The following is a 67,070-nucleotide window of genomic DNA, read 5'->3' on the forward strand; positions in this document are numbered from 1 at the left end:
AAAGGAGATCGGATTAGTCAAACAGGACCTGCTCTTTATGAACCCATGCTGACTGGGCCTGATCACCTGGTTGTCATGACCCGAACAGCATTAGGAAATCCTACCACAACCTGAATATTGTATATATTTGGCCTCTTACTTTCCCTTAATTGTCCAAATAAAACAATAAAATTGATGTTCTGGGTAAAGTATTAGATTGTTTTGGCTGAAATGTTGTACTTCAGCCAACTGTTGGTAAATAGATAAGCTAAATAAGATAATTTTTTCCTCCTTTTTTCTTCAGCAATAGTATGTTAAAATTGATAACTTAGTTATGTAGGCTGTCTGATGCAACACCAATGATCTTCGTAGAACCAGTTTATTTAAAAATTAATTTTAAGAGGGGTTCTTTATCTAGAAACAATAGAAATATGACAGAAATTCCTGTAATCATGCTAATGTGTATTTATGTCCGGACATAAGCTTTGTTGTGAAATCAAAATAAAGGCTAATACATTTTCATAGTGGTTGCATGATGAGGTACTACATAACAGAATCAGAAACGAGATTCTTGAGGGGTTCATCCACCCCACAACACTCAAATCTGGTCTGTTGGCCAGGCTGCTTTTTTTGATTTATGAAATGCTGACCACTACACGAACTTACCTATTTGCTCTCATTTTTCAGACAAACTTTTTAGGTTGACAATCTGAAAATTAGATGCAAGAAGTGCTGAGATTAGAGCAGTTAGACAAGAGCTGGTTTCCAGCGCTGTAGGCCCTGGAGCAGAGGAAAGGGAACCACAGAGAACCATTGCTTAAGAAGAAGCAGATTTGAGCATGTCATTGGGAGAAGGTGTTTCTTTGTGCCATTTCCATGCCTTGACCCGTGTTATGAGACACTGCTGAAGGTACCTGGGATACCTTCCTTGTAAGGTCAGATAGGAAATTATATTTTTTATCCTTAAAATTATACTGATATTGTATTAATTACATTTGTATTTTTGTGCTTATGTGTGCATGGGAAGACAGCACGGTTTTAAGTTTGTGGCTCTGTTGTGAAATGCTTATTTTTCCCTTTGTGGCATTGCTGACAAGCTGGAGAATGATGCAGAATCAGAATTCTTGTCTCAGTTGACTGCAGTGCTAACTGATTAGGTAAAAACTTTGTCAAGATAGGATGTTTTGAAAGTACACTAGCAGCTATTTAGCTTTCTTAAAAACAATTGTTAACGAGAAGAAATATTACAGCTTCTCAATGAATGAAAGCAATTTTTTAAAACTCAGGAGAAAAATAGTAGCAATAATAAAACTGGTCAGACTTCAGCAGCGCTGCGAGCCAGGGACAAGTGGTCTCAACACACATCTTGAAGGATTTAGTTATTTAAAGTGTGAAAGTTATTGGTTATTTAATGGCATCTGAATGGAAAACAGATTCCTTGAAACGAATGAAAATACATGGTGCGCATACGGAATACTTGTAGTACAAGTAATGGAAAGATCTGGTTATTAATAACAGGAGTCTGCTTGATGTATAAACATTGGCTGCCTTAGAATTTCAGAAGTCTTGCAACAGTTGCTGCTTTAGTCAAGAATTCCAGTTTTGTGACATGGTACCGTGATATTTAAAATAATTAACAGAGAAGTCACTTTTCTTGTCTTTATACATATGAGCAAATTTCAAGAACTTGCACAGTTCGTTCTTGGTCTCTGAATATTTTCCGATTTGTAAAGATTTTTTTTATTTTTGCAGAACACTACACACTATTTCAGCTACATTTATAACATACTGTTGACATACCACAGAAAATATCTCCAGGATTTTTTCTGCCCCAGGTTCTGAGTACTTTTTGACAGATTACTTCAGTATTTTTTTTAATGAATTTGGTGGAACTTAATCAGTTCAGGAACATCCTGTTTAACTGATGATTAAGTCTTAACAGATGTAGTGTGAAAATCAGATTCAGTGAATTTTTATCACTCTTAAATGTATTTTAATTTCTTGCAATGGATGTCCAATACCAGACAGGTATTGGTTTGTACCTAAGAAGTACAATCTATTTTTAAAATTCCGTAGGTTACATGCAGATATTTAGAACTGATGAGGATCTCACAGACCCTCAGTGGATGACAGCAGGTGCCAGGAGTGCAGGTCAGGCTCCTGCCAAAATCTGGCATGCGTTCTAGCCTCACATTTTCAGTTGTTTGGAATTCTTTTGGAGCTGACAGTTCTGTGCTTTTCCTTAGGAAGCTGACAGTTCTGTGCTTTTCCTTAGGCCAGTACTGATTTTTTATTGTATTAGTCATGCAATTTATCCTTTTTTGAGTAATCTTGATATAGACTGATTTTTTTTTTGTTCCCTACATGTTCTTATAAGAAATGTTATATTATGTGGGGGGGTTTTAAATATCTAAAGTAGAACCATCGAGGATCATTCACTTTCCTTGTAGGCAATAGCAGCAGGCAAGGTGTGCAGCCTGCGAGAGGAGCTGCCCTTACTGGCCAGACAGCTGAGTCTCAAGGGAGACTTTGAGAAATTGCACTGCTCCCTGTTTGGAAAACACTGGCACCGATTTCCTAAGGGAGAAACTACCTGGGGTCACACTCTCCTTTTTATTCCCCATCCCTGCACCTGCAGTGGGTTATGACACAGACTGCGCATAGTAGCCTTTCTCGTCTGCTGTGAAACAAAAGCAAATACCAAGCTCAGACTTTTTTCCGTGTGTAAAATACATATTCCTCTTTAGAGTTACCTGCTTACATGGCAATGCTTACCAGCTTCATTACTGCTGAGGAGAATACAGCAGAGAGCCAACTCCTACAAATCAAATCAGTTTTCCAACATTGTCCAGTCCATCATAGAGCTCTAGTCCTCACACCTCTCTGTCTGTAACACTGGCAAGCACCTAGTCATTCTGCTGGCTATGTCTTTAGCTAAATACCTTTCAGACCTGGAAAAGACGTGTGCACCTGGAAGCACAATTTTTTTTCAGCCACAGCTAATGAAAGATGCTGTGTTTTCCAAAAAATCCTGTCTTGGTTCTTTCCAGATGAAAGGTAGTTCAGCATCAATTACCAGGTCCAAATGCATCCTTATTAGCCAGCCTTGATTTCTCCAGTTAGATCATCAGTATATAGAAAATACCAGTATCCTGGAACCTTGTTTACCAAGAGCTGTGGCTCTTCCTGGCTCAGGAAAAGTTAAAAAATGAACTCCTTGTATGGAATTGAAATATAAAACATGGCTAAGCCAGCTGCCGTTTGACTTTATCCTGACTATTTCAGTTGTCTTTCAGAAGAGCTGATGTTTGAAGTCTTCAGTACGGTACAGCTCGTTTTCCCAAGCGCCAGCCGCCTTTTCAAGCCTTGAATTCATGTTCTTTACACCAATGCTTCTGATACTGCTGGAACTAATGGGATAGTGAAGTCTTGCTGCTGCACTGGTATAAGCAAGCACTGAGTCACATATCCCACTGGAGAAACTGCCAGTTCCAGAAAACAGATTACTTCTGTCTTTTTATTTTCCTCTCCAAATGTTTTTTTGTTGTTGTTTTATTTTTAATTTTCCTGGGGAAGAATGAGGTGTGTTTGTTCTTAACTGTGGACTGGATCCAAACAGTTGTGAACCTGACAGAGCAGATTCTTATAATAGAAAATACTAAATTTAGTAATTTTTTTTTTGTGGGAATGGACATCTGCTTTTCCATTGGGACTGTCTTTATTTACTGTGTCTGACAATTTCTGAACAGCCACCCACACCCTGACGTTGCAGTTATTCCTTCTCTGTGGAATTTTTGGTGATAGAGAATATGAGAGCTCACTTCTGTTTTGCTGTTGCTTTCATGGGAGAAAATAGAAAACCTAATGTTCAAAAATTTCATCTGCTTCTCTGGCTGTGTTCAAATTGGCAGAACAGAGCAACTATTTAAGAGCAGTCTCTGCTGTTGAAAGAGTAAGAGAGGCTTTTAACCGATATGGTCAATTTAGAAGAACAGTGGGCAACATAAAATGGCTCTTTTCTTTCACTGAAAGAAAGCCATATATTTTTTTCCTTTTCATTTGCACCCACTCAGAGAATTGTAAAAAGCCTACTTAAAATTTGATTCAAATCTCAATTCAATCTCTTTCATCTGCAGCTAGCACAAATGCTCGTTTCAGGAGGATGTTCCAGTGCTGCTGTATGGAGGAAAAAGGATATCTGCTTAGTCATACCATTGTGAGAATGCTTGTATTTGTTACCACAGCTCACCTAAGTTAGTGCGTTGTATCTTGTGATGTGATTTTAGGGATTTGTATTCTCTGTTAGAGTAATATGTAATGGCTTAGCATTTGTTTTTAGTACTTCATGGATAAGTACGTCAAAATTTATTATATGTTCTTAAAGTTGCCTCCTATTTTAGTAGTTTAAAAACTTGAAATATAGACCTTTTATACATTTTTCATGCTCAATTTAAAATCATTTGTAACCACTGCTTATATTGGAAAATGATGACACAGCATCTCCATGTAACTTGAAAACTCTTCTGATATTCAGCCTAAAATTAATCACTGCCTGTTTAAACCCACTTGCTCTTATGCCAACATTTCCCATTACCTAAAATAGGGTTTTTTTCCTTTTGAATCTTAACCCCATGATGCGTTTTAGATAATTATGTTACCACTCAGCTCTGCTCTTTAGGTTAAGCAAAACCAAGCTTATTTTTATCTCCTCTGGCTGAGTGAGGGCATCCATTCCACAGCTTCATGTAGATAACTTTATTCCATGCTTTTCTGAAATTGATTTCTTTATAAAAAGCCAGCTTCATTCCCTGGCTCACAGTACAATCTGCTAGCAATTGCTGTGACCTAAGGGATGGAACAAGGGTTGAAGTCAGGAGCTTTTTTAAATTAATACCGTTGCTGAAACATCTGAATAAACTGCAGCTTCAGTCGACGAGAAAAATGGTACAAAGCTCACTAGAGCAAGACCCTTGAACTCTTTTAGTCTATGCTTTACTCATGGTTGCTACATGCAGAAGAGCTTTCAGCACATTTGGAGGTGCTCTGGGCCCTATTTGTAGCTCCATGCCTCTGCTAGCCTGAAGGTACTATATGTGGTAGAGCAAATTATTTTCTGTGGTTTTAGATAAAGGAAGTTTTAATGTAGTCACATAATCGTGATTAAGACAAAGAAGAAGAGAGATCTGGCAAAAAACATTCTTTTGTGGAAGTTAGGGGCTTGGTGCCACCACGTAATGTCTGCTTTTACATAAGAACAGGAATATTTTTCATTTCTCTGTCCAGGAGTGTTCTTGGAGAAGTAATTAGTTTTGTCACAGAGTACGGTAGGAGGGAAACAATGCAGGAATAATTAGAGGCAGTGGACAGGGAAACCCAGGAGGCTGTTCTACAAGTTAAATGAGATGTTAATGGGAATGTTGATGTAAAGTGTATTTGTGCTCTTAAGTTTGTCTCCTCCATTATCTTTACTGAACAAATACTTCTGGTCTGTTTTGACAGATCTCATACAGTGTTTCCTCTGGTCCTTAATAAGATCAGAAAATCTGAATATAAAATTAAAGCAAGGGTAAAGCCAAATGTCCTTCTGAGGTTTGCTTCATAAGATCATTTGAATTCAAGGGAGAAAACTTTTTTCCCCTGAGGAAATAAGACAACGCTAGAAAAGAAAAACTTTTTTTTGAGGCTTTGGTCTTCTTTATCTAGATTATTTTTTCTTTAGAAGAGTTTGATGTTACAAGGTTAAGAGACAGCTTATCTTTAGTTCTCTGATTCAGTCTCCAAAGTTCATTCCTTAGAGCAGAGGAGGTGTTCTAGTTGGTGCACGAGACTTTATTTTCTACAAATACGGAAGACTGATGGACACTGTTCAGTAATTCATTGTTAAATGTACTATTGGCAGCATATTTTTTTCTAACTTGCAAATTAACCAAAACTGCTTGGCCACTGCAGTAAGGCATTATTAACATCTGGTTTTAATCTCTTCTGTGATTTCTCATTAGTTCTCTCTGATCTTTTAGGGGAATTGTCGGACTTTTCATGGTTGTGCATCTCTTTCCGTTACTACCTTATCTTCTGAATAAAGACAATGTTTCAAGTTAGATTTATGTAACTTTCTCCACTCTGATACTCTCAGAAACTAGCCATAACTAGATTGCTCCAGTAGTCTTTTCATGTGGCAAAAATAGGGTATGCCTTTCTAAGCTTAAAATACAGGAGCTTTCTGTTATCACTTAGATACCCTTGGAGCCCCTCCTGTAGGAAAACTTCCCAAACATCTGTTAATTGCTCTGTGACAGATGTTAATGATGTGTAAACAAGTCAGGCTCAGCAGGGGCTGTTACAGATTTGCTCAGAGCTTCTTTATATGCTAATAACAGAATGAGCTAATCTTAGAAGTAGGAAGAAATTTAAAGGTAAAAGTGAGAATGACGTGAGCAGTCAACTGGAGGAGAGCAAGTCAGCCACTGAAAGGAATTCCGATTAAGCGTGAGAAGGAAGAAAGGATAGAGATTACAATGTCTGAACCTGGAAAGTTATGGAAATAATGAAGTAGGGCTGCATAGGATCAGTAAAATGCCCAGAGCAGTAGGCAGAATCTTCTGTAGGAAAATTCCCAAACATGGTCATTATAATGTCTTTAACTTCTCACAGTGGCAGCTGGAAAAAATAATGCCATCACTGGGGTCATCTGCATTAAAATAGCCTTCCTCAAATTTTCATTTAAGGTTACACTTAAGAGCCTTACAAAGAGAAAAGGTTCCTTCTTGAAATTCTGACATGATAGGATCAGCTTAATTCAGCTCTGAATAGCACTTCCCTTTATTCACTAGTCATCCTTGTAATCTCCAGGAATCTAAAATATCTGAAGTGCTACAGTGTTGCACCTATGCCAAAAGTCTCTTCCACTAAAATAGCACTTCTTTTTATTTTTTTTTCTCTTTATGCTGATTCACTTATCACTAATGGGAATTATTTGCAATTATTACAATTCTGCTGAGAAAGAAAGTGATGCATTAGGTTCTGCTAGAATAGATATTCAGTAACTCAGCTAATCCTTTTAATAAAACTAATTGCAAAGTGGATATGTTTATTTAGTGAGTGTTTATTTACCTTTTCTTCCAGTGAGTGATGTCAGGAGAATTTGGGAGGATGAGGAATAGACTGATAATATCACCAACTGCAAAAATACAAGTATCTTGAGTAAGATCAGAGAATATTAGCAAGTAGATCTAAAACAATCTTGTGAACTTTTGTTTAGGTTCATCATAATGTCTTAGAAGTTCCATTTACCCACATTCAGCACAAGTGGTAATGAATTTTCTAAAGCACTTCTAAGTTTCTAGTAAAGAGGGTGATTTCATCCTTTTTTGTTCTCTTACACAAATGTATTTGTTGTTTCTTAAAAAAAGTCTCCTGCAAAGCAGGAGTGAATAGGAGCTAGAGCTGTAACTAGCCCAGGTTACCCCATGCAGTAACCAAACACCATTGAGTGGGTGTTCACTTAATCCTTTCATTCTTAAACAGAATTTATACTGGTTATAATTTACAAATTAACTGTTCTGTAAACTCAATAGCAATGCCCTCAGACATCTAGTCACTGTAAATTGCATCTTTATGAATGGGGCTTATGTTCTGGAACATGAGCATAGTAAGGCTCTGATTTTTTTGTCATTTACCGTGCTCTGGACAGCAAGACTAAATATCCCAAGCCTTAAACTTAAACACAGAGCTCTCGTTGATGTAATCGCCAACACAGACTTACTTCCTTTAAATAAAATGCACAAAAATCACTGTTAAATACAGCACTTGATGCCCTTATGTCTTGAGAAATAACGCAAAAATGCTGTTTCTTCCTTCATAGGTTGTCAGTGAGAATTGAAGCCAGGATGCAGTTAATTGCCTTTGGTACAAGCAAGGGGAAAAAATACTAAAACTCCCATTTGAGACCAAACAACTATTGCTTGTATTTGTTGTTAGTGTAGGTGACAAAAGCGCCTGAACTGATATTTTCCTGTTGGGAAGTTAGTCAAGTGACTGTATGTAATTATAGAGGCATCTTGTATTCACAGCCCTTCTAGAACAAATGTCTGCAAGCATAGCTCTCTGGAGACTTTCAAAACCCGCCTGGATGTGTTCCTCTGTGGCCTGCCCTAGGGGATCCTGCTCTGGCAGGGGGCTGGACTAGATGATCTCTAGAGGTCCCTTCCAACCCCTGACATTCTATGATTCTATGATAGTGAAAACCCAACTGGACATTGTCTTGGGCAACCACCTCTCGACTAGATCAGGCAACACATGGGGACTGAACGGTACCACGATGGTCTCCAGAGCTCCCGCCTAACTTCAGCTGTTCCATGAATGAGGCAATTTCCCTGAGTTGTGGCGGAGCCCCACTTCATGGGTCTTCCCATGAATGTCTCTTGAAGCTCCAGAGACTCTTTCACTGAAAAGGTGCTATTTGTGCTAGATTCTGTAGAACTGTTGCTACTGGGAGGGAAGTAAGAACAGCAAGAAGTCAGAAAGGATGTGCTTAGTCTGTGGAGGATGTAGGGCATCCTAAAAGGAATAAAATTCTAGACATTTGATGGAACAAGGAGCATGAAACAGGAGCAACAATAACCACTGTCATTAGAATAGTGCAGCAATAGAAATCAGGCATCCTGCTGATGAGATTTCCAGATTTAACGATGGCAATGGAGATGGACATCAGCAGTCTTTTAGGGATTGCTGGGATAAGATGAGTGAAACTTCCTAAACTGATACTACTAGCAAAATTCCATTGTATTTTTCCAGTAAGCTGTCAGCTCTTGGAAAAATTTTTGCAGTATTTCTAAGAACTTTTACTGCATGTTGCTGTAGTGAAAGTAAATTGATCTTTCAAAGAAAAAAAAACAAATAAGAAAGCATTAATGATGGTGTAAATAATTTTGATATGATGGAGTGAAACAGGAAAAAAGTGAGCTGCTATATAAACTGGATCTAAATAGCTTTCTGTATTTACAGGACTCTTGAGAACCCACTCAATTTATGTGAAATGTCAGTGCTCCTCGTTGCTTACCCACTGCAGTAATTTAAATTGACTTGATGCACTAATATGTCAGCTATTTACTGCTTGGACACAAGTGCTGTTAAATGCCCTACATCTGAACAGAATTATTGTAACAGCACTGCATTTTTCATGCTGATATCATGAATAACTTCGACTTTATTCACAAAATCTTTCCAGATTTAATTTTTTAATTATATCAGGTTACTACATTTAATTTTTTCTGTTCCACTAGGAGTAAGCAGTATCTTCAGTACCCTGAGGTTTGTATTTGGATGAGAAAGTTTAAAAAAAACAATTTCATAGAAAAGGCAGTTAAATTAATGTCACTATTGTCTTTTGAACCCTAAACTACAGCTTAGTATCAATACTATGTTTTGAACGTGCAGACGTGTATTCGCGTGTATTTAAACTGATGAGATAATGTATGATGCAAGGTTAAAAGCAAAAGTCTGTTGGGAGCAATAGGACTAAGCAGGTGACGTGGTCATTTCTAGCCTTGTGATCTGTGAGTCTTGCAAGTTAGAGTGTTCATTACATATCAAAGGGCAATAAATAAACTGTACAGTCACTTCATATAATGTGACACATTTTGATACGGTTTGCAGTTCTTGCTTAGGGGATAAATTGTATCAAAGCAAGAAGGTGAAAGAGAGTCCTCTCTGACAGGTGCCTTCTTTTTCCTTATTCCAAGGTTAGTAAGGTAGCTTTATGCTAATAATGCATTCCCACTCAAAGGATGAATTCTTCACCTGGCATCTGTTGTTTGCCAGCAAGTGAATGCAATTTGTAAAAATTAACGGTCTTAAATATTATGTGCTTAGTGTTTTACTGTATTATATTTTTTTACATTTTTTAAGACGCATATGTAAAGTAACAGTTTGCCATGGTATGGAAGACCTTCAGATATGTGGAAGAATACAAATTTTAAAGAAAGTGGCTGAATGAGATACAACAGTGATCAATGTTGCAGTGGTGCTGGTGGCTTTATATTGCACATACGAGTTTAAATCAAACCTTACACAGTGAGGTAAGAATCAGTTTCTGGTGCTATTAAGGTGTTGACCTTTATTTTCATCTTGAGTTGATTAATTTGCACACATTTTCATTTTGAATCCAAATCAATCTCTGTTTACAGTTAAGATGACATGTGCTCAAATTGTACATGCAGTTGGGTGTTTTAACTGTGCCATTTCATTGTTGTCCTTATCCTAGTTTATTTGTTCTTCTAACTTTTATTATACTTATCTTCTCTAGCTGAAAAGTAGATTGCAGAGCCCTTAGGCCAGGGATTGTGACTTCTAACACTTTCTAGTCAAGGAAGAGAGTTAAACCTCTAGTGCTACAAGGCTATCATAATAGTTTATCTTCATCTGTTGTTAGTACCTTAGACTTTCTTAGCAATAGGAGGTGACGACATAAATCATAGAGATGCTACAGAAATTATCTATTCTTTATTTCAGGGTAGGTTCAAAGTTCATTAGTTGAACTTTTGAACTGAGTCTTCTTTAAGGTTTAGCCTAGCTTACGCAGTTCACTTCACTAGATGAGACTGACTGCCATCTCCAGCCTCACACTAGGATTTTTTGTTGAGGCTCTGCCTGCCTGCTCTTTGTGGAAGGTCCGTGGTTTTGTGCAGATTCAGGAGATGCCATTCATGCCAGAAGTCTGAACTGTGTAATGTTCTCTCTAGGTTGGCAGGAGTCATTCTCCACCATTCCGGTTTCAGAAATATGTATTATGGATACAGTTCCTTCTAGATAATCTTAATTGTAATTTATTGCCCCAACTGTGCAGCCACTCTGCCTCTTGAACTGTAGTACATTTTGCCCTTGTATCTGGTTAAGTTCTTAATAAAGCAGAGAATACGTGCTCTTAGCACTGCTAACATTGGGCTGTTAGATATGAGTTTGGAAAAAACTGATTTAATATGTTACAAATGTGAAAAGCGGTCATAGAATCATAGAATGTTAGGGGATGGAAGGGACCTCAAAAGATCATCTAGTCCAACCAAGCTGCCAGAGCAGGATCCCCTAGGGCAGCCACACAGGAACGCATCCAGGCAGGTTTTGAAAGTCTCCAGAGAAGGAGACTCCACAACCCCTCTGGGGAGCCTGTTCCAGTGCTTCGTTACCCTCACAGCAGAGAAATTTATCCTCCTGTTGAGGTGGAACTTCTGTGTTCTAACTTAAACCTATTCTTTCTTGTTCTTTTACTGGGCACCACTGAGAAGAGATTGTCTCCTTCTCCTTGACGCCCACCCCTCAGGTATCTGTCTATGTGTGTGAATTACCTGGCTGCATATAGAGGGATTCATCTACTCAGTCTAGTTATATAGAAGCTGAATAACAGGTCAGAGTGAGTGATTGTAGCATCTCTTTAAAGTTTATGGAAGCAAACAGGTAAGTCCAAGGCCCATGTTAGACCTATCTCAACCTGGAATAAATTGTTCGTTTGCCGAGTCCGTTTCTCTCCCTCAACTATAAAGGGAGCCTGGGGTCATTAGTCAGGAAGAGGTTTGTAGACAGAGATAATATCTTTTATTAGATCAGTTGCTGTAAGTTGGAAAAATTAAACAAGCTTTTGGGTATATGAGTTCTTCTTCAGATCTGAAATAGGAGCAGCAGATTTCAAAGTTAATTATAAACCCTTTTCTGCATATGCCCTTACACCATCATAGTTACAGCAGAGCACCGTAGAGATCACTAACTCAGATTTAGGCATCTAATTTTTAGACATCTGTATGAAGCCAGAGAATCCAAGCATGAGGTGCTTATTTGAGACTTTGAGGGCTTGGATTTCACATGATACATTTTTCCTCTGAAAGTTCCCTCCAGCCTAGCAGCCTCCCCTGCCGGGAGAGATTCTCCTCTGCAATTGCCCTCTCCGCTTGGCTTCTTGGTGCTTGTGTGCTATGTGTTAAGACTTGCATCACATGCTCCATTTGCAGCCAAGGGCTGCTGCTACATGCCTGTTAGACTTTTGTGGTGTTTTGGAAGGAATAACTTTCTGTATGCTATATATCACTGCAGTGCAAGTCTTGTGGCAAGCTTGAAAGTTTGAGCCTATTTTTAGCTTTTCCTATCTGCAGTTTGGATATGACATTAGAAAAAAAAGCAGATCTGGGAGAAGTCACTGCTACTGGATATTACCTAAGAAAACAGTTGCTCCCCTGCACTCCCTGCCTTCCCCACGACTCCTGCTGCAGTCCCAGGGAGGACCAAGCTGCTCCCATTCTCAGCACCACAAAATCTGCTTCTACCGTGATGCCTTTGGTCATTTTGGAACTCCTGGCACCACTGGTGATTTGGTACCATGGTCTCTTTAACAGGTTTTGAAAACTGCTTTATCTTAGTTTTCCAGTCTGTTTCAGTTTCCTAAAAGACTGTGTCATCCTTTGATGTTTTCTCCCTGCATCAGCATCCCACCCTTTTTACCCCAGGCTGCCTTACTCACAGAGGAACCTTCCAGTGTTGACTCTCTGATGCAACTGCTCTTCTGAAATGGAGATTTGCCAGTGCTGGCCTTGACCCAGCACTGTGTATTTCTCGTTTCCTCAGAGGAATGATTGCTCTAAATAAAGAAAGACAGATGCAAAGCTTGTTTTGTAAAGCGTATCAGAAGCTTCTGTTATTGCAAATTGCCTTTTCCACTGGGCATACTTGGATTTTAATTCAGGTGGTTCAATTCACTAATTCATGTGATTGAAATTACTTTTATCAATTATCTTTAAATGGCAATGCATTAGTTCAGTAAAAGCTTTCTAGCTGAAGTGGATTCTTAATTCATTTGAATAGCATGCTCATTTTTTATTCAGCTATTGGTTTGCCAGGAGCTGTCATAGGAATCTGACCACTTGGTTTGTCATGCTTTCAAAAAGCCTTAATTTTTTTTTCTATCATTGATTTATCTCCAGTATCACCAATATTTCAAAAGGAAGCCTTAAAAAACTAATTGCTGGCTTGCATTTTTCCCCTTTATATTATTGATTTCATTATCAGTAAGTATTTATAAATGTGTAGAAGAGCTTTAAAGAGTTTAGAACATAAATAAGGTAGGTAAACAAAGGACACCTTGCTGAGATAAGGTACTTGTGCAGTATCATAAAAAATATCTGAGATCGCTGGGAATGAAGCTATTGAATTTCAATGATCTTCTATTTTAGGCTAATTTAAACCAAAAATGTTAATGGCATCTCCCCAAGGAAATCAGCATACATGATTCTTATCTAACTCAGCTCGCCAGGGCAGGATTCTCAGAGTTCAGCTTGTGTGAAAGCCAGCAGTCAGCTAAAACTGGGAAATGCAAACTCTTGTTCCGCTGGCAGGCAAGGCTGCAGGGTGGGCTCTGCCTTAAAGGCCACAGCATGAGCTGCGGACAGCGGCTTTGGTTTTTAAAATGCCCTGATCCTCAGATTACAACTGTGCTGAAATCCCATCCAGCTCGTTTCACTCATTTTGCAGACCCAGAATTTGTTTGGATTGTGACATGCTTAACACTGTTCTCGTCTTAGTTTTATATGAAAAAACAAATGGTTTCCTAATACCCCAGTATGACTTTGAACTTGCCAAGCTTCAGCAAAGATAGCAGTGATTGCTATCTAAAATTAAAAAACTGGGAAGACAAATTTTTTTTTAAAAACTTCTTTATCACTTGTTGTCTGGAATGGAGCTAAAAAGAGATCCTGGTCAAACCATCTCAATGACTTTGCCGATAAAAGGAGTTGGTAGTCCTCCTATGAGAAGGTGCCTGTTTTATACTGTTGTCATTTTAAGTTAAGGCTCTGGGGAAACATTGATTGAAAAATCAATTTTTATTTCCATATTACAAAAATAGAGCAATCTCGCAGACATGTAAAATTATGTTTTCTTGCAGATAGTAGTGAGTTCTTTTGCTTTGGCATTTGGTTACTGTTGTTATAATTGTTGATCTTAGTCATTTTGTTCATTCTTTGGCTCTAAACATCTTTTGTCAGATCTAAGCCTTTCCTTAGCTATTCAGGTATAAATGGGTGTTAGTGAGTGCAGGTGGGTACTTGTTTAATTCAGCCTTTTTCTAATGTTAATCCTGACATTAATGCTGAGTCCGTTCTACATCATAGCGTAAAAACTGATAGATGATGGAAACATTCCTGTTGTAAGAAATATATGTGACAAAATACTCAGGTTTGCCGAGGGCAACTTGAGGCTGATGTAGCTGCTCTTGGTAGTTTTTTCTTCATTGCAGTTGTCAGCTAACTTTCTTGGCTTCTAAGGAGACTTGGTATTCATTCAAAAAGCTGAAATGTCTTTTTGTCCTTGAACGGTGTGTCTGCACTTCATTGTTTCATGGATCCACTATAGATGGTGAAAATTAGATGAGAGAGAGATGTAGAGACCCTTGAAAATACTCATTGTCCTCTATGTGAGAATTCCATCACAGTCTTGGTAGATCTGTAGGGGGGGGGGAACAAAAAGTAATTTTTCTTCCTATTCATTCAAGTTCAAAAGAATAAAAATTCCAAGTTGTTTTGTTTTTTCTGATACCAAAGTAAGACTGTTACTACTACTAACAAGTTTTCTAACATCATTAATTTACCTATTGGTAAGAATCTATCAGGGTAAAATAACAAAACTAGAGAAAAGTGCATTGTGCAGATCTTTTACTTATTAGATTAAATAGTTCCTAATGATTATAACCATAAGATTGTTCTCTAATACATGACAATATGAAAAATAACTCTAATGTCCCAGAGGTCAGGGTATTTTTCAAAAAAATCCTGGCCTACTGATACATGTGCTTGATAACATCTGTATGCCATTTTTGTTTGACTAGGTTATTAAATCTTTTCATTTTGAAGCCTGTTTGGGAAAGGCAGTGTTAAAAGGCTCCATATTTATTTACTTCTTAGAAAAGCAAATGTCTTAGAAAATGCTAATGTCTTTGTTTACCTCTCAATCTGTCCCTTTCCCTCCTGCCTTTTCTCCTCTTCTGTTGTAGCAGGTTCCCCTTGTGTAGTCAGCTGTGGCAGGGACCCACTCTCACCCACCTTGTTCGGCCCCTTGCCATGTCCTGGGTGATGTGACTGTCCTCCTCCTTCTCCTCCTTCTCTGTTTCTGCTCAGCAAGGACCTCCTCTCCTGGGGTGATGTGACTGTCCTCTCCCTGTCCCCGTCCCTCTCCCTGTCCCCGTCTCTGGAGCCAATTGTGTCCCTCTCCCTCTCCCTCTCCCTCTCCTCTCCTCATCCTTTCACCCTTGTCAGGATTCCCCAGTCAAGGGTAGCGTAAGCACCTCTGTATCATTGTTGTTGCTGTCTGATCATCTCTGAAAGAGGTCAGTCAGCATGTCAACATTTTAAACGTCCTCTGGAGCGTGATGAATGCAGAAGGGCAGACGTTGATGGGTGCCGCAGCCATGTGCATGGGCTCCAGGCAGTTGCAATTGTGACTTAGGGCTGCTGAAAAGAGGGCCCATATGTCTGCAACAGATTTTCCTTCCCTTTCTTAATTTTTATAATGGTAGGATAATTTTCACTGACGTTATGTTCCCTAGAACTGGATAGCTGAAGTGTTTCGGAGTTACTGTGCTGAATACAGCATCACGAAGAGAAGCATGGACTTCACCACATGTAGAGCCTCACGAATATGGCCTGCTAGTGTCTCAGCTGTAGCTCCCAGTGCTTTCTCCTTACCTTTCATCAATGATTCATGCCTTCGCTGTTCCAGCTCTCAAGAGTTCAGCTTTTCTCCTTCATCATCCTCCTGGATTTTGGCAACAGGATTACTGCCCAGTGCACTGCAGCTGTAGCAGTTGCTATCCCAGACATGGGGCTCATTAGGGCCACCAGGAGAAAGGAATGAGTGGAGCCGTGGTTAATCAAGTAAGAGTGCATGGCTGGCTTCAAATCAGACAACTACAGAGATCATTTACAGAGAAAATCCCTGCAGGGTGGTTTCCCATTTTTTCCTTCAGATACTGTTTTTCGCAGACCTACAGCCTGACTCATTTCATCCTATAAGGCTTCTCACCATGTAGGTCTCCCCGAGCCGAAAGAGCTGCTGTAGTTTAATTGCACTTTGGAATACACTGTACAGAGGAGGTGACATTTCAAAGCTGAAATCTGAATCACTTAATTTGCTAGACAGCCGTTCATTAAAATGCTCTGCAGTGGTGAACAGCATTAAACTGTGGTGTTAACACCGTGCTGCTCAGGACTCAGCCTTAGTGGATGTAGTGATTTTTGCTTGTTCTTCCGAGCTGTTATTAGTCTGACTTCTATCTCAGATGAGGCAAAGTAGAGGATTTCATACATCCTTTGAGCTAGAAGGTAACTATGTAGCTTTAGATATATGTGTGTATATGAGTGTAAATATATGTACAGGCACTGCACAAAAATGTATTCATCCACAGGAACAGGTGGTGCTGACAACACCTGTTGCCGGGGTCACTCAACACTCCAGTATTAAAACCCTAATTTTAGTTGCTTATAACTTTTGTCAAACTTAAACATTCGGCTTGAAATGTTATGTGCCAGGTGTCTGCCTTAGGCTAATTTGGGGAGTGGGGAGAGGAATTTATCAGCAAAACTTTACTGCCAGTTCAGGGAGCAGAGGCCAGGGCACTGGTTTGCCTCTGCTGAAGAATGAACTATTGCTGGTTGAGATGTTCTAGCAGCTTCCTTAATCCAAAGCCAAAAGTTGCAAGTGAAGAAATCCTGCACCTGGGCATGTCTTTTGCCAGCATTATGGAAATCCATTGTTACTGAGAGTGCACCTCTTTCTGTCTAAATTATGTGCCTGTGAAAATTGCTTGGTAGAGGTTTGCTGACAGATGCTTATGGGGCTGTCTCCATCATGCCCATTTCCAAATAGCAGTGCTGAGCTGGTGACCCTTGGGGTGCAAGATGCCAGTGAAGAAGCAGAGCAAGCCTTGGAGTCTGAGCACGGAGCAAAGCAGGCTGCTGCATACAGGGACACCATTCCTCAAAGCAAAGGCAAGCAGCTCAGGTTCTTCTTACACAGTGTGAATAAACAGGAGGGAATGGCTGGCTGGAATCCAGAGGAACTGGTGACAAAGGAAGGGAGCGATGAGCTGAGAGTGGTGAAAGACACATGGTTTTAAGAACTGTATGAGGAGAAACACTGAGGGGACAGGGCGATGTGATGGGACAAGGAGGCTGAGAAGGAGCAGAGTGCAGCTCCTTCCAGTCTATGACCACAGGATTTCTGTGTTCCCTGTCTAACCAGCTAAAATGTTGCACTGATTATACATCACTGCTCCTCACATGGGTGATTTACAAAGGAATACAACCTGTACTGCTGCTTAGGGCTCCCCTGTTTAAGTGTATGGGCTTGAACCTACTCATAAAAACTTTGGAGTTTGCATGGTTTCATCTGATGCTCTTTCAGGAGGCAGATTTGTTCAGTTTACTTGTGCTTCATAGAAACAGCAACATTTTCACTCTTTTTTTCTCTTTTAATGTTTATTCAGTGTTTCTTAGCTTTTGCATACTCAACATGCACTTGAAGGATTACCATGTGTGCGTACAAATCCCTTTGTAAATACTATAGTTGTTACTTATTGTATAAACTTGCTTTGGAATCTGTACTGCATTTGTAGAAAATACACAAAATCACACCAGTAAGTCAGTCACAGATACCAAAGTATGCTGTGGTTTCTTGTACTTTGCAAGAACGTTTGAACAGACTGCTCATATTATTTTTAAATGTTGTCCTTTAATGATCGTTGTGGGAATTAGAAATGAACTGTCTGCTGCAAAATATTCTGTTTCATATTACTTAGCATTTTCACATAAGAATGTGAAAAAATGGCACAGAACATGATCAAAGTTTAAAGTCAGTTTGTTATTGAATGATGGTGATTTTTTTTATTATAGGTAAAGCCTCAGCCAAGAAACTGACAAAAAAGGTAAGCAAAATGTTCCTTTCCTTCTTCAAAAGAACTTGCATTCTTTCTGTTACCCAACTAAATAGACTTCTCTTTTAAAACTGGCTTTATATTTTCTTGTTTGTGTCTTTAAAGGAGGTAGATGCTGCACTGCAGTGTGTTGCCAAAGCTAAACCAGGACCGACCTTTTTTAGAGCACTTGATGATAAAGGTATTGAGCACTTTTGATACTGAAAAATACATCTTGCTTTTTGTCTCATTATGTAGTATGAACTGAATGTATTTTTAAAGATGTTTTCATGGATTTGACTTCATTCCCATCTAGCCAGTAGCCGCCTCCTTGGCAGATCTCTCAGTTATGCAAGGGAGAGTAAAGAGGCAGGGAACAGAAGGCCTTCTAAGGTGCAGGATGAGATGTGAAGGAAATCAGGAAGCCTGCTTGGAGAATAGAAAAGGGCTGGAGAATAGAAAGGGGCTAGAGACATGATTTCAGCGCAACATGGACTTTTAAGACTTGTTAACAAGCTGCTGTTTCACTATGTAATTTAAATGCACAGAAACTAAAAATCTAAATAAAATTCATATCTAGTTATGTAAAATGGCACCCCTGATACCAAGAGCAGTTGAACTTTTTTCTCCCTCTTCAGGAGTTCAGTGGCCCTTCACAGCACCGATGTTCTGGTTTCTTTTCACCCAGCATTTCAAACTTATATTGGCACACAGCCAGAGAAAACTGTGCAAGCTGAGATATTGTTTGTATAACAACAGGGAGTTAAAGAACACCAAATAAACACATCATTAACATAAATTAATTGAAGGGAGAAAACAAACAAGAGGATCAAGGAAACCAAATAGAGAAGTAATTGACCATTTCACCAGGAACAAAGACTGAAATCCCCAAACTAATGAGAAAGACGGACAGGGTCTATTCACAAACTTTCTGTATCGTAGAGTTCAGCCTGAATGCCTTATCCCGCAGAGCTTCTGGAAGATAAAGCTGCCTTTCCACTGCTGCAGTTCCTTGGCAGGCATGAACCACGCTCTCTGCATGCACAGCAGGTTCCCCGGGCGTGGCTGGCAGCTTGTGCCAAGAGAGCAGCCCTCGACCTCAACCTGCAGCGTCTCACCTGCCCCTTGGCCTCGTGGCCTCTTCTGCCTGCAGTTCGTTTCTGGCACCCTTATACGGACATGGAGGGGTTTTCAGCTGGGTGCCTTGCTTGTCAGTCCATTCCTGCAAGCCCCAGTATACCCCAGCCGCCCTGAAACATCTCTGAACAAGTTTGTTATAAATTGAGGGAATAAAACCCAGGAGCCAATTTAGAATTTAAGTGATTAATAAAATTTATTAAATTTAGCAAGCGGCTGAGTAAGCAAAACAGCGCTGGGCAGCGGGGAGCAGCTCTCACCAGGAGTGCTCATACCACAGCTGCACCCGTGCACGGGCAGATACCTTGGTTATATGCAGAGAAAATTACATATTCATTAGATGTTGGTCGGCTGCTCCTCCTCTTGACACCTGCGCAGTGCCTCCTGGTAGTCTTGGGCAGGGGTCTTCAGGAATGAAGGCCGTAGGTCTTCCTCACGATAAACTTTTACCTTGGTTCAAAAACTAGTTGCTCGCAGCACATTTCTTAAGATATCTTTGTCCTCGAATTCCACAGGGGCCTTTCATCACCAGATGGTCCTTTATCACTAGGTTCTTGTCAATTATTTTTTGTTTTTATATACTCTTACAGTGAGTCCATCCTGCTAGTCTTTGTTCTTTTGCAGCTGGTGCTAGACAGCTCCCCCTGTGTACAAGCCTGACCTTGGTGCTGGGGAAGATTATGTTTGCTTAACAGGATAGTGTAGCCTAAACAACTTCATTTCTAGCACAGCATAAAATTTGATGAACAAATTCTATATGCCTTCTATAACAAAGTTGAACATTTTTTTCCTGTCCTAGGGAAGGCTGGATTTTGTATTGATAGTCATTCCCTACCTTTTCACATTGCTTATCATCATGCATTTTCCTTGGTTTGGGTTTAAAAGATTCCCAGTCTTTAATGCTTGGATATTTTTTCTCTATCCCTGCTTTTTTAGAGCCTTTGTTTTTCTAATGGTTGATGCTACAGATCCCCAAAGCACTCTCCCTGGGAAGAGCAGGAGTGCACCAAGAGAAAGTGAAAACAGAGCAAACCAGTGCAGCCTCCTTTCGTTGCACCTCTGCCAGCTGACTGCTTGGCAGAAAGTGGGCTCAGTGATACGCTCAACCTGGTGTATTTTGTATTCCAGACAAGGCACTGATCTTCCCTTGCAGGGCTGTGGGGCTGTGCACTCTGTGCTTCAAAGGTCTGGTAGGAGTTGAAGATGATGTAGGAACATTCAGGGTAGTCAGCCATATGCCTCCAGAACACCTGGAGTTTTTACAGGTTTTGATCATGATGCTTCTTTAGTGACTTTGATACTTTTACTCTGAGATACATTATCACTACATTTTAAAAATGTAAGTATTTATATATGAAGTACTGTTTTTACAAGTACCAGAATAACAAATCTACACCTGTTCCACCGTTTAGCTGAGATTATTTTAAATACCTTGAAATTGTTGTTTAAATGTCAAGTAGAGGGAAAACTGTCACCAGTCCAGTTTGTAAAATGTAACGCTAGGAAATTCTGCCTTCTAGCGGGCAGTTTTAAAATTCATGTCATATTTTGTGGGTGTACTTCTTAGTTATTCAGCACTAAGAATACTGTACTGTCAGCATTTGCTATAAAGTTTGAGGGTAGAGATTTCCAGGGACAAACAAGGAAAGTTCATTTGCTGTTAGAAAATGACAGTATTATGCCAATGCTAACTGCAAGTACTTGGCTGCAAGTATGCTGAATCATTCAGCAGTATGTGAGGTTTTAATCTCTTAAATTTTGCTATATTAAGTTTTTCTGTGTTCTGCAGTTATTCTTTTACATTTGTTGCATTACATATATTAATTTGAGTAATGTAATAATTCGTGTAAAATAAAAAGAAAGTTACTGAAATATTTAATTTACGTTATGGATGAAGTAGATTGGCCATTCACTACAGGTAGCAAAAGGACAATAAAATTATCAGTGTGCCATAAAGTGTCAGAGAGGCTGTGGATTTGCTTTAAGGTACTGAGACAGGGTTTAAAGAAAAATTAAGAAAATTTTTTTTACATATTTTTATTACATTTACCTTTTTATGTATTTCACTATAGCGGCTTCTCAATGAGATAACGATAAAATGATGAAAACACAGTCTGTGTCCCACCTTTGCTATTTCTTGCAAGGCTTTTCTTTTCTGCCCTCTACAACTTGAGTGAATAGAGCCATCATGCTTCTCCCTTGAGCCGATAGGCAGGGTGTTGTCTTTAAATTGGTCTTTGCATTATACCATCTCCGTATAAATTCTGCAGATTCTTTTTGCAAAATTTTACAAGGAACAATGTTCCCCATCTAGCTATAGAACTAAAACTCTCCAGGCAGTCAACACTTTGCATCTCAGTTATTGCAACTTTTTTTCTCTGACTTTTAGCAAACATAATCTGCCACGTTTAAATGCTTTGATAAATATGTTTTTCTTACATGACTCTTTGAGTGTGTCATCTCTTTTATTCCAGCGCTGGGCTCTCCTTGTTTTATTTAGCTTAAGCTGCTTGTCTTCACCTTCCAAGTCTTCCCTTGACTATCCCTGTGCAGCACATCTCAAGACAGCCGAGAGGCAGACTCCCACTCTCCTTGGCCAGTGACGCTGGCCTTCATCACTTGCTGGTTAAACTGACCATTGCAGCCCATGACTGGGAGGTGTTTTCTAAATGGACTTTACAAGTTACCTCCTTGTCTTCCTCTTTATTCTTCCTTTAAACATTCTCTTACTGTGTCACACACAAAATTAGGGAGTGGGAATCTTAGTCACTGCCCATCACACTATTTGCTTGATTTCTTTTCCTCCCCTATTTTTTTATACTCATTTTTAAAATCTTGTCTTATACTTAGGCATATAAGTTTAAAAAATGGGGTAGGAGTTTTTTCTCTTGTTTGGCTGGTTTTGAATTTATAGAAGTCCTGGGCACTTTATCTAGGAACACAATTTCAAGTTACAGCAATGCAAACAATAATTTACATTCTGGCAATGGCACTAACCCTAAATCTTTGAGATGAAAGTATTTTTTTTATTTCCAAAGTGGTTTGTATGACTGTAGTACTGTGCTCATTTACTCATGATGCATGCTGGATATTAGGGTGACTAGCCCTATTTTGATGTAGAGGAAAGCTGAGACATGGAACTCAAGTGAGTTGGCAACAGGATCGGCATTAGCCCTGTCTTTAGCTAAGTTTTGTTCTCAGATTTTCACTCTTGCATTCAGTACTTTAGTATTTTTAAACTCTGGTACTTAAAACTTGAAAGTGTTAAGTCACTATCTGAGGTCAAATACAAATGCTGTTGGCTCTGCATAATAATTTATCAGAAGTTAATTGTTTATCACTGAAGCTTAAGTAGATTCCTTATCTATCAATTAACTAAATATAAATTATAAAAAATAGTTTATCTTTTCACAGATAGCCATGTTTGAACTTCATTATTTTAAGCAGCTTCTGCATTACACAATGTTTAGCTCACAAATTAAAAGTAGCTCAGTTATTCTGAAAAGTGAGTTATAAAAAAGCCCTTTACATTTTTTTCTCCAAACATTATTGCAGGGCAGATGGTTCAGATTCTGTTGTTTAACCACCCTCATTATGCACTCTCTATCTTTAGCTCCTACGCTCTATTTTGACGCTATCACATCTTTGTGTTTGTTCAGGCTTTTCACTTAAGGCGGCATTTCAAAGGAAAACACTGGAATTTTCCTTCAAAAGGGGGGGAAATACTTTCACCTTGTAGAAAGGACGTGTTCCTATTTTAAAAAAAAAAGAAGAAAAAAAAGAAGCAGCCTCCGCTTGGCACGAGGCCCAGCGGTACTATCAGCACAATCTAGCGGCTTGGCAGCTTTGCCTGTTGCCATGTTCCCCTTGGGAATTAGAGGGAAGCTATTCCCCGCCTTCGCGAGGCCGCCAAAGGATGGAGGACTTTGATCCTTGGGGGTAACATTGGAGTAGTTCTCCTCCTAGGTACTAAATGTGACAAAGCACATTTAATTTATTTGCCTTTTATGTAAACATTGAATGTTTTCAGTGAGAATCCGAAGATTTAGTATAAGCCTTTTATTGATATGAAATAAACCTCACTTTCTTCATCAGATGTGAACATTGATGAGTCTCTGGATAGGGAGCACTAAAAACACAAGAAGAAACTTTGTTAAAGAATATTGTGGCTTTCTTTAATAGCTTATTTAATATGATGTTAAACTGCATTTTTTGTATTTGTAAGATTTGATCTTTCAAGTCTTGCTCTAAGTGTTATTTTCTCACAAATCATTTTTTAACTTCTTTATTTCAGGGTTGATATCTTATGCAGAGTACCTATTTTTGCTGACAATTCTTACGAGTAAGTATTATATTTAAAATACGTATGTGTAAATATAATCATAGAACAATTCAGGTTGGAAAAGACCTTTGAGATCATCGAGTCCAACCATTAACCCTACACTACATGTTCACCCCTAAACCATATCACCCAGCACCACATCTAAGGGACACTTGAACACATGCAGGGATGGCGACTCAACCACCTCTATTCCAGTGTCTGACCACTCTTTCTGTGAAGAATTTCTTCCTAATGTTCAGCCTAAACTTGCCCTGTTGCAACTTGAAACCATTCCCCCTGGTTCTGTCCCTAATTACCTGTGAGAAGAGACCAGCACCAACCTCTCTACAATGTCCTTTCAAGTAATTGTAGAGCATGATGAGGTCCCCCCTCAGCCTCCTCTTTGTCAAACTGAACAGACCCAGCTCCCTCAATCACTCCTCATAACGTCTGTTCTCCAGGCCCTTCACCAGCTTTGTTGCCCTCCTCTGCACTCGCTCCAACACCTCGATATCTCTCTTATACTGAGGTGACCAAAACTGAACACAATACTCAAGGTGCGGCCTCACCAGTGCTGAGTACAGACTATCAGCTTTCTAGGAACTTTTTCTGATACTTTTATCTTCTAAATGCCTACATTATGGTTAAATCTAAAGAGCTATTGCATATAGAATGGTACGGCATTAATATAAGTGGATATAACTTTAATTAATTGCAACTTACTTCCATAGCATCATCATTGGTCCATAGCAGTACTTTAGAAATTATGAGGATCCCTGCAACCATGAGATCAGAAAAGTCTTTTCAAGAGACTTTGAGAGAGGAGAGATGTTGGTTACAGATTCCCCACATTGTAGGGGAAGAACAACAGTAGGAGAAGATAAATAATTTGTTTTCTGGATAGCAGTTTATTCATTTTGGACAAGGAGACATTAACATAATAGCTCATGCAGTGGTGTAAAAAGCTGTTGTGTTGCCTGAAAGGCAACTATTCGTGTCTTCACATATAGAATAGATGATAAATAACAGGATTCTGCAAGGTCTTTTTGTTTGACTTTTTAATCTTTTTTTGCCCTCTCTCTTCCTTTTGACTTTATTTCCTGGAAGTGTTTTGCACGTATTTCTGCCTTTTCCTTTGCCTCCTTCCTTTTTTTCTGTATCATACACTTTTTAAAAAACCTTTTTCTCGTGACTACTTGCTTTATCTGCAAACAGCAGGCTTTTTTACTGTGCATGGAAGTGGTCTTGCCTTTGCTGTGTTTCCTTACTTGTACTTGCTTTGTGCCGTACTCGCCACCTTCCTGTGCTCTTCTGACAAAGTGTAGGTGATGCTGAAAAGTACCGAGGTTTGAGGTACTAGAAGGTACTAGAAATCCACCCTCTCATGGTGTAGTACAAACAGGTTAGCTGTTGGTCTCCAGAAAGTGGAGAGAATATGTCCAGCCTTGGCAGATAATGACTGTTGGTACACACCACTCACACAGCTTAGGTAGCCCCTTTGCAACTTCTGTCATTTCGTAGCAGAACAGCATTAGCTCCTACTGTGCGGCACAAAGGGTGATCTCTTAGGAAACTTCAGCTAGTACGCAGTATTAAATAGTATATATTCATTAAGATAACCTATTTAATATCGAAATATACTGTTTCACCAGTAGTGACTGTCCAGTGCTACACCCAACTTGAACAGAAGTTATTCCATTTGTTCAAGTATTTTTAAAAGCAGAAATAATATGAGTCTAGCCTCATTAGAAAGCTGATTTTTAAAATATTTGTTGCAACTCAAAAAAGAGGGACTTTTTTTTTTAAAAAGGGCAATTATAACAGTCACATTGTAACTTGAGAAGAATACCTTAATTAAAGTTGCAGAAATAGGTGCCAAAGATTCTATTTCTTAAAAAATCTATGGCAGCTGAAAGTAAATTCATGCTGATTTATTGGCTGAAACAATTAGAAAATTGAAGCAGAATCAGAGCAAGTTGTTCCACTTCTGCAGGCAATCAGGTAACATCATTTTTCACAGAATTTGTATAGGAATGTACTGAACTGCAAAAACAAAGGCAGCTTTTGATGCAGGATAAAAATGCAGTGCTAATGTTGCTACTTTGGTTACACACGGGGTTATCACACTGATCAGTTTGAAAGCAAATGTCAGCAAGTGTTAGTGCCTCTGTCTTTGCCTAACGAGTATCCCATGTCAGTCAGCCCCTAGTTATACAACCTGTCTCTCTCGCTGGTGAGAATTAATGTGAGATTTCTTGAAGCAGCCATTAATATTTAAATGTCTTCTTCATCGTCACCAGCGGAGCAACAGGGAAGCCGGAGGAGAGTTGCCAAATTTCCAGAGTCCTGGTTCCAGGACACTGCTGACCAGACCCTGCTGCCTGTCATACAAAAGCACTGTCTGTAACAACACTGAACTGGAAAATGTAATTTTGCAGCAGACAAAGGTTTTATTTTGCCCCCTGTGGTCCCCTTTTCTCTTTTCTGTCTGCCTTGTATTATCGCTATCTTTTTTTCTTCCAGTGCTGTATTGAATTTCATTTCCAGCAATTGGTTAATGGAGTTTCTGGTAAAGCCCTGCCTGGTGAAGGAGCACAGGAACTGAAGTTGTCACCTTCACTCAAAGCTTCGTTTCAATTAGCCAGTCACACAAGTTGACAGCTTGGTCAATGTACAGATACTTGGAGGGGAAGCGTCTAGATCTAACCTGCACTTACAGCCAACATGAAGCTCTTCTATTCAGATTTTGGAATTTTGCCTGATTCTAATTAAATACAAATATATCTGAGGTAGTCTTTGAACTATGCTTATTTTACGAACACATACCTTTGGGGTTACATCATATCAGATAAGTATGTCATCTCTGAACAGTATAAGGAGCTTTAGGCCCTATATTTTCAGTAACAGCTCTCTTATCTGAAATTTGCAGCACAGATGGTATGAATTACTATTAAATACATCAATTACTTTTATTCTCTAAATATGTTATAGGATAGGCCTGTCTTGCTTTTGTAGTAGTAACTCAAATCTAGCATGTGGCACTTCCATGGAAAAGAAGCCAGTTTTGGTTATTACAGCCCAGTTGCTGGAGAAGGGCTCTGCTGTGTAGATTAATATAATATTTATAAAATATCCTTGCATCACAAGGGTACTCCATAGAGAACATTACTTGACTGCTGAAGATATAGTTATTTCTAAAATGTAAAAATAGTACTTTCTTTAACCATCTTGTTATCACTTAAAAGGAACTGGATGTTTCTTTAACTTTTTCCCTTTGCAGAAAGATTTTCTGGGGGGAAAAAAAAAACCACAAAGCAAGACTTAAAACTTTACAGAATGCAGCTGGAAGAATATATTTCCAAAAGAAAAACTCTGAAGGCATTGGAGTTTTTTAGAGATGCTGCTTCACTGCCCTCGTGAGTCCAACATTGTTCTTGGAAACAGGAATATATTCTAGAGACACTAAGTCTGTGGCTTTCATACTAATGCCTGACTTGGCTAGGCTGTGGAATTAATTCACCTGCTCCAGAAATTACTGGGGTAAGAGCTTGCTACTGCAGTGAGCTGTAAATACACTTCAGCAGCATGCTGCTCCTGTGTGGGCTTGCTAATGAGCGAGGCCACCTCCTGTAAGCAAAGTTAGATCAGGAAATTGTGGGCAAGAGCTCAAAGCACGCCGTGTTTTTATAGCGCCTGCAAGATTCAGAACTCATTACATTTTTGTGTTGAAAAGAAACATCCACTCAGTGAAGGGAATGGAGGGTAAAATTGTGTAAAATTCCTGAAAAAAATCAGCTTGATGGGAGTCACACAAAACATGCTTTTGTCTAAAAAAAGCCAGAAAGAGTAGTTCATTACATCTCAGTAATGTTCAAGTACATTATTTAGGGATGAAGGAGAAGGGAAGGGAAAAAAAAAAAGGCCTGGGGCTCATGCGACAGGAGCAGGAGCCGAGCGAGCTGGCTGGTGGGTCTGTTTGCTGGGGAAGGCTGCAAATGCTGGCAGAGACTAACACGTGCGAAGAGTACCTGAGGGGTACACTAGCTCTTTCATGCTGTTTGCGAATAATTTTTGGTTCCTTGAGGCACTCTCCACTCTTCTTGCTTGAAAAGGAGCTCTAATAAACAAGGCAAGGCTAGACTTCGGAAGTGACATGAGATTATGGAGGCACCTACAGAGGATGTCTAAGACCAGGGAAGTAAGAAATAGAAGATTTTCACAGTTGCCAGGATCTGACGGACATTTGTGGCTGTACTTTGGCACTGCTGTTGCATTAATTATCCCCTGAAATGGTAGCAAAAAGGTGTTTAAAAAATTTGCTTCCATTGGAGAAGGTACATATGGTTTACTGGAAATATTATGTACATGTGTAACAACGGAGAACTGAACCGCAGGCAATATTCCTTTTGCGTTAAATATCGAAGTACTAGTGTAAGAGTATGTGTGTGTGTATTTACAATAAAGTTCTTTTGCAATTTCTTCCAGAACCCCAGACTGGATTTCAGATTGCCTTTAAAATGTTGGATACAGATGGCAATGAACAAGTTGAAAAGAAAGAATTCTTTAAGGTATGTATATTTATATGCATATTAATTTTAAACCATTCAAATATGTCCCTGGGTTATATTTGCCACATTAAGATTAATTTAAATCTTCAAGCCTCTATTTCAGTCCAGTCTATGATCACGTACTGCTAAAATACTTCATACGGAAGGAGCACATACTAAAGCATTGCTTCAGAAGTACTTCTTAGATTTGAATCCTTTTATAAATGTTGCCTTTGACTTGGATCTAAAAATCTTTTACTGGGAAGATAGGAGTTGATGTACATCCCTTAATCCCATGAGCTAATTTAAATAATCACCTGGAAAAGCCTTCTATTTTCTAAATATTTTGAATATTTTTTTAATTCACAGTTCGCTCTTGGTTTTTATTGGTTTTGTATACTGTTGCACAGGGTGTTTTTACCAATTGGTACTTTTCATAGACTCCCTCCCCTTAATTCAGATCCTTCTTTTGTATTGGAGGCAAACAGAGAGGCAATTTTATAAAAAGTTGAAATGACTACTACAATGCAAATTCATTTCTGTCACTAGGATAAGGTTAAAGATTATTGCAACAACTCTGGGGAACCGCAGAATCTAAAACATGTAAAGTTGCATCTCTCGATAGAGAAATTACCAAAAAAGTTATTTAAATGTGATTCCAGAGCCTTAAACTCTGGATTAATGATACAATTACTGTTAACATGTGCTTGCACTGATAGACATTTTTTCAGTGAATTGTCTTATAGCAAGATTACAATTAATGAGTCATGCTTAAATATACATGCTTTAGAACATTGTAGAAGTACTTTTAGACTTAGTAGTACTGTTTGAGAATAGAACTTGAAATTAGACCATTTCCCCAGACAATGTTCCCAGAAGCCCCTAACTGAGCCTTAAGATACCCTGCACTCATTTGTTGCTACAAAAAGTCTTTTAAGCTTGAAGAATTTGCTCTGTTAAGATGTTCATTATTCTGCTGATGCAAAAGAAATAAAATTCTGACTAAAGCCTTTATTTTTTAACCTACTAAATCTGGTAGAATCCTATTGAATTGTTATCAGAGTAGCAGTGTGCGGATCACCGAAATGCATCTGTTATGGCTGCATTATTCATCTGCAAAACAGTTTGTTAGAGGCGAAAGTAAGTCCATGAGTAAACATGTTGAGCCTGTATTGCCTCTGCACCAAAATGCCATGGTAGCAGTACTTCCTTTTAAATAGGTACTGTGGCAGTTAAGCAAATAAGAAGATTCTTGCAGAAATACAGCACAACTCTCTTAGGGAGTATGTCACATGTTTAGTATCCATTACCCATTTCAGGTAATTCTAATTGAATTGTCCAGTGTGAACAGCAGAAAGTCATCAAAAGTAGAGGTGAAAGCATTATAAAATAATTAAAAATAATTTGATATCTGTAGAGGCAATCAAGTTAAATTAAAATGGTTCTAGTTAGATAGGTTGTTACTTTGCACTTCCTTTATAGGCTGTATTGATAAATTAATACAGAATGTCAAAAAAAAATCATATGAATTGTTATGTCAACTCGTAAGAATCATTAAATTCAAAGAAGTCCCAAGGATGCAAGCTTGACAAAAGATGAGTTCTCTCACGTGACTGTTTAGGTAATGTTTATAAGCAGTGAATATTTTAAAGCAAAACTTGTTTTCTGTAGGTTAGGTTTAAAAATTAAATTTTTAGAATGCAAGAATCTGGAAAAATGTATGTGTGTTAATCTCTGCATGCTCTAGTTCGGTAGGCATCATAGAAAGCTTATGTATACTAATAAATTAGTAAATTGTGTGGCTAGTCTGACATTCATCTTGTCCCAGTTGGCATCTCAGGAAAATACATCTGAACTATTCTGTAGTTATTTCCACACTATATTTGACAATAATATCAAGAAATGTAAGAAAGGAAAGGACAGTAGAAAAGCTTAACCAAGAAGCAGTAATCAGGAACCACTTGCTGTAAGCAGGAGATAACGGGAAACAAAATTTCAGAGCTACTTCATTCTTTTACTTTGTCACTGCTTCTTCCTACTTCCCATCCACTGTCTACTGATTAGACATCTATGTGTGTCTACGTTATCGGCTGATCTCCACTGTAAATTGTTTGAGGTAAGGGCTTTTGCCTTTTTGTTTGCAAAATGTCCATCATTCTTTGAGTTGTGTGTATCTCAGCTCCCGCATGTCAGTGGCGAAACAGGCACAAGATGTGTCATGTGAATCATTCAAGAGAGGGAGGAGAGTGACAAAGTACTTTATAACCCCAGCCCTTCGTGGTAGAAAAGGTATGTTCGCAGAGTTAGTTGCCGTCTTTTAATCAGCCCCTGCCGGAGTGCGAAGAATTGTTTCTCAGAGCTGTATTGTGAAGGCAGTGAGATACTTCTGTGAGCACTTCCAAGACATTCACATGAGCCTGTGTGAGGGGGATTTCCAGACATGTGCATGTAATAACCCGTGCACGTTAATCTGAGACCTCCCATCAGGAACAAGGCTACTGAGGATCCCAGAATCCTCACCAAATGAGGAACTTCCTTAATGTCCTGATGAAAGATTTTTAATTAATGACAGTTCAAAACTATTAGGAATGGAGATAGGGTAGCTCTAATGGTACATGCAAGAGCTATGTGACTTAGATTTTCTAAACAGAACCTGTCTTGATACACTTGTCCTGGAGAGCAGATACCACACAAAAAAAACTTGTAGAGATATATCTGGGGTAAAATATACTCAACGCTATCAGCAGTTGTGGTAGTTTGGTACAAAACACCTCTGCAGTCCTGGAGCATCCACAAGCACTCATCTCTCTCAAACAACTGAAAGATGCAAAATCACCTTTTTTTGTTTTTTTAAGACTAACATAGCCTCTCTGCCAGCTCCTGTCTTCTTCAGAAATTATTACTGCTTAGTATGTCTTTAGTAAAGAGGCATCAGCTGTGTGTAATAGGTCTCATTATCTTTGAATTAGCCATGAATATCTTCCAGTGATGAACAGATATAAATATTAAATACAGATAGATGTTACATGGAGCAGTCTGGTATTGGGAGTCCATTTCTCAGGAGCAGAATTCTTCTCCCTCCACAGGCAGTTGCTACATTTTGCTGGAAAAAAATCTGTGAACTGCTGGAAGTGGTTTCAAACACTATAAGGATTTGCAAACAACATAAGCAAACAATAAACTAAATCTTCCAGAACACTTGTGAAAAAAAATTATTCTGTGTGTCTGTGCTCTTCAGTAGTCTCTGCAGATTTTTTTTAAGAGTCATTTAGAAATAAAACACAAAAGAAAAAAAATTATATTTTCCTTTGTTTGGAAAGTATTTGCAGTTTTATTTCTTGTGTGTGAGCAAAAGATGGATTTTTCAGGTAAGAAAAAATATAATTTTTCAATGAAAATATGGATGGGCATTTGTGGTTTTATCCAGAGCTTTATAATGCTATTTTGCTAGGAAGAAATTCATAATGCCTTTAATGTACTAGTCAATTGTTTTGTAAGTGATCAAAAACAAAAAGAATTCGGAGAAACTTGAAAGAACTAATACTATCTAATTGCTTTGTTTTATAATATTTGTTTTGATAAATACTATCAAGGCATGTCTTGATAGTAGTAGAAAGTAACTATCCTGATGAATTCAAAAGCTGAGATGATAAACAGAACAGAACAGCTGAGTTAATGAAAATGTGAAGGCCAGGGGAAGACCTTTGGCAACACGAATAGTTAGTGCATTTTTTCCTACTCACTACTTAAAAGCCAATATTGCTTCTCTGGACAACATAACAAAAAAGGAAAATAATAAAGCCCTAAGAAGAGATTTTAAGGCCCCAAAAAATAATGGCTATGCAAATTTGGTCATGGATTTTTTTCCCCAGTTTTAATGAACCGGGTGAGGAATCACTCAGAAGTGTTTGAGAAGCAAACCAGCAGCTTCAAAAACCCTGAGCTTTAAAAGCATCTTCCCTAAAGTCTTCAAATCCAGCATGATCGATGGAAGTCCTTACCTATATCTGAAATGTAATAAGTCCCTTGTTCTTTCATTTTTGCTGTCCTTGTAAGGAGTCATGCAAGTGTCTGTGAAAGGTAGGTATACCTTGTGCTGTGTTAGATCACTCATTCTTGTGGCAGTGTTGACCTCGCAAACTAAAATACAGCCAAAGAAACGGCAGCTGAGGTATACTTGACGTACAGCAAATTAATGCACTTTCTACATTACCTGAAAGCCCTCCTTGGGACAGTCAAAGTTATGTTTTTAAATGTGAGTTGTTTCAGTACTTAGAAAAATCTTTTTAGCTGACACACTCAAGATTTGTTTATTTATGGGGTGGAGGGGAGAATCGAACCACATTCTGCTTAATGCCAGTTCTGAAAATAGGCATGCTTATTTAATTAAATTATTCTTTGTTGTTAGTTGTAACGGTAGCTCATTTGAACAGGTATTTTTATCATGTCTAGAAGATCATGTCTGTAGGAGAGGTATGTAAAACTAAGAGGATAGCATGAAAATTCACAGGATATTTTTTATTTTCTGGATGACCCTTGATGTTATCCTTCTGAGCTTCAAGATCTTACAGAGTGAATGCTAAGCTTCTAGTGTAAGAAATTCTCCTCTAAAAATAGAGTTAATAGACGAGAGCTAATAGGGTACAAGAGAGAGATTCATATGCTCTGACATTTCTGGTAAAAAGTGTGACTGAATAGCAAAATATCCTTAAGTATGCAAATATTTTGTCATGACTAGAGAACGTTGCAAAAATGTAATGACTTTATAGTTAAGAAAAGGTGACATTAATGCAAGTTTCTGAAAAAGAGGACTCTTGTAAGACTAAATTTGTAATTTTCCTGTGTTTTTTTCATGTTTTAACAAATACAGCTACAGAAAATCCTTGGGAAGGAAGATGATTTGAAAACAGCTGGAGATGAAACAGTATTTCAGGTATAAAATAGAGACAGATTTTTCTTTACAAAAGCATTGTCATATTTCGGGTGAACTTTGTTAGTTTTTGATAAGCGTATAAGCATCAGTATTAGTGCTTTAAATAAATGGAGGTGTGTAATTTGTTAACTGCTTCTAACTGGGGAAGAAAAATGTTTGTCAGTACTGAACACAATATATTTCATTAGTGTGTAGTCACTTCATTATTTAGTTTCTGTAAGCCTCTGTTTCAGAGTGACACTCTTATATTTACGAAAAGCTCAGAAAAAACTCTGTCTTGCCATATGGGAAAAGAAACAGAAATTGGTAACTTAAAATTATTTAGGTGCTGCTGTTGCAGTAAAATCAACCTATTCTGAGTTAGTTTGAAATGCAGTTTCAGTCACTGAGGTGACAAAGGCAAGGATTACTTTAGTTGGGTCCACTTCTAAGAAGAAGGGACATAGGTGCAGACCAGAACATATCTTAGGGTATGGTGATGTAACAGGCTTGGAAGTTTCACTGGATTGCAGATCATTAGCAAATGGCAAATACATCTCGTGAATGAAAGGGGCAGGTAAATTTCTGCTTTTTTCTGGCTCTTTTCCCCCGAATCCTGTCACTGCAACCTGCCTCCTTCCCAGGTAAGAGTCTTTGTCAGATGCCATCTCTTCTTCAGTCTGTAGTCAGCACAGAGACAAGACATTCTGTAGCCTGGATGAATCACAGAATCACAGAATGTTAGGGATGTGAAGGGACCTCGAAAGATCATCTAGTCCTGCCAAAGCAGGATCACCTAGAGTAGGTCACACAGGATGGCACCCAGGCAGGTTTTGAATGTCTTCAGAGGAGGAAGAGACTCCACAATCTCTCTGGGCAGCCTGTTCTAGTGCTCTGTCACCCTCACAATGAAAAAGTTGTTTCTAATGTTTTTGTGGAACCACCTGTGCTCCAGCTTGCACCCGTTGCTCCTTGTCCTGTCATTGGACATCACTGAAAAGAGCCTGGCTCTGTCCTCCTGACACTCCCCCTTGACATATTTATAAACATGAATGAGGTCACCCCTCAGCCTCCTCTTCTCTAAGCTAAAGAGACCCAGCTCCTTCAGCCTTTCCTCATCAGGGAGATGTTCCACTCCCTTCATCGTCTTTGTGGCTCTGCGCTGGACTCTCTCCAGCAGTTCCCTGTCTCCCTTGAGCTGAGGGGCCCAGAACTGGACACAAGATTCCAGATGTGGCCTCACCAGGGCAGAGTAGAGGGGCAGGAGGACCTCTCTCAACCTACTAGCTACTCCCCTTCTAATACACCCCAGGATGCCATTGGCCTTCTTGGCCACGAGGGCACATTGCTGGCTCATGGTCACCCTGCTGCCCGCCAGAACCCCCAGGTCCCTTTCTCCTACACTTCTCTCCAGCAGATCAGTCCCCAACCTACACTGGCACATGGGGTTGTTCTTTCCCAAGTGCAAAACTCTACGCTTGCCCGTGTTGAACTTCATAAAATGTCTCCCTGCCCATCCCTCCAGCCTGTCTAGGTCTCTCTGAATGGCAGCACAGCCTGCTGGTGTGTCAGCCACTCCTCCCAGTTTTGTGTCATCAGCAAACTTGCTGACAGTGCACTCTGTTCCCACATCCAGGTCATTGATGAAGGTACTGAATATTGCTGGTCCCAGTACCGACCCTTGAGGGACTCCACTAGACACAGGCCTCCAACTAGACTCTGTACCGTTGACCACAACTCTCTGACTTCTTCAACCAGATAACGACCCACCTCACTACTCGGTCATCCAGACCACACTTCCTCAGTTTAGCTATGAGGATGCTGAATGAGACTGAAAACAGAGAGGGGGGAAGTCCTGGGCCTACTGCAAGTGCCTCAGAAGAAACTGATGAACCAAGGCAAAGGAGGGAAGAATATGGATAGATTATCTTCTGTCTCTTACTATAAAGCACTGTTTGCGTCAGCAGTACTACTTTTGTTGCATGCTTTAATTGAATGGTGTAGCTGAAGGATCTTTCTCTCACTACAGACTTGCTCTCAGTTGTAAACTAAAAATGGGTAATTAGGCATGAGGCAGCAACTGGCTCCTGTTGGAAGCATTCAATAAGGAATTTATACAGGGCTCTACTTTATAAACCTATCATGCATCAGCAGTTTCTACAAAGAGTTGGTCCAGCTCGAGGGTTCTATTTTTCACCTGTCTGGGGAAAAAATGGAAGTGGCAATGTTGTTAACACCTTTAATATTTACTAGGCATAAACAAAAACTGTCTTCTGATGCATAAAGGTTTTACTCCCTCAATATGCATCCAGAGTTCAGTTTAAAAATTGTTTGAGTGACTATCAACCATCTCCTTTCTTGAATCTTTTCATCAGTCAGCAGATTAAAATAGCTAGGATTAATAGGGTTGTCTGCCCCTCAAAACCTATTTCAATTGACACTTAACTGCCGTGAAAGTGAAAGAAAAAAGATCTTTATTCTGCATGAATGCACAGTTATAGTATAAAATTTCCAGAGAAACTTTGATACAGTTTGACAGATTTAGTTATAAACACATAAGCTTATTGGGAGCTAATTAAATACCTGAGCTTGAATGTCTCTGGTTTTTATCTTGCTTCAAATTTTGTCTCCAGAATTCTCCATTGAGAAAAATCTGAAGTAACAAGAAAATACGATTTAATACAGCTTCTTAGCAGATTGTGAATGGAATTACAGTATGCTCAAAAGAAGAACTAAATAGCTCTGGGGAGTACAGCTCTCTTGATATTGTTCTTGTCTCTGTATTTCTACTTGGCAGAGTCCAAATTATCACTTTTCTTCTAATTTTTATTTTCTTTCCTGTCTCAGTCTCTCAGAAAATAGGTTTGTTACCTTTATAAGCAGTGAATGTGACTATACAGTGTAGTCAGTGCGTATGTTTTTACCCCTTACTATTAATTACCGCAGTCATAGTATTAATTTCAAGCAAAGCAGATAACGCATCAAAATATGCTTTTTAAATTGACTGTGTTCTTTGAAAGCTGAGATACTGCAGCAGAAGTTGGTGCTTGGGATAGTTCTTTATTTCCACAACACTCACAATTTGCATAAGTTTACTTTTTTCAAAGTAATCCTAGTCTCTGATACCAGATGAAAAATGTTACTGACTTGTGAAAATAAGGTTTAAATGGCAGTCTGCAACTTTATTTAACCAGAAGGTATATCCAGGTATGTTCCCTGTACAGTGTGTAGGCAGGAGTCCCACTCGTTCATTTAGTGTATGGAGCTACCACTTAATACTCATTGAGGTACTGTATTAGGAAAATAATTACTGTGCTCTCAGGGTGCTTGTATCTGCTTGTTTTACTGAGACTTTGACTTACACATCTAAAATTCAGAAATTCACCACTTAGTAATGGCCCTTGAATGAGTTTGCAGTGGACTTGGTGATCCAGATAAATGTATTTCAGTTGAGGGATTTTCTTTTTCCAGTATTAGAAGTGATACTGGAAAAAAAGCCAAAAAATCAGCCTTAACTGGCCCACTCTTTTGGGGAAGTTCCTTGCTGACTTTTGCAGAGCAGGGAATCTGATTTACTTATAGCACAGGCATGTGCATTGTGGAGGAGAGTTGCAGGTAGGCTTACAGGACTGGCAGCTGGTTCTTTCTAACTGGACTGGAGAAAATGGTGCAGAAGTCAGCAAAGGCAGTGTCTGTCTCACTTCACCCGCCTTCGTGTAGGCCAGAGGAAATGCTGCCTCTGGCTCCCCAGCAGAACTGTTCTGCTTCGTGTGAGACATCCAGCTGAGCATCTGATCACGCTTCACAGGAGAGGAGAGGCAAACTCCTTGCCTGGAAGTGGTTTAGAGTGTTGTAGGAAAATGCAGAAGCTGTAAGAGTTTGGTATATTTTGAAAAAGGCGTTGCCCAGGGAACAGCATCAATTGCTTTTGTGTTACTGCCCATGAGTTCCTTAAAAGGATGCTCTGATGGCCTCGTATGCATTAGTGTTATAGTAGAGAAAATAATGCTAATGGTTGCAGAAATCTACTCTACAGCCCAGTCACCTAGATCAGGGGTTTTTCCTCTTGGGCCCTTCGGTTTAGATTAATGAGTTATCACGTGATTTCAATACCTCCAGTTTAATATGCTTTGTGTAATGGCTAAACTTAGAAATTAATTTTAGCTATTGTTAGGAGAGGAATGACAATACATACGTGTTCTTAAAATGGAATTCACATTGGGAAATAATAGGTGTATTGTCTCATTTTCAAATGATTAAATATATGCTCCTGGACTCCATAATGAACACATTTTCATTTACTTAAAAAAGTATCTCATTTACTTAAAAAAAAGAAAAGCCATAACATTTAACTCGTTTTTGTGGACACAGCTATTAATCTCTTTTAAACAGAAAACTTTTGAAGTAAAATTCTGTCTATGAGCAGTATACTTTATATCCACACCTGGATATTTTCCTGTTAATTGTGTATCGGTTGTTTTAACCTGTCTCCTTCTCTTACTTCTCTTTCTGAAGTAACACTGAGTTCTGCTGAAAAGCTTCTAGATACTTTAAACCAAGGAGCACTGCAACAGTCCTAGAATCTTAGAATCTTTAAGGTTGGAAAATACCTCTAAGATCATTGGGTCCAACTGTCAGCCCAACACTACCATGACTGCATGCTTTAAAGGAGACTCTCCAGGCAGCTAAACCCCATAAAGAACCAAGCCATATGGCATCAAAATATTAAGCTTTTTTAAAAACTGCTGGATCATTGTGTACCTCATGGACAAAGAGATTATTTTGGTTTTCCATGTGACCTGATGGAATCAAGAGAGACAAAGAAGCTTGCTTTCTGACATCTTCCTAGATACCTATTCTGCAAGTACATTGAATTTGGAATGAATGGTGAAAGTCTTTCCCTCAAGGAATTCATCTGCAAGCCCATTGTGATCACAGCAGCATTGCTTTCCATTGCAGGCTGCCCTCTTAGTCTCTGCTACTTAACCTAATCTGAAGAGCTTTAAATGATATAGAGAAGCCAGATAGCATTGTGGGCTCCTGACAGACCAGGGTAGACACATGATTTGCCTTGCACTAACAGCTCTAGTCTTGGTCCAGAGTAATGGGAAGCTGATCACAATCCCTTGATTGTTTAGAAAATGCTCCATTGGACAACTTCTCAAATGTTGTCTGTTACACTCCATGTAGAAAACAGTTGTGCACATTTTAGCCTTTCTGTGTCAGACGATGTATTCTTGAGTCCTGCCTAGTAAGAAAGTGCCTTGCAAAACATTAAAAACTTTAGTAGGGATTTACATGATAATTTACATGATATCAGACATTGGAATAGATGTCAGGCATTGGAATGTACTGCCCAGGGAAGTGGTGGAGCCACCATCCCTGGAGGTGTTTAAGGAGAGTCTGGATGTGGCACTTAGTGCCATGGTCTGTCCGATGTGGTGGTGTTGGGTCATAGGCTGGACTTGACGATCTCAGAGGTCTTATCCAGCCTCAATAATGGATACATCTTTTAAACCATTTTCCCAGAACTCAGTAGTAGGATATATCCCAACGTCTTGGAGAATCTCAAAATGACAGAAAGCTTCCTGCTCTTGAGCAGTGTTTGAGGCTAGGCTTTTTTGACTGAAGCCTAGATTGCCTTCAGGGTTAGAAGCCGAGCATGATGAATTGACTGACCTAGCAGCTGAAAAAGAGCATTGCGAAGAAGTGGACTCAGAAAAAATTACAAAGATTTAGTCTTTAGAAAGACTGGGGACATCCCTAGCACACAGAAACTATGATACTGTTCTCTTTGACCCTCCTCCTATTTCTGCCTCTGTTCTTCATTTGTTCACTCTCCTTCTACCTTAACAAAAAAAAAAATCAGTCAAAAATATGTATTATTTTTAAAATTTCTTTTGAAACAAGACATTACACAGCAAATACCATCTCCCAGGAAGCAAGAAAGAGAACAAGGAACGTATTGCAGATTTTAATCATGATGAACACTTTTTAGTCATGCCTCAGGCAAATTCTGCAAGGGAAGGTGGTGAGATTCTAGAGACAGTAAGTCTATTAACATTTCAGATGAGTTTTGAAAGTCAGTTAGGTACATTATTCTGAAAATCCTGTCTCACTGTGTGGTAAGTTTCTTCTCAGTGGCACTTGTTGCTACTTGCTGCAGTATCAGGTCCTAAATGTCAAAAGCTCAATGGGGAGCTTCAGGATTAGGTAGGTCTGTGCCCGTGACTCAGTGTTCACAGCATCAGGCTTCTATGTGAAGAGTTTGCATAATGTAATAAGGAAATAAATATTGTGTTATCTGATCTAACTCAAAAAGGAATAATTGCATAATTCAGCAGTGTATCATGCTTTTGAAAAGTGTGCAAGGTGTTAACACTACTCTAGGAAAATGAGAGTGTTTGTAATATGTACACACATGTGCATGGTGTGGCAGCAGAGCTTTTGGAATCTTTGTCTGTATCAGTGGACCCTGGCACATGTTCTCCAGTTAAGATGTATGTCCCTGCCCCATCCTGTGCTTGTTTCAAGGTGAGACTCGGAATATCACTATCCTTTCTTCACATTTTGCTTCAGCTTTCTGTAAAATTCACAGCCCAAAAGGGTGCTGCCACAGTGCACGCTCCCGGGGCTGGAGCTACAAGATACACCAAAATACAAACTTTCACTCAATTTAGATAGTAGCTCTGTGACTCAGAGCTGCCAGTCTGTCCTTTTTACAGCTCCAGGATTAGGTTGCCATTTCGTTCTCATTGCCAAGAGAGACATTCCAAATGTAACTTATTTTTTTTACCTAAGCTCAGGAGGGTGAGGTGTTGGAAATATTAATAGACCTCTCATTATCTTCTAACAAAGATTTGTCATGTCGGTACTAATTTATACAGTTCAGCAGCAAAAGCTTCTAATGATTCTGTGAACAAAAAGGAATTATGTACTAACATGTAGTTTAATTTAATAGCATTAACTCTAGGAAAAGCAATTTTTTGAAATTCTACCCTTAAGCTGTAGTCTCTGTGGTCTCCTATTGCATATTTTGTTTAAAGAAATGTACTGTTTTGTAGTTTTAAAATACATTTAACTCTCACTAACATAGTGTTTGGACATCTGCCAATTCCGTGTTGGAATTTCAACTGATAAAGAAAGTAGCCAACAAGTAGGTGCATATTTGTTATAAATACAGGGATAGGCTTTGTCATCTTAGATAAGATGAGACAGGTATTGTTTGTATGTCTTCTTCTAGATTATAGCTAGAAAAACATGAATAAAAGAAAAAAACTTCTCCTGTCACTGACTTAGTTTTTAAAAGGTTATTTTAAACCTCATTTTTGAGTTTGTTTTCAATGCAACACTGATTTTAATATGGAGCAATTAAACCGAAAGCATTAACTTGTGTAATCATGAGTTCATTTTTTAAAATTACATCAGCAAATCTACTGCTTGCATTTTTTTCCAGGCATTTAAACATGTAAGCAAAAAAATCCAGAAAACAGATTAGAATCTCACTGCAGTGAGAAATATGTGGATACTTCTATTTCTTCATAGAAAACTTTGCGTTCTGGTATAAAGAGTTTGAGTTTGAATTTCAAATAAGCATACATGAATGTTTGACTTTTGACTTTTAGAAAAGCATATACCAATGTTTATGCATCAGTCTTCACAGTAATCTGAAGTGTTTAAACTTGAGAAGGATGGATCTTGTGGGTATTTAAATACTCTTCGCCTGCAGTTAAATGATAAAAGTTCAATAAGTACAGTTTGCATATGGCTTGAAAAGTTCTTTTTCTGGGTTCACTCATAGATCACTCATATTGCTGGCATTTAGTGGATTGTAACGTGCAGTAGGAATGAGGAATGTTACCTCTTTAACTATAAAATAAATGTGTCATATGCAGTAAGCATGAAACACACAGTGAACTAATGGGACTGGTTATTGATGATGCTGAAAGCTAAATAACCATTAGTATTAAATCTTGTGAATAGACTCTTGTCTTTCATCTTACCTCTTCAACCAGATAAAAGACACAGAGGCTATTTAGATGTCATAAGAATAGTTTGTTGAAATCCCTCTGGACTTAGGGGAAAAAAATCTCCCTTCATGTTGCTTAGTGTTTTGTTGCATTCAAAGAAATGCCAGGACGCTAGTGCTGAAAGAAGAATAGAACAGAAATCCAACATTATGTGTGGTTTTAGGCTTGTTAAAGATGCTGTTGAGTTGAAATAATGTGCATCCTTTTCCTGCAGAAATCTCTTCACCAGATTTAAAAAATGTATAGAAAAGTTACTAACATTCAAAATTTTCTTGTAAGGCCACATTATAATAGAGCACTGTGAATATATTTTTCTAGTTTTGTTTCTTATACTGTCATGCGTGCTTTTTAAGTGGCTGTAACAGAAATATCTGACTAAAAACTTTTTTTACAAAAATGTTAACTTTATTTAAAGCCTCTGTTTACCTATGCGTAAAGATTTTTAAAGATATAAGTTGCAACCTTCTCAGTTCTAAAAATATACAGTGAAGGTGGTTGTAAAAATTGTGCTCATCTTTCAAGCAGAATATTTAGAAGCAGAACATATAATACACTCTTAGCAGTCGATGTGGAAGTATTACTCAACTCTAAGATCCTGTATGATAGCTTTGGAAACAGTAATTAATTTGCAAGTATCTCTTGTGAAATTTCAGTTCCAGTAAATATTTCTAGATTTGTGATTAGTAGATACTAATTATCATACAATGCGTAATCATTAATCCTACAGGTTTTTGTTTTATAGGGAGCAGAACTGGAAAGCTGTGCTGTTAATACCATGTTGCTGGTACATTTCTTTGGAAAAGAAGGAAAGGAAAAACTTCGCTATTCTGAGTTTTTCAGGTATTTTTTCAGCTAGGCAAGCCTAACAGCAGCCAGTCCTGTTCCTACCCCTTCTGCTTTGCACCAGCACTGGCATTAATCTGACCTCACACTGAGCTGATTCAGAAAGTTAAACAGGTAATGAAGCAGGAGATTATTCATGATTTTGTGTGATTAAATTTCTAGTTTAGCTCCCGGAGTCTACTCTATGCAGGAGTTGAGCACCTTGATAACTCCTGAGCAGCAGTGGGCCTGGAGGCTGTGAGGGTGGAGACTACCATTCTTGGCCTCTCCATGGTGGCATATCTTTAGACAGGGTGATTCGCGAGTATTTTTCTTGATAAGATCACCCAAAAAATGACTGCTGAAACCTTTTCTGAGCTGAGACACCCCCTTCCCCATTAACACTGCCATGGTAGGCTACAGGCAACTTCTTCGCTTGCTTCAAATTCCAGCTTCTGTAACTTTACCTGTGCCTTTTCCTTTACCCTTTGAATGGCTTTTGCAATGGGATTATGCGGATACCTCGTGGCACTTTAGTCAGAGCTGAGAACTGAGCTGTGTGGTAAACACCACATCAGTGGAATACCGAGTGGCCATTACTTCTGGAAGCACAGTTCTGTACACCCGTGGATTTCACTGTGTGCACAAAAATCAGAAGTTAATAGAAAGTTCAAAGACTGGTGTAGGGAGGAATCATTTCGTTTGTACATCGTACATGTGTCAGAAAGATGGTGTAATCCTTGTCCACATCAGAGTAAGAAGTTGTGCTGTGGTTGGTTTTGACTTGAGAACCCAACCAGGTATCAACTGTTAGTGTTTTAATTGGATGAGATTCTTCCTTCTAATGTTTATTTCAATCAGTAATAATGACTGCCACCTACAGAGCATCACAACTCAACAGGTTAAAACTCTCTGTTGCTTGGGAGATCAATTGCACTTCTTAGTATGAACTCCAGACACGTCTTGCTATGTGAACTTGGGCCCAGAATTCACATGCACAATCTGTCTTTGAGAGAAATGCGAGCTAAGTGCCTAAATACCTGTGTGAATCTTGACACGTCTTGTAGCACAGTATCAAGAGATTAGTGTTACCTTTTCTACAAAAATAATCAGTCCTTTGCAGACTGCAAAAATAAATTAGGATAATGTGTTTTACTTGAATTTATGTTCAGAAGCAGAGAATTTGTGTCAGCCCTCTTAAAAATTAATGTTGTTTCAATCAGTAGAGGTTTGGGAAAAGCCAGAGTAGAAAAGGAAGAGTGGCAATTTTTCTAACACTAAAAAGTGTTTGGCTCCACTGGCTCTGGCACACGCTGGTCTTCAAATAAACAACCTTGCTCTTTTGAAGACCTCAACTCAGTAGGAATCTAAGTGAGTAAAATAAGTTTAAGGTCCCTCCAACTCCCTTTTCTATAAATACCATAGATCCTCTCACTGAAACAAAAGGCAGGGAGCACCAGTAAAAGCTTGCGTTTGCATATACAGTATAAATTGAAAAGCCTCAAGTTTTAGATAAAATCCTGCAGCATTGACCCAACAAGGCATGACATTGATGAAACTAGGTACCTAGTACGTCCAGAACGGGTAGGGTAAAGACCTTTGCCTACCACACAGATAGAGGCCTGTAAGCAAAATCAAACTCCCACATCTTGCTCTTAAAATTTGTGGGATAAGTGTGAGGTATAATGCAGGTAATTTTTCAGCAGTGGCAGTTATGTTTCCTAGAGCTGGAATGCGCCTCTTTATCACTGCGGAGACACTCCATCTCAGTTGCGGCATGACAGTGAAGTTCGTTTAACACGCAGAAAGGTGAATAAAAGGATCACTGTCTTTTTAACCTCTGTGAAGATATCACCTTTCACATTATTTTATTTGCAAGTAAATCAAGCACATCATTTCTGGGTTCCTTTTGTTCAGAGAAAATGTGATTTCTATCTGATGGACTCTCATAACATTTTACCTTACGCGGGGAGCTATTGTTGGCTGTTTGATCAAAGTGCCACGTTGTTTTTACAAGAGATGACTGATGAGCTGTACAGACATAGATCATTGTCAAAAAGCAGAAAATAATGATCGTAAATGCTTTTATCATTTTCCAAGTTCTTGCCTAGAAAGCTTTCCCATTGATCAGTGTAGTACCTAGTAGAAAGTAGGGGTGATTAGGTTTGATTAGGACACAGTAAAACTTGTCACATTAGTTAAATACACAGATATTGCTGTGCTGTAGAGTCTTTAAAACTAAAAAAAAAAGGCAGAAATGTTTGCTTTGTGAAATTTCACTGTAATTACATGGGAATTCAGAAAGCTGAGACTAGTGTTCTCACCTCATTACTTACATACATTTTCCTCATGCTTCCTCCTTTTCAGGTTGGCTGACATTAAGAAATCCTTTTGTAAGTGTGCAACCGTCTGTATCTACATGTACACCAGTGGTGTCTGACCCTTTTAGCCCACTGTCCAAACATGTCAAAAATGTCAGACAGCCACAGTCAATATATCAGGGCAAGTCATTTGGCCTGTTCTCCTTTCCTTGCATTCAGATGGCACACACGAAAATGGAAACCATCTGCATCTCTTTGGGCGACGCAGAGCTGGTTTAAGCCAGCTCTTGTGCCTCCCTTCCCACTGCCTGGAACACAGGAGGCACACGGGCGTAGGGAGGGAAGATGGGTCAGCAGGCTCTGCTCCAGCTGTCTCCAGCTGCTGTGTGGGTCTTGGGAAAGCACAGGTAGGTGATATGCGCAAGGACAATCCTCAGGGTGGTTTTTGCCAAACATAAAGAGTGAGACCATGAAACAGAATCTGCGATCACTTTCCAACCTTTCTTGGGCTTCTGGGAGCATGGAAGTAAAGAAGTACCCTTGTCATAGATATGTTGTGACACTAGACGAGCTCTTTTCTTGCTGTCGTGCAGAACGTAGTCAAAACAGCAGCCAAAGCTGCTGCTTTTCATTCTCTGCGAAGTGACGGTGATGGGACTCCCACGTTATCCTGCAGCTTCCCCAGGGACTGCTTAGAAGTAGTGGAAGCAATCCAGGAGGCACACTGTCCTGTGCCTTTCCCACAGTGACAATGTGGCTTCAGAGGGCTTAAGGTAGGACTCAGGGAGCACATGTTCAGCTTCAGACTGCTACATGATTTCTTGTCAGTGGTATTGTCCTTAACAGAAGGTCAATGTGATAAGTATTAATAATAATTCCAAAAGCAACGGCTTGCTTCCCTAACAAAAAAAGATAGGAAATTTGAATCTAAATTTTTCTGAAGTATATTTATGTACATCTTTGTACAGGTATATCTGTAAAGGTGTTGCCTCTTAGTCAAATCCATCTGGAATCATTATCCTTCTGTATCAAGTTTAAGAAAACACTATGCAGCAAGCCTAAAATCATGTAGCAAAGAAGGGCAGATAGAATAAAAGAAGCTGTAACCAGGTGAGACAAGAAGACTGGAGCAAGTTTCTGTTTCAGGTGACCACCACTCAATTTTACACCTCAGCAACAATGTCATCTTGTCATACCAGGACCCATCTTACCAAATATCAGATTTCAAATATAAAGTCAGAAGTTCTCCACAATTCCAGGCTTTTTATTCTTTTGCATGGGTTTCCCTTGTTTTTTGAAACATAAATAATTTTCAGTCTTTTCCTTCCAAAAAATGATTCATTGGTTCTTTCATTTCCAGCTATATTGTATGTACTACGTTTTTATTCTGAGTAGGGAACTAGAGCTTTCTAGGTATAGCAAATATTTCTTCTTGACAGCCACTATTTTTTTTCCCTGAAAAATGTCCCTTACTGATCTTGTTTAAGTATGTCTAATACCAAATAAGAGAGGAGACAGTAATTCACTCCCTAAACAGTTTACGACTACTATGATTTTTTGCGGTAATCTGTCCCCAAGCAAGCTTAAATCTCTCACAATCTCCTTGAAGGAAGGAAAAAAAAAAAGAAAAAGAAAAAATGCAGAGACTATGAGAAGAATATTCAAAAACCTTTGTGATAATTGTATTTTTTTCCTGTGTTGGCTTACAAAAAACTACTTACCGATGTGGTTAAACAATGAGCACCTTTTAATCGTATAAAGAAAATTAACATTTCAAATCCAGTTTATAGTATTTTCTTATCTGATTTATTACTTCAGAACTTCTCATCAGTTAACAGAATTTTGCACCAGAAACACACGTGTGGTTTCTTTTTTATTTTCGGCTCTAGCATAAAGGTCACAAATAGAATAACTATATACAACATGCCTTTTTCTGTCCTGTCCTGTGCCGATGCCTGGATGCAGAGTATCTTCCAGGTAGCATTGTCAGCCAGTAGTGCTTTTGCACTTGTACATTTTCAGTGATTTTTATCTAGGGATTTGGAAGTGTTTTGCAGAAATAGAATATGGTGGCCTCCTTATACATCTCCGTACCCACGCTTGTTTCTGCGTGTGAGTTTGTATATATAGACCCCTGATACACACGGAGAGTAAATCTCCTACAACCAGGATTAGACAGTGAAGTGGAGATGGGAACAAAATCTGGTTTTCATGATTGTATAGTCCTATCATAACTGAATCTGAGTATTTCCCAAATATTTAGTAATGATGTTAGGAGTGATCTGTTTCTTACTTTCTTATATGCTTAGCAGAGGAATAGCTTGATTAGTTTTGACAGAACAATTATAAATGAAAGTGAGTAGTTTTATTTTATTTCATTTGGCAACACTGAGGACAATAAATCGAAAAGGGGTTTGCCTGTAATTCTGAAAATAGTGAGATTGATTAACCGTCTTACTGCTTGCAAAACTCAATTTACAAGTATGGATCTAATGTTCTCTAAAGGTAGGCGGTCAACCCTTTATTAGATTTTACACGTTCTGTTTCCAAGTCAGGAAAAGGCGACTTTGCAGCTGCTTTCCAGCAGTCTTTTGGCATAGAGAGGGTTAACACATCTTCAGAAGGACTTCAGTGTCCAAAGAGGAGCCGAAGCAGAGTGCAAATGCCAGGGTGGTATATCCACCACTGTCCTTGCTGTTAAGTTTCCTTCCTATAAATCAGCATGACAAGAGCCAGTCAGTTCTGTATTAGGGTGCTAAAGCTCTGCACAGACATTCGGTTCAGGTCAAGAGGTATAGGAGGGAAAACTTTCCCTAACTTTTCCTTTTGTGTTTCATTCTACTGCTTTATGTGCCATAAGGAAGACAACACTAGCACTTTGTTGCAACATCTCAGATTGGAGGGGGAATAGCTGCATTCCATCCCCGCTTTTATTACATTTTCACTTCTATTAAAGCTGAGTTGCCAAAAAGTCTTGAGAAGACTCCCTCCTTCTGTAGCAGAGCACCCTACAAAATGAGGGATAAATCCTGATAAGGTTTCTGGATGCTGTTGTAACACAGTTGGCCATTAGCCTTCAATGTGGATGTTTTAAAGAGTGTCGATCAAACAGGCTATCTTAAATGAAGTACTGTCCGTTCCCAGCCTTTCCCCATCTCATAAATTTATGATTTACCTTTCCTTTTTGTTATCTCGAAACTTAGGGCTTGCTTTTGTTTTCAAGCTACTACAGCACAGAAGTATTCCCAGTGTAATTATTTCAGAATTGTAGAGCACATCTACGCTCAGAATCCTGTTCCTGTAGTTGAATTCTGGCTCCCTTCAAAGTCCCCGGCCAAGCTCCAACTGACTTTGGGAGAGCAGGAATTTCATTACAATGCTTGTTTTTCCTAATATCTAGAGAAACTTTTAAGGAATCTCCAGCTGAAACTCATCGCACCGTGATCCAGAAGATACTAAAGCGAGTATCCCTAGTGGGGTCTTGGCATTTAAGTATCAAGTTTTACTTCCTAACCAGGAAGTTATTTTTAATAACTTTTAATAACTTTAACTTTAAAAAAACCTCATTAGATTTTTTAACTCTCACATCTGGGAATAAGAGTGACCTAGAATGCTGATGCGATGATTCATGGTATTTTAATTTTTGTAATGTGGGAGACCATCACATATAAATTTTAAATTGCACATTTCAGCTGCTGCTCCAAGCAGCATTTGGTACGGCAGGAAATCTTCCCACTCTGGCTTGCCAGGAGCAAGCCTACAAGTTGAAATGAACTAGCCATTAATTTTTTTGTACCTAAATAAGTAATTCCCACTGCATTCCCTCATCTCCATAGTGCAGCAAGACACATGGCTCTTGTGCCACAGGAAGGGTGAAGTGTTGTTGCCCAGGAGCAGCTGGGGAGGACAAGAGGCAGTGGAAACCCAAAGCAGGACTGGGGAAACAGGCGGCTTCATTTGCTCTCCGACTAGAAAAGAGTGCAGAAGTGAGAACACATCAAAAATGCCACAGAAACCCTTGACTTTCCTCTTTGACTTTGCTGCACTTTTTAGCTATCTAATGTGTGTGGTGAGGTGGGCCACCCACTTCTTCCTTAGCTTGTAGAAATGCTTGGTCTTTCAGCTGTCCTGCCTTTATTGGGTATGGCCAGAGAGCAGGTCATTGAGGGTTTTCTGCTTAAGGAAATGCAATATTCAGAAAAGACGGAAGAATATGTAGTTTGTCATCAGCTGTAGCTACTGACCAGTAAAGCAAATGACTTAGAGTTAGCTCGCCAAGATAAATAACTCATACTTGCAATAACAGACTTTGAGTCTGTTGCAAAATGTGTCTACCTTTCATGGATTAATGAAAATAAAACACATGGTGTAAAATCCATGTTTTAGGCATATTTCTCTGAGTGACCTCATTTTCAGCAGCTTCTCCTCCTGCAGACCAGACGTTACATGGGTTGGAAACAACGGGCAAAGATGCAGTTACAGTTCCACACGGTCTCTGCTGTGACTTCCAGCCAAGCACAAGCCACACATCCCAGATGCCATCTACTCCTTGCCTTTGATTGCCATTCCCAAAATGCAGCCAAGTTGTCCCGGTCAGTCTCTGCCAGCCTGACTCCATGCCTTGTCCATGCTGTCCTCTTCCACCACAGCTCAACCTCCTTTCCCAAGAACCAGGGAGACTCCTGCGGGCGGTACAGCAGCTCTGCTCCTGCCAGCCCATGCTGGCCGCTCCCCTGGCACATACTTGCAAGCTCTGCGAGTAAGCTCTCAGTGGTCTGTAAGACAAGGGGCCTCCCCTACAGACTGGTCGCACAAACAAGTCCTTTGGTGTTTCATCCCCTTGTGAGAGGGAGAGTCGGGGGACCTGAAACTGAGTTAGGTCTTAGGGTGGTCCGTGTAGGAATATACCTTGGTGCTTGTGCTGCGGTAGCCTTGTAACCTCCTTTACTGGACCAGAAAAATGCCCATATAAAAGATGAGAGCATGTGGTATCCTGGCTCGGTATTACTCTAATAAAGCCCTAGCCTGAAACTTAAAATCACCTCCCTGTCAGGCTTTCATTTACCTGCATGTCCTGAGCCATGAAGCATTTGCTGGCCCTTTATTTGCATGTGCAGCTCTAATTATTAGAGGAAAAAATACAAGAGAGAGCTTATGCTACAACAGCAGTCTTCAGCTAACCCCTTATAGACTTCGCAGGGCTTCGAGCTACTAATTGTCCAAGTGATCTCATTAAAGAACTAAAGATAGCTGTGTGGACTAAAATACCATCATTTCAGGGGAAAGAATTCAAACCCAGTGAGGCTGTGCAACGCTGATGAGCAAATGAGCCTTTACTGATATCTGCTACATCGAGCCTTCACTGTCCTCTTCTCCAGCTAATTTTTCCAGCTTTGTTCCAATATAGAAGTTTTACATTCTTTCCTGTCAATATTTTTTGCAATTCAAAAAGTCGCAAGGTTCTTTTAGAAGTACTAAAGGGATTCTGGCAAGCATCACTGTGGTTTTAGCCTTTATTTATATTTTTAAATTATCACTGGTTTTTGAATCACCCCATTTCTGAAGTGGAAATTACCAAATAGATTGCACTGTATTGTCTTTTACTTTCTCAAAATTAATATTAGCCAGAAGAAATTATAGACCGAACTGGGGAAACTCAAAGCAACAATTTTCCTTACAGTTCTGGCTCTCTACCTGCAGGTTATTACTTGCTTCTCATCCGACTTTTTATTTCCTTCCTAAAAGAATGGGTGTCTCCTAAAAGCTTTGATGTTCACTCCTTCCTTTTCAGACAGCTCTCTTCCTACCTTCCCCAACACCTGCTGCATCATTTTGTGTGCTCCTCCGAATTCTGTGCATGTCAGTTGTAATCATGTCTAATCCATCCTCTAGTGAATGCAGAACTGACTGGCCAAGCCTCTCTTTGCCGTTTTAATCTTTGGGGCTTTTAGCCATCTTTTCCCGCAGTGATGATTTCAAGTTTCCTCTTTTCTCTAACCTTTGTGATTATTAGGTGCTCATCTTTCTTGGCATTTTTCAGCCTTGTCATTGCTCTCTTTTTAACACAAAATTTCATAGATCATGTGTCAGGCCTTTAGTTACCATCTCCCTTTTCATTAATTCATTGTAATTCTGCCTTACCAATTATTTTATCTCATTACCTGCACTTTTTTAAACGTTAGTAGAAACTAGATGCCGAGTGCTTCTGTAAATTATCTTAGCAGCAGCCATCTGTGCGGACTTAGAGAGCGCCCTACTGGTGTCATTATTGAAATGCAGTCGTGGAAACAAACCTGCATGGAGAGAGAAAATTAAAGCAGGGGCTTTTTAAACACTGATGTCAATAGTATCTGTGATACTATTAAGATACTATAAGAGCACTGTCTGCTGCATTTAATAGATAAAGCAGTAGTAGTGATACAATGATGCAAATAGCAACTGTTGGATAATCTGTTTACGCTTAGATTCATGGAAAATCTACAAACCGAAGTCCAAGAAATGGAATTCATAAAGTTTTCAAAGGGTTTGAACGTCATGAGAAAAGAAGACTTTGCAGAATGGTTGCTGTACTTCACCGATGAGGAAGACAATGAAATTTACTGGCAGAATGTGAAAGACAGAATTGAGGCAGGAGAGGTTGGTACAAAAGCGTGGTTTGGTTTACTTCCTTGTTTGTATCTGCAAGTTTTGATTACATTATGAGTATCTAATAATGTAACTATGATAATTTGCTAGCTGAGAAATTATAATTTGCTATGATAATAGCAATGATAATTTGCTAGCTGAGAAATACAAATATTGACAGTGAGTTGGCAATCATACCTAAACATTAGATCCCACGAGATTTAATGAAATACGTTTAATGGGGTTTGAATGTATTATTCATTATATATCATCTCAATTCTATGATACTCTAGAATATCAGTCTGGAAGAATTCAAGACTTTTTGCAAGTTTACAAATAACCTGGAAGACTTTTCTATTGCCATGCAGATGTTTACTGTAGCCAATCTTCCTGTTAAACGGGGTAAGTGCTGCATACTTCTAGTGTTGGGGTTTTTTTATAGAAAATATGCATTTGTGTAATGGAATTAATATAAATAATTTATCCCAAAGTAGTACTGTGAAGTCTGAAAATAATGTAGTGCTCTTCATTCTAAATTAGTTCTATTTCCTGAAAAAATAGTAATGTAAATTTGCCCGAATGCTGTGATTTGTAAGTTCTCATGTGCTATCATATCCTCAAGTACTCACAGCAAACTAAACCGTAGAATCATAGAATGGTTTGGCTTGGAAGGAACCTCTAAAGATCATATAGTTCCAACCTCCCTGCCATGGGCAGGGAAATCTTTGACTGGATCACGTTGCTCAAAGCCCCATCCAACCTGGCCTTGAACACTTCCAGGGAAGGGGCTTCTGCAACTTTTCTGGGCAACTTGTTCCAGTGTCTTACCACCTTCATCATAAAAAAAAATTCTTCCTTATTTCCAGTCTAAATCTACTCTCTCTCAGTTTGAAACCATTTCACCCTGTTCTATCACTATAGTCCCTGAAAAAAAGTCTTTCTCCATCTTTCTTAGAAGCCCTCTTTCAGTATTGAAATGCCCCAGTAAGATCTCCACAGAGCCCTCTCTTCTCCAGACTGAGCAACACCAACTCTCTGAGCATTTCCTTATAGGAAGGGTGTTCTATCCCTGTGATCATTTTTGTGTCGCTCCTCTGGACACACTCCGACATGTCCAGGCCTTTCTTATGTTGGCGGCCGCAGAGCTGAGCACAGCACTGCAGGTGAGGTCTCAGCAAAGCAGAGCAGAGCCGAGCAGAGGGGCGGAATCACCTCCCTTGACCTGCTGGCCATGCTTCTGTTGATGCAGCCCAGGATGCGACTGGCCTTCTGGGCTGCGAGCGCACATTGCTGGATCATGTCCAGCTTTTCATCCACCCACACCCCCAAGTCCTTCTCTGCAGGGCTTCTCTCAGTCCAGCCTAAATTCTAGATTAAGAAGGATGCATGAAACAATACATTCATTAGTAGCAGTTCATTGTAACAAAGCTTTTCCCTCATAGCAAAACTAATATTCTGAGGAAACTAAACAACAGAAATTTCTTCTATTGCAAGGTCTACAGCATCTTGGTCGTTTTAACTTATTCCTCCATACTGCCTTCTCCCTGTGCTTAGGCAATGTTATGCAATCATGGCTATTAAAAACAATGTAGTGAAGTGAGGTTTAACATAAAGATTAAGGGAAGTTGCTTCCTTCTCGTATAGCAGAAATAGGAGCAATGCAACAGAAGTTTCGTGAATATAAATTTTCTTGGAAATGTGCACTTTTTATAACCCTGAGGTTGTTACTTGTTATACTTGAAGGACAGCTCTCATAAGTTATTTGAAAATAGCAACATAAAGTTCCTAAGGAAATTTGATGAGGCATTAACATTCATTGAAATAAATATTTGATGGGCTCATGTGAAAAAGATGAGAGAGATGTGAGAAGGCAGGAATAGAATTCAGTTTTCTTGAGAGAGAAATGTTTGGATGAGATTTGAGCCAAAGAAGGGCAAAACTAGGGGTTTTACAAATTGTGACTTTTCCGCACTAGTTAGTCCACCCTTCAGGAAGAGTTTCATTTCCGCAGCCTCTCCAGGCAGCTGTTCTACTGCATAACCACCCTCATTGTGAAGACTTTTCTGTTTCAAACCCTTGCAGCAACCTAAAGCGATTGTGTCTTACCTCCATGCACCTTTGGGAAAAATACAGCACGCTCTGCTCTGTAACGCCTTTTAGGCACTTGAAGGCTGCAGCAAGATCCCCCTGTGACAGTTCTGTTCTCCCCGGTGCCCTTAGCTCCTCCTCCTCCATCATGTGCTCCAGCTCCCAGCTGGGTGTGTGGTCCTTCTCTCTGGTTTGACAACATCATTCTTCCAGCGAGGGGAGACATTTTAGTTGCGCAAGGCATACAAAGAGCAGTGAAGGAAGAGGACAAATTAGTGGCGGAATACTAGTCATAAGTGAGATATAAGAGTTTTGCTCACTTTTCTGTTATCCAATTTTTAAGTGCCAAAGGATGATGGTGAAGGTGTTGACTCTGGTAGTGCTTTCATTCCAAACCAACAGAGAGTTGTGACTCTGTTTGTGCAGTGAACCATACTGTGATCGAGAACAGTCAGCTCCTGGGGTAACTCACGGATGTTACGTGCATACATGTCTAATCCTTTCCTGAATCTCACTAAGTTCTTTGTCTTGCTGTTTGCATGTGTGTACGTGTATATTCGTGCACACATGAATACTTATCTAAAAATAAGACAGCCCTCTAGTCCGTCCTTTTGTTCTAAACTTTTTTTCTTCTAAGTTAGCAGCTCATCTTCTCACTCTTAGAAGATGACCTTTCTTGGTTTGAAGATTATTGTGCGCCACCATTTTAGAAGATCTGTCTCCTTTTCTTCATGTTCTCTTCAAAAAAGTTTCTGGATTTAGGTCTAGCTTCAAGAGTTGAAATAGTTAACATGTTTTTAAAGACAAAATTAAGACTCTAATAACAAGCATCCTATCTTCCATGTCCTTTTCAAATCGTGGTATATCCTTTTACAGAAGGATTTTCAACTTGATTATATTTAAACAACTGTAAATTAATTAACTGCATTTTTACATTTATACAGGAATTGTTCAAAGAGGCAAAGATGAGAGATAAGTCAGGAGTGCTCTTTCCTCTAGTAACCTTCAGAACTAACCATATTTATAGCACTAGGTATAAACAGCACTTGTTTATGAAAGCAGAACCACGTTACCACTATATTTATGACTTAGTTGGACAACTTGCTGAAATAATCTACAATGCTGTTATACTTTAATAACCTCCAGTCCCTCCTTGAAATTCACACTTCCATGATGCCTTCACAAATGCCTCCAATTCATGTGCTGTGATTCTGCTTGCTCTAATAAACAACAATCATTTCACTCTTACTACTTGCTGTTTTATGGCAACCCTACACATTTCCTCATCTTCTTTGAGTCAAAACTCCACTGAAAGTGGGGATAGTCGATATTACCGTAATGCACATGCTAGTGTAAAGAGAGAAGACCAAAAAACTGATGAGGAAAGTAGATCTCCAGGGAGATATGACAGCTTTTTCTGCCATAAATCCTCATAGACTCTTCAGTGATAATTTAAGGGAAGGTAGCCTACTTCTTTAAAAAACAAAATTGAGGGTATGCAAAGCCATGCACTTTAAATGGTGCATTGATGGTCTGTGTTTCTACCAAGTTGCTGAGGGGATTGTTGATTAAGGTGGAGCATATCATCAAATACTGTTCTCTGAGGAAAAGAGTTTTCTTGCAAAATGAATTGGTGTGCGACTGGTTCAAGATAAAATGGTAGTACTGTTTTATGAGACTGTAGTGAGGCAAACACTTACCATCCATTCATACAGGTATCAGCCAAAATTCTAGAGGTTTTCAGCATGCATCTATTTCTAGCAAAAATTAGCACTCTTACAGTTGCTTGAGAAGCAGTGCATTTCAAAAGTTTCATCACACAATTAATAAAGTTAGTGTTATGAAAAATGAGCCAAGCTCAAGAACACATGAACTGAGGCCTCCTAATAGTTTACCAGTTCTCACATCCCCAAATCTTTGGTTAGGACCCATGAGACATTGTAAATTGCACAGAATCCTGCTATTTATGTGCTTTCCAACTTCTTTGCAAGTTTACAGTCACCTATGATGTAATATTATGTCTTTACTAGCTGAGTTCAAGAGAGCAGTGAAGGTGGCAACAGGACAGGAGCTTTCAGATAATGTTTTGGATACAATCTTCAAGATTTTTGATCTAGATGGAGATGACTGCCTCAGTCACAGCGAGTTTCTTGGAGTCCTGAGGAACCGAATTCATCGAGGCTTGAGGGTAATAAGCTGACATCTTTGTTTTTAAATGCCACAACTGTCTTATTAACACTTGTAGAAATACAAGTAGAGATAGTGAATAGAAGTTATATTTTAAACTGAATATTCTTTACTGGTTTTGAATCTGGGAGGAGTGCTGCCACCAAGAACTGGTCATTATGTGCATGAACTATAGAAGCAGCAGCAGTATATTACATGTTATATTTACACAGTTCATGAATAGGAGCCTTTTTGTGTAAATGCTAAATATACTTTAACTTTATTAACAGGTACCACAACAGCAAGGCGTTCAAGGTTACTGGAAGTGTGTGAAAAGAGAAAGCATTAAAGGAGCCAAAGAACTGTGGAAGCAAACTGGGAAAAGTCCTTTCTAAAGCAGTTCATTGTCCTTTCACTATAGATGTTGGTATTTAGGGGAGTTTGTGTGTCCTGTTTACATAATAGCTGAATCAAAAATACTCTTTTTTTTTTTTACAATAGTTAAACTTTAATTAACTCAGTTTCTAATGCAATAATTTTATATCATTCTAGTGCAATTGATTTGGTTTACAGAACTTTTTTATCACTTTTGGCCTCCGTATGGAAGTACTCTTGTTCTAGGAAATAGTGTTGTTTACTCCTCTGTGAATTTTGACCTTGCACTGTAGCATACAGGATACACAGGATTTTACAGTGGCCACTGGTAGGAATATCACAGCAATATTACCTCCTGTTGGAGGAGTGGACATCGTCTCGGTTAGCCACCACCACAGCAGTTCTTTTTCTCTGGCAAGGACAGATATCCAAAAGACAAAACCATTTGCACAATCCATAAATCAAGTTACCCTAAATCAAAAAGGAAAATTCACATGATTCATGCCCTCATTACTGTGAACTGTTCATGTGCTAGTTCGTGGTGTATGATGCCACCAGATGCCGTGTGGGTGTCTGGTTGGTGTATCTCCATGATGGTAACATTAAACTGGAAATACAAGACTGTCCCTACAGGCTTTGAAAGTTGTACATTGATCTGTGAATGTGCATGGAATCTCTCAGGCCTCTTCAACAAACAGTATAAATGAGAAACAAAAATCCTCATTCTATCGTAAGCACTGGTAGCTACAATTTGAGTCATAACTATTTTATGTTAATTGTATTGCAGAAGGTGAATGTGTAAGAAATAGTTGCTTTATCTTACTAAAGGTTGCGACAAGGAATGCTGCAGTATATCAGGAGTTCAGGGTTATAATTAAGAAAGTGATGGAGGAATAATAAGTCCAATGAAAAATTAAATACAGATGTTTATTACTAAAAAATGCAAAGTTAAACGTAAGATCTTAAACAGTAAAACAAGGAACAAGTCAAAATTAACATTGAGCAGTTATAGATGAACATTTTTTAGCTATAACATAGCCTGCATCTATGTGTACACAAGTGTGCATGTTACGTATTTTTTCTTTTTTACCACTTCAGGAGCTGATAGTCCCAGTCCAGGTCAGTGTTCCTGATTGGCCACCATATATATATCTATATATAGGAGATAGATTTATCGGCAAAGCTCTCAAGATTCTTCCTCTTTCCCCCTCTCAGTTGTCTGACTTTTGCTGGGGTGAAAACTTAACCTTTCAAGACAGGTTTGTGATAACAGACTCAAAAGATAAACTAGGGAAATGTCTCAAGAAAAACATTGAAGAAATTGCACCACTCTGTGAGGAAGTATCCATCTCTTTCAAGCATCACACTAACTATGTTATTCTCAAAGTTGTATATAAGCTCAATGGGAGGGGTTTTTGTCATTTCTTTGGGTTTTGGTGGGAGGAGTCTTGAGAAGAGGGGAACCTTCCAGCCATCAGAGCAGTCCTTGCTCATGAGACTGCATCTGGGAGCCATAAAGCTCCCACCTAAGCAGTGCTGAGTTAAAGAGAATGTGTCTGGAATGTCAGTCGCTGTCAGGCAGGCTGGTGCTGAGGGGAAGCCCTACTGCCCAAGCCATGGCATGGTGGTTTCTCGTCGGGAGGCAGAATAGTAAAGCAGCTCTTCCCTCCATGGCCTTCACTTGGAGCTTTAAATTGTGTTATATTCTTGTTATCTGTGGACGTGGACCCAGAGCCACCCACCAGAACACGAGCATGCCTATGTGGGCATCCTGAGACCGTCTAGAAGATCAGGTACCAGTGACAACCAAGGTTCTCTATTCCCCTGGGAAACAATATGAATGAAATACAACGCAGTGAGTGCCTCACACTCCTCCAGACTGAACTGACGCACTGCTCTGTGGGCAACAAGAAAGAGAGTTGATTTACTTTGTGCGTTTGGAAGTTGCTTGCTTCTTCTGGTGATGGGAGCTGTGACGAAGAGGTGGCTAATAGGAGCAAAGGTGGCGCAGTGGGGCTGGCATCGAGGTACCACAGCCAGCTTCTCATCACGGAGCAATAAAAAAAGAAGACACGATTGAGCAAAGTGCTTCTGTGTCACAAAAGCATGTGCATTCACCCAAAGTGTGCTTTGTTACAGCTCTGGCTTTAATGAAAGGCTGTTGTTGTTGTTAATATTTTGGAAAATTATTTTTACTTTGGAGTGGAGATTATTCTTCCAACATTTTATTCTGTGTAATGTTAATAGGTTTATGACGTTCTTTATTGCTTTTGTGGGTTTTTTATTTACTAATTACTTGCTTCCTACAAGCTGTTTGGTTTTCTTCTGGAAAAATCAATGCATGTAGATTTAGTGTATCTAGAAGCCTAATTGCTCATTGCTCATTTGTATCTAGGTTCATGCAATCAGCAGTATCTGCTTTCAGCAGCAAGTTGCTAAAAATGGCATTTCCAGTTCTATTTTTTAGCAAAAGCTTTGGTGTCAAGTTCAGAGGAAAAAGAAAACAGATACGCTTATTTTTAAATTAACTTCGTGTGTGTAGTAAAAAAAGAAATTAAATGATTGAGTAGGAATCAAAATAGAGATATGAAACATTTTCAGAAGAAGTTATCCTGAAAGTACAGTCTTTGAAGGAGCTCCTTTGAAGGCCAAGGAAGACTTGTCCATCAGGCTTGGAGAATCAGACTCTGTGGTCTATTTTTATTTGTCTTAACTAAAATGCCTTACAAAACAGTCTTAAAATAATTTCTCATATTTCACATCTTAGACTGAAAGAGCTGTTTATGTAAGTCTTTAAGTGGACCTTGTCTTTTAAGGAATCCATCACAGTTTTGGCATTTAATGTTTTAGTTCCTTTTAGTAACTCTCTGGTATTTGCAACCTGTCAGCATTACCCAGCATAATTTAGTTAAAAGCTTAAGCCAACTGCCAGTGTATTAGTTAAACTTAGCAATTATAACGTTTTTAATGTTAGGAACTCTTCCTCTGAACAGAAATACATATAAAAATAAAATAAATTTTTTTTTTAAATCTCCAACATTTCTTTGAGTGCTCTGGGGAATAAAGATGAATACAGTGCACACTGCAAAGGTCTCAAAAAATGGTATAATAAGGACACACAAGCGTGAGTACAAGTCATATGCAGCGTGTAACTCGTTTACAGAATTTTATTTTCATCCCCGTAACAACACTTTTTACATCTCTTTCAGTTTGTTTAGTTTAAGATAATTGTTTAAGAACTTTTATTTTTCATTTGTAAAAGAAGCAAAGGTGAAAATGCAGTGTGATATGCCAGAACTAAGAGAAACTCATTTTGTTTCTAGAAATAATTTCGGTGTCTCAATTTATGCAAGCCTCTTAAAGCAAAACTCCCTCTGGAGTCAAACCACATTGGCAGGTTTTAACAAAATATGCAACAGTGAGGAGTATATATTCTGGATATAAGGACTGAAAAATAAAAGTTTTATCTCAATGTTATATGACCACGTCAAAAGCAAATCTCTGATTTACTCATCCCCTTTCAGAGTTCAGACAGGTTGCCACTGCTTATGCCTGGGAACATGCCAGTGCCTGATCTGAACTCGAGTGTCATACAGGTGTATTGGCTTCTCTGTTGAACAAGGTATTATTAGGAAGGTGAACAGTATGTTTATTTCTGTTTTCAAGATTTTGGAGGAGAATGTGTAAGATTTTCATAATTTTAGGAATCATAAATATTTGTCTCCGAGGTGCCTTAGAGCTTGTGGAATTTTGGGTGTAGATATCAGACCATGTCTTGGCTCTGAAGAGTTTACAGATTACACCTGAGTTACACAGAAAGCAGAGATGAGACAATCAGATAAACAAGTCAGGCCGTGGATGTCGATTTCATGGCACTGCGTATGTCCGGTGCATGTAACAACAAAGGATCACTGCCCAGTAAAGGGCTAGAATGTCAGCAAACCCAGCTATTTAGAGGAAGCATTTTAAAATTCAAGCATATTGACCATACTTTGACTTAAGCATAGAAACAGATCAATAAACATATATTAGAATTTAAAATTACAGTTTTCTTCTCATGGAATAATTCTCATGGGAGAGTGCAAGAATGTCTCATGCCTTCACATTTAGTCTTTCCCATAAAACAGTCACAGATGGGTCAGGAAACTACTTCAATGCAGAAAAAAAGCTTCAGTCCTGAAGAGAAAATACATGTCAACATGATGTTGGACTTGATCTAATAGTTGGACTTGGTGGTCACAAAGGTCTTTTTCAACGTAAAAGATTCTCTGTGGTCATTATGAGTCAGATCCAAGTTGACTGAGTAAGGGATCCTGTAATGCAGCTGATCCCAAGGGAAGCATGAAGACGAAAGTGGTGGATGTGGACTCACCACAGAAACTCCTCCTAAAGGAACTGAAGTCACCCAAAAGAAGTGGAAAACCCTGTTCAGGACAGGAAACCCGAGAGACTTGAGCATGCACAGAATTAATCAGAAAAAAAGTGTGTGTCTCGTGCCTCTCCTGGTATTTGAAGGTTTCCTGCTTGCTTTGTTGAATAAACGATTCCTAGTTGGTTTAATAATATAAAAAAATTAACCTGAGTGCCCTGACACAGAGCTCTGCTCTGTCCTTAAGAGCCATGCTGCTGCTCTCGCACGCCGGCCTCTGCGGGGATGCTGCTCAGCAGTGCACCGCTCCTGCGCTGAAAGAAAGGGAACGCTGCAAAAACCATGCTGTTAACTTCAGAAAGTAGTCTCTTAGAAGAGATTGAGCTGAAAAGTAAAATCTCTGAACTGGTTCTGCTCAGCTCAACCCAGGAACAGAAGTAACATGGAAGGCAACAGGCTGTGGGAGCACAGATAGCTCACCCTGCAAAATGTGGGGTGTCTGTTGGCCCTGTATCAGACACACAGATTTGAAAAGCTGGAAGGAGGCATATTCTGTAGTTAATGCAGAGAAATGGGGAGGGGGAGGGTGTTCATGTGATTTCAGATTCCAAAATCGGAACTATTCAACGTCTCTGTGGTGGTTTGGCCCTGACTGGAGGCCAGGAGCTCACGAAAGCTGCTCTGTCACTCCTTTTTTTTTAGATGGACAAGGGAGAGGGAAGATATAATGAGAGGCCTGTGGGTTAAGATGAAAGCAGTTTAACATAGCAAAAGCAAAGACCGCGCATGGAAGCAAAGCCAAACATAGATTATTCTCTACTTCCAATAAGCAGGCAATGTCTGGCTGCTTTCCCAGGAAGCAGGGCTCCAGTACGCGTAGCCGTTGCTCCGGAGGACAAACACAAACAGCAAATTTCCCCCCACTTGCCTCTTCCTTCTCGCTTTTATATCTGAGCTGGCGTCATATGGTATGGAATATCCCTTTGGTCAGTCTGGGTCAGCTGGCCCGGCTGTGTCCCCTCCCAAGATGTTGCCCACCCCCAGCCTACTGTTGGGGGAACGTTGGAAAAAAAAACCAAAACCACAGCCTTGGTGCTGTGTGAGCACTGCTTGGCAGTAGCCAAAACACTGGGGTGCTATCAACACCCTTCTAGCTACCACTCCAAAAACAGCACCGAGAGAGCTGCTGTGGGAAGTTTAACTCCACCTCGGCCTGACCCAATAGAGTCAGGAAGTACTACAGGGGTGTTGTACTGCAGCACTGCATGTTTCGGGTCATTTGTCAGTTTTACTATTATCCCATGGACCAACTAGTAGCTCCAGATCACCTCCTAAGAACTCCAGTTGGTTTTAAGACTTGTCAATAAACTGTTTTAAATTCCTTTTTTTGTTTTTTTCAGGATACAGATTTTTTAAAAAAAAACAATTATGGGGCATCTTACTGTGTTTTAATCTACTTGGAAATGGGTACTATGGGAATGAGTGAACAATACTGGAGATGTGCATCTCTTAATGCACAGAAGGTAATTTCTAGAGCAACAGTAGCTGAGACACAGGATGGATGGTGATGTTCACTGTTGAAAAGGAATGATATCAAAATGTGATGCTTTCCCACTAATAGTTAGAAAAGGAGATTTCAAAAGAAAGGGAAACTAATTAAGTGACGGGTCCTAATGTTAAAAGAAATTAAGCTCTTGTAAATGCTTTTAGATTAAATCATTTAGGAGACATGAATATCACTAAACAAAAGGACATAAGGAAAGCAAAGAATAAATCAATATGGCTGAAATTAAATTTTTCAAGATACTGCCTGAGCAAAAGCATGTCTTCACAATTTAGAAGTTTGACCTAACACAAGGGCAAGTACTTACTCACAGTTGCTGCATACAAGATTACAGGAGCTGGACTGGAATGTGAAGAGCAAAGACTTACACAGTCTCAGTTAGTTTTATGTGTATATCAGAAACATGAAGCCTCCAAAAATTTGTTTTGTCTGATATTATCAGGAGCAAATAATAAAATTCATAATGAGACAATTTATCATTTTACATCAGTCCCCATCTAAGAGGTTATTTGGATGCTTTTGGCTGGGGATTCCATGTTCCTGGAATTTAAAAGGAGCTACTCTGAGATGAAAAAAAATATAGAAACAAAATGGACATGAAATTGTTGTAGATGTTGAGGCTAAATAGTACAAATTCTGAAAATCTAGAGTGTTTGCAGTGTCTTGCTCTGAAGACTTTCAGCAGATTAATGAAAGATTTTATATACCACTGTTCATGCCCCTCCTTCAGTATGTTCCCCAGTCACCATCCTGTCATTGAAGATCCATCCTATTGTCAAAACAAAAATTGGCACCACTCCTCTGGCGCACTCCTGACTCTGCTGTATTGTCCATGAGAAAGCAATTAACTCTTTACTGTATGGGCCAAAACAGGCAGGACACAGGAACAACCACAAACCACAGCTGAAATGCCAAGCGTAAATTTATTCTCATCACCTGGGAATCTGGAGAATCTTTGCAGCAGTGCCCAGGCGGAGGCACTCGGGCAGCCATCACACAAGCAGCATGGCCAGTAGCAGCGCACGCCCAAGGAGGTCTCCCCTTGCTACACAGCGTGTGGTATTGAACGTGCTGCTTTGATACGTTTAACCCATTGCTCTGCCTGAGTTCCCAGGACTCACACGACAGCTTTGCTTTGTTCCTTCCCACATCGGGGGACGAATGCAAGAGATGCCTCCATGTCCACCCCAGGCCTCTGTTATCTGAGCATGGCTGTGGTGCTTTTTGAGCCCACAAGGACGAGGAGTTATCTAGCGCTACCTGTGTGTTTTCCGACACCTTGGCCTCAAGTCACCTGAGCGTACCTACAGTCCTCCTCACCAATCTTCTGTTATATTACAGAATTACAAAATTGCCCACATTGGAAAATACCTTTAAGATGATTGAGTCCAATCATTAACCTAACACTGATGAGTCCTCAACTAAACCATCTCCCTAAGCACAATGTCTACCTGACTCTTAAAAATCTCCAGGGAAGGGGACCCATTCCAATGCCTGATAATCCTTTCAGTAAAGAAATTCTTCCTAACATCCAACCTAAACTTCCCTTGGTGCATCTTGAAGCCATTTCCTTGTGTCCTATTACTTGTTACTTGGCTGAGAGACTGCATTTACTGGCAAAGTTGGAGGTGTCTATTTAGGCTTGCGAGTTATATTAGAATGTAATTTACAAAGACATGCAAGAAACACATATAGAGGAAGGCATAAACAGATTTCTACAATAGTAATTTAAATCAGGTGTCCTGTTCATCCTCTCAGGGAACACAGCCACGATGTCAGCCAGGCATCGTTTGTAGATTTTTTCATATGATGCATTAAGTCTGGAAGATGTTGAATATCGTTCTGATTCATCAGTTTTGTGGAGGCAACACATGCCTTAAAGGTCGAAGCAGCGTTTATGGTGTCAAAGGAGGAAATAGTCCACCATCAATCAATTTTGTAATATTCACTGGTGTACAGCCATTACCTACTCAGAGAAAACAGCAATATGAAACATTAGTAAGGAATTCACTTAGCATAGTGTAATTCTGTGACATAGCTACTGGAGTTAACACTCTAAACACATTTTCTAAAGATCTGCAGCTATTAATTTTTAATAAAGGGCTGACAAGTTAATTACCATAGAGGCTAGGCAAATCTAAGTGGTGACACGTTGATTTTGCAGAAATGGATCCAGAGCATGTGCTTGTGAAAGCATGACGAGCCAACCTGTGGTAGGGTAGGAAAGCAGGATTGTCACCTCCTTCAAGGAATACATACGCTGTTGCTTGTGCCCCTTCAGCTAGTATTGCTTCAGGTTCAATAGCCCAGTGTGGGCAATTGACCATGTAGATTGCAGAGGTGTACCTTGTGCTTTTTCAGGTGGAACTTCAATTTTGTATTTGATTCTCAACACTAGGAACACTGTTCCAATGCCATCTCCTGTGGATAAAGCACAGGTATTTGTCAAAGAAATCTGGAATACAAGAACTCCAGAATCTGATATTAACAGAGGGTGTAAAATAAGCAGAGAAGTTGGGGTACAGAACCATGGGGCATACTCGGGGGTCTCAAGCGAATCATCTTTCTGATGAGCTGAGACGCGCTTTGCTATAAAGGGCTACTTCTGTACATACTGCCAAATTTCTTTCCATATTTCTGCCTTCCATATAGCGTATTTTTGTATATTCCAAATTATTCCCAAGAATTGTACAGTAGTGCCCTGTATTTTCTTTGGATTAGTTGCCCAACCTCGATCTTTTAAACATTTTTTTCAGTGATTCAGCAGCTTCTTCAATTTTCTGCTGTGAGTCTGCCATAATAAGTCATTGATACAATGTAAACAGTGAGGGTGCCTGACCACAATTAGCAGGGAAGAATGTCCCCCTCATGATAAGAAGCTACATCAGCAGCAGTTTCAGGGAATTTGCAGTCTCGGCAGTCATCAGGCAGTGTCCTGCTTTGAGGTGGCAGGTGGGATGGGGGGGGTGGGTGCCGAGCTGGTAATGAGGCCAAGGGTGGTTGGCTTTTTTGTGTGAATGCTAATTTTTGCCACTGGCAAAACATTTCTTATGTTGTAATCCCATCTATTGCTGTTCATGGTACGTCAGTTTGTACAAGGTCATTCCACATCTGTTTTCTTGTCACCCATCCTGTGGCTCTTTTTGATTTTGCTGGTTTTCCTCTACTCACCACCCAAACAGATGATCCTGACACTGCAGCCCTTATTTCCCTCAGGGAACTTGCTATGATTTTAGTGAAGGAGGCACCCCTCTCATAAAGTGCATTTTGGTACTTTTCACTATCATCACGTTGTCCGGATTGGATCCTGTACACAATGCATGAGCCATCCCCAAGTGCTGCAACACATCAGTATCTTCCTCCATTGGACGCTAGTTTCCTAGTGTTGATATTAAATCAGCTGGTTCTGCATATGCTATTAAAACTGCTGCACATAACCATGGATACAGGATGGATTTAATAATATCCTGCCTATTGTGATCTCTGACATTTTGTAACTGAGCATATCCCAGTTGTACCCGAGCATCAGTGGCTATAGGACACCATAAATTTTTTTCGCTTATTAACAAATAGATGCAGCTTCATGGTCCTAAGCACACAGAATCCATGCTAGTATTTCTTCCCCACACCTTTGCTGATAGATAGCTAAAAGTTCTCTTGGCTCGTTGGAATGTAAGTACAAGGGATCTCCACTGCCCTGTCTGCTTGTTGCTGCTGCTCCGTCATTTGTATGATGGGTCCTGCTTCCACCACCTCCTTGCCTTTTATGTGTGGGTCACATTCAGACTCAATCTCAGAGTCTGAGGATTCACTACAAATATTTCCATTTATTAAATGTCAGGTGTGCCCATGCCTTCTGTATTGTTACCATGATGTTTGCCAGGCAGCCAGTACGCCAGGCAAGTTTTGCCAGGCAGGTTGTACAGAAGAGGCAGGCTCTGAATGTGTTCCAGAATAATTAATTTCTGATATTCCATATTTCCTTCAATATTTCTGATATTCCCTATTTCCTTCCTTATATTACAGGATTAATACCAAGCTTTGTTTGGATATGCTCAGTGTTCCAAATTAACCTGCAGCATACATAGGCTGATAGAACTGAGTCTCTCTAGTATTTGGTTCAAAGGTACCCTGCAGACTCCATGTAACCTCTGCACCTGCTCCATATTGCACTCCAATACAAAAAACTAATTTATTTGTTCCATTTTTGCTAATTCCACACCCCTTAAAAGGTAAAATCAGTTACTTCTAAAAGGACTGTTAACAAATACTCATTACATGGATTCCAAGCACTTAAATCTGTTCCCATTGTCTCGAGGCTAAATTTTAAAACTCCCTTTATATCATGAGGGAAAGCACATGCCTGCAGCTGTTGCATGTTTATGCAACTTTAGCAGAATAAAGATTAGAGGAGCTGGAATACTTCATCCTTGATGTGCTGATCAGTACATTAGCCCAAGATTTTCCCTGCTCTATCCTTCCTACTAACACTTTTCTAGAGTGACTAGTCTCCATAACGAAGATGCTGTGCATTTGACCAGTCACTCCTCCAGCACCTCCCAGCTCTCCATCGGGAATGGGCCAGAACAAGCTGTTCCACCAGCTTTCTCCCTCTCCTGTAATCCGTTGCTTTAGTAGCCCTTGCAAACCACAAACAATACTGCAAGCCCCTTCCTTAACATCCTGTTCCTACTCCAAGCTGTGTAGTGTTGTCGATTCATCAGAGGGTAGGGATGCCGACCAGAGGGACCTTGACATACTTGAGAGGTGGGCCCATGCCAACCTCATGAAGTTCAACAAAGCCAAGGGCAAGGTCCTGCACCTGGGTCAAGGCAATCCGAAGCACAAATACAGCCTGGGCAACAAGTGGACTGACAGCAGTCTTGCAGAGCAGTACTTGGGGGTGCTGGTTGCTGAGGTATTCAACGTGTGCCAGCAATGTGTGCTGGCAGCCTAGAAAGCCAGCTATGTCCTGGGCTGTGCCAAAAGAAACATGGCCAGCAGATCGAGAGAAGTGATTCTGCCCCTCTGCCCTGCTCTTGTAAGACTCCACCTGGAGCACTGTCCAGCTCTGGAGCCCTCAACACAAGAAGGACATGGATCTGTTGAAGGGGGCCCAGAAGAGGGCCACAAAAATGATAAAAGGGCTGGAGCACCTCTTCTACGATGACAAGCTGAGAGAGTTGGGATTGTTCAGCCTAGAGAAGGCTCCAGAGAGACCTTATAGCGGCCTTCCAGTACCTGAAGGGGGCTACAGGAAAGCTGGGGAGGGGCTGTTGGCAAGGACGTGTAGCAATAGGACAAAGGGCAATGGTTTTAATCTAGAGCAGGGAAGATTTAGATTAGGCATTGGGAAGAAGTTCTTTACTATGAGAGTGGTGTGATGCCGGAACAGGTTCCCCTTGAAAGTTGTGGATGTGTCATACCTGGAGGTGTTCAAGGCCAGGCTGGACGGGGCTTTGAGCAACCTGGTCTAGTGAGAGGCGTCCTCGCCCATGGCGGGGGGGGTGGGACTAGGTAACGTTTAAGATCCCTTTCGACCCAAGCCATTCTGTGATTCTATGATTCCTGTGTAGCAGCACACTCATACTCTCAGAGCTGATCCTAGACTGAACTCCATCTTCCTATGGTCCCTGGGCACATCTCCCTGCTCCGCAGTTATTCCGTGTATGACAAGATCAGAGGTCACTGCTTCCTTCCTCTGCTCTTGATACCCAAACAAATGCACATATGTGCACATTCCCACACATACGTTTGTCCGGGGTGTCCCCTGCCTATTACCTGTTAGGGACTTGGCACTCAGCCTTCTGAATTCCCGATCATTTGTCTTTTTCCATCATCTCACCACGCTGTAATAATTGTCCCTGCCTTCCG

The 67,070-nt window shown here is 39.6% G+C and overlaps 1 protein-coding gene across 1 annotated transcript; it reads left to right on the forward strand.

Annotated features, from left to right (window-relative positions):
- Positions 1–17,900: 17,900 nt before the first annotated feature.
- MICU2 (mitochondrial calcium uptake 2) lies at positions 17,901–55,283 on the forward strand (the record flags this gene model as incomplete). Its single annotated transcript, XM_009869234.1, has 10 exons — positions 17,901–17,932; positions 18,047–18,122; positions 23,352–23,399; positions 27,864–27,946; positions 32,796–32,858; positions 41,610–41,707; positions 50,475–50,646; positions 50,928–51,036; positions 54,753–54,910; positions 55,179–55,283. Coding segments are annotated over 10 exons (944 nt in total), but the record flags the coding sequence as incomplete, so codon positions are not given.
- Positions 55,284–67,070: the final 11,787 nt, after the last annotated feature.

Source organism: Apaloderma vittatum, unplaced genomic scaffold (assembly GCF_000703405.1).
Source record: "Apaloderma vittatum isolate BGI_N311 unplaced genomic scaffold, ASM70340v1 scaffold16715, whole genome shotgun sequence".
Lineage (NCBI taxonomy): Eukaryota > Metazoa > Chordata > Aves > Trogoniformes > Trogonidae > Apaloderma > Apaloderma vittatum.